A 72,089-nucleotide genomic window follows, 5' to 3' on the forward strand; every position below is an offset into this window, starting at 1 on the left:
ACTAGTAATGGCGGCGATCAGCAACTTATAGACACCTAACTGACACTTTTGACACTTTTGACACTTTTTGGAGACCAGTGACTACTACAGTGATCAGTGCTAAAAATATGCACTGTCACTGTACTAATGACACTGGCTGGGAAGAGGTTAACATCAGGGGCGATCAAAGAATTAAATGTGTTTCCTGGGAGTGATTATTAACTGTGGCGGGGGTGCTTTGTCTGGGGGGAATGTAGAGATCCGTGTTCCTGCTTAGCAGGAACACAGGATCTGTACATTCCCCTCTCACAGAACGGCACTGACACCCCCCCGGGCGGCCGGTGGTTAGGCACCTCCCGATCTAAGGCTGGCAGGCTGTGGTGTCCCCTCCTCCTCTCCCGGGTGCGGGCAGCGGCTCTGGTATCCGCTCCTCCCGTGGCTTCCTCCCCTGTGTGTCTCCTCTCTCTTCCTCCTAAGCTCTAGGCATCCAATAGGATTGCCTGCCGCTTTGGCCAATCAGTAAACAGGTCTCACAACCTGTCTCCTGATTGGCAGGGAGGAACTTGAGTGTGAAAATGGCAAAAATGAATTTGCATAGTCACACAACTGGTTGGGAACTTGTCATCTGCTGCAAGTGCAAATGTAATGTTAACGGCACCCCAAACCTGTGGCGGCTGGTGCTCAATTTTTTGGGTGGGGGGGGCAGCCAAACCACCCTTCATCCCACCAACACCCCCCCCCCCCCCACGGTCTGGAGGTATGTTGGTCAGCGCCCGCAAAATCTACATGCAGGGTGCCGGATGCATGGATGCCAATTGTTTTTGTTTTTTTGACTCATGTGATTAGAACCAGAGACTCTAATTGGCTCCAAAAATGGGCCCGGGGTGCACCGACCTACCTACTGACCGTGGAGGGGGTGCCCAAAAAATTGTGCACCAGCCACCACTGGTTTGGTGTGGTGTGAACATTCCATTTGCCCCTGCAGCAGATGACAAGTGTGGTGCATTTGAGTGCTGTGCTCAGTTATTTGGGTGGTGACCAAACCCTCCCCCCTCCCCCTTTCAGTTTGGAGGTAGGTCGGTCGGCGCCCCAATCCCTCTCTTTTTTTGAAGCCTATTAGAGCCTAATATACATGCAGGGCAGCGGAAGCATGGATACCATTAACATTCCAACATTCCATTTGTACCTGCAGCAGATGGCAAGTGCGGTGCATTTGAGCGCTGTGCACAATTTTTTGGGTGGCAGTCAAACCACCTCCTCCCCTTACAGTTTGGAGGTAGGTCGGTCGGCGCCCCAATCTCTCTCTTTTTTATGAAGCCTATTAGAGCCTAATATACATGCAGGGCACTGGATGCATGGATGCCATTAACATTCCAACATTCCATTTGCACCTGTAGCAGAAGACGAGCGCAGTGCATTTGAACGCATTGCATTTGAGCGCGGTGCATTTGAGTGCGGTTGCGTGCGCACTTCCATGGAATGAGACTTTCCAGCCCCGGGTTCTGGAGTGGACCGGACCTTCATTCTAATCCTTTATTTTTTTTCTTTTGGTTGAACTAGATTGGCTTGTGTCTTTTAACAATGTAACTACCTAACCTCCAATGTTACAATGTTTCCTTTGTGTTCTGCAGAACATGGGGATGAATTTTCAGACCTCCCAGGGAGATGAAGCTCTAATTGATCATCTTGGCTGTGAAAGTTTTTTTTACCTCTAATTTTCAGGGGTCTGGCGGAGGGGAGAAGTTGGGCGCGCACATTCACACGCACCCACACGCGACCACACGCGCGCGCCGCTATTTCATCTCGCCGAGGAAGCACCGCAAACAATTTGTTCAGAGCTCGCCGTAATTACAGGCTGCCCTGTAGGTAATCTTGATGTGATCTAATTTGCCAGCGGGCATAAATTAGGGACGTTATGTAATTAGCAGTGAGGACCAGAGAGAGGAAGCCGGCAGCTGGGTGGCTTGGAGGAGGAACGTTATGAATTGCGTACTAAACGTCCGCGTGCTGTAAAAAAAAAAAAAAAAAAAAAAAAAAGGATTGCCAACAATTTTACTTTATAGAGGAACTATTAAAAACCTGACAGCCGCTCTAAACCCAATCCATCCAAAAAAAAAGTTTCTCCTTTAGTTATACTTTCATCTCCTGTTGAGTTACGGTTATTTTACGCGTCTGAATCATAATTGGAGTCGTTGCCGTTAAGTCACTAAAGTGCCCGGGTAGTTAAAACACCTGAACGGGGTCCAAAATCCTAAATATCTTTTAATGCCACTAAGGCGTTTTTTTTTTTTTTCTTTCTTTTTACGGTTTGCAGACCCACCGCCGTTCCTCTTACTAGATGCGAAGAGCGGAGGGTGAGAATTATCAGTCGCAGTGCATTTAGGACCCACGCTGTCCTGGTGGTGCGTGGACAGCTACTGCATAAGTGCGCTGGGGTCCCATTCTTATCCACTTGACCTCCAGTAGATTTACCCCCACCCTTCTTGATTAGGCCATTTTTTTGCAATACGGCAATGCAATGCAATATCGCAGTCTCACTATAAATCCCTGATCACCGCCATTACTAGTAAAAAACTGAAAAATAGTAAATAAAAATATACCATATCAATATACGCTTATTGGGATTTTTTTATTGGCTATATTTTCTAGCAGAAAGTAAAATATATATATATATATATATATATATATATATATATACAGTGGTGTGAAAAAGTGTTTGCCCCCTTCCTCATTTCCTGTTCCTTTGCACGTTTGTCACACTTAAGTGTTTCGGAACATCAAACCAATTTAAACAATAGTCAAGGACAACACAAGTAAACACAAAATGCAATTTGTAAATTAAGGTGTTTATTATTAAAGGTGAAAAAAAATCCAAACCATCATGGCCCTGTGTGAAAAAGTGATTGCCCCCTAAACCTAATAACTGGTTGGGCCACCCTTAGCAGCAACAACTGCAACCAAGCGTTTGCGATAACGTGCAATGAGGCTTTTACAGCGTCCTGGAGGAATTTTGGCCCACTCATCTTTGCAGAATTGTCCTAATTCAGTTACATTAGAGGGTTTTCGAGCATGAACGGCCTTTTTAAGGTCATACCACAACATCTCAATAGGATTCAGGTCAGGACTTTGGCTAGGCCACTCCAAAGTCTTCATTTTGTTTTTCTTCAGCCATTCGGTGGTGGACTTGCTGGTGTGTTTAGGATCATTGTCCTGCTGCAGAACCCAAGTTCGTTTCAGCTTGAGTACACGAACAGATGGTCGGACATTCTCCTTCAGGATCTCTTGGTAGACAGCAGAATTCATAGTTCCTTTTATCACGGCAAGTCTTCCAGGTCCTGAAGCAGCAAAACAGCCCCAGACCATAACACTACCACCACCATATTTTACTGTTGGTATAATGTTCTTTTTATGAAATGCAGTGTTCCTTCTATGCCAGATATACTTGGACACACACCTTCCAAAGAGTTCCACTTTTGTCTCATCGGTCCACAGAATGTTGTCCCAAAAGTCTTGGGGATCATCAAGATGTGTTGTGGAGAAATTGAGACGAGCTTTGATGTTGTTTTTGCTCAGCAGTGGTTTTCTCCTTGGAACTCTGCCATGCAGGCCATTTTTGTCCAGTCTTTTCCTGATGGTGGAGGCATGAACGCTGACCTTAACTGAGGCAAGTGAGGCCTGCAGTTCCTTGGACGTTGTTGTGGGGTCTTTTGTGACCTCTTGAATGAGTCGTCGCTGCGCTCTTGGGGTCATTTTGGGCGGCCGGCCACTCCTGGGAAGGTTCACCACTGTTCCATGTCTTCGCCATTTGTGGATAATGGCTCTCACTGTGGTTCGCTGGATTCCCAAAGCTTTGGAAATGGCTTTATAACCCTTTCCAGACTGATAGATCTCAATTACTTTCTTTCTCAATTGTTCCTGAATTTCTTTGGGTCTCGGCCTGATGTGTAGCTTTTAAGGATCTTCTGGTGGACCTTACTGTGTCAAGCAGCTCCTATTTAAGTGATGCCTTGATTGTGAACAGGTGTGGCAATAATCAGGCCTGGGTGTGGCTAGAGAAATTGCACTCAGGTGTGGACAACCACAGTTATAGTATGTTTTAACAAGGGGGGCAATCACTTTTTCACACAGGGCCATGATGGTTTGGATTTTTTTTCACCTTTAATAATAAACACCTTCATTTACAAATTGCATTTTGTGTTTACTTGTGTTGTCCTTGACTATTGTTTAAATTGGTTTGATGTTCCGAAACACTTAAGTGTGACAAACATGCAAAGGAACAGGAAATGAGGAAGGGGGCAAACACTTTTTCACACCACTGTATATATATATATATATATATATATATATATATTTTTTTTTTTTTTTTTTTTTTTTAATTGTCAGAATTTGGTATAATGACCTGGTCATGGGGGGGGGGGGGTAAATCTTCCTGGAGGTCATATCCTATATCAATATACGCTTATTGGGATTTTTTTTTATAAAAAATATTTAGCAGAATGTATAAAGAATATTGTTTATTTTTTTCAAAATTGTCAGAATTTGGTATAATGACCTGGTCATGAAGGGGGGGGGGGGGGGGGTTAAATCTTGCTTGTGGAGGTCATATCCCATATCAATATACACTTATTGGGATTTTTTTTTTTACCAAAAATATTTAGCAGAATGTATATTGGCCTAAATGTATAAAGAAATTTGTTGTCTTTTTTTTATTGGGATTTTTTTTATTGGATATATTTTCTAGCAGAAAGTAAAAAATATTGTTTATTTTTAAAAAAAATTCTAAATTGTCAGAATTTGGTATAATGACCTGGTAATGAAAGGGGGGTAAATCTTCCAGAGGTCATATCCCATATCAATATACGCTTATTGGTATTTTTTTTTTACCAAAAATATTTAGCAGAATGTATATTGGCCTAAATTTATAAAGAATTTTTTTTTTATTGGATATATTTTATAGCAGAAAGTAAAAAATATTGTTTTTTTTCCTCAAAATTGGTGGTATTTTTTATTTTGTTTATAGCTCCAAAAAAAATAAAAAATGCAGTGGTGATCAAATACCAACAAAAGAAAGCTGTATTGGTGGGACATCAATTTTGTTTGCGTACAGCGTTGCATGACTGCACAATTATCTGTTAAAGTAACAAGGTGCCGTATGGCAAAAAAAATGGCCTGGTCAGGAAGGGGGGGGGGGGGGGGGTAAATCCTCTGGAGGTCATACCCCGTATCAATATACGCTTATTAGGATTTTTTTTTTTTTACCAAAAATATATAGCAGAATGTATAGTGCCCTAAATTTATAAAGAAAGTCGTTTTTTTTTTTTTTTATTGGATATATTTTATAGCAGAAAGTAAAAAATATTGTTTTTTTATTTTTTTTCAAAATTGCCAGTATTTTTTTGTTTATAGTGCCAAGAAAGAAAAAAAAATGCAGTGGTGATCAAATACCATCAAAAGAAAGCTTTATTGGTGGGACATGAATTTTGTTTGGGTACAGCGTTGCACGACCGCACAATTGTCAGTTAAAGTAATGGGGTGTCATATTACCAGAAAAGAAAATGGCCTGGTCATGAAGGGGAGGTAAATATTCTGGAGGTCATATCCCATATCAATATATGCTTATTGGGATTTTTTTTTTACCAAAAATATTTAGCAGAATGTATATTGGCCTAAATTTATAAAGAGAATTTTTCTTTTATTGGATATATTTTATAGCAGAAAGTGAATTTTTTTAAATTGGTGGTATTTTTTATGTTTATAGCGCCAAAAAAATAAAAATAAAAATGCAGTGGTGATCAAATAGCACCAAAAGAAATCTGTATTGGTGGGACATCAATTTTGTTTGGGTACAGCGTTGCATGACCGCGCAATTGTCCCACCAATACAGCTTTCTTTTGGTGCTATTTCATCACCACTGCATTTTTTATTTTTTTGGCGCTATAAACAAAAAAATACAGACAATTTAAAAAACTGAAAAAAACTATTTTTTTTTAATTTCTGCTATAAAATATATCCAATAAAAAAAATAATTCTTTATAAATTTAGGCCAATATGAATTCTGTTAAATATTTTTGGTAAATAAGTGTATATTGATATGGGATATGACCTCTAGAAGATTTACCCCTCCCCCTTCATGACCAGGCCATTCTACCAAATACCGACAATTAAAAAAAAAAAAAATTCTTTATAAATTTAGGCCAGCTTTCTTTTGGTTTTATTTGATCATAATTTGATAATTTGATCATAATTTGATTATAATATTTTTGTTTTTTTTACTAGCAATGGTGGCAATCAGTGACCTATAATGAGACTGCGATACTGCGGTAGACAATCAGACACTAACTTTTGACACTTTTTTGGGGACCAGTGACCATTGGCGGCTGGTGCTCCATTTTTTTGGGGGGGGGCAGCAAACAAACCCTCCACCCCCCTGCCAGCCCGCCAGCCCCACATTTACCCCAGCCTGCCCACTTGCTCGCCAGCCCTGCACTTACCCCAGCCTGCCCACTCGCTTGTTGGCTTTCTCGCCCGCCAGCCAGACCCACACTTACCCCATCCTGGTCACAGGCGGCTTTCCTTGCTTCTCCTCCTGGCCAAATCCGGTCGCTTCTCTCCCCCAGCCAATTCGGTCTTAGGACCTGTATCCTGTCCTGATTGGCTGGGAGGAGAAGCAGGAAGACAATAACATCAGGCCAATTCTCACACCTCTCCTGCAGCTGCGGTACCTCCATTGTCTCCGACCTTCACCTTGTCTCAGCAGTTGGTAGCAGAGAGGAGGACAGAACTTGTCTGCCAGATCTTATGCTTCTTCGGGAAGAAGAGGCTTGTCTCCTACTTCTCCACCCTTCCCGGCTTAGCAGTTGGCAGCAGAAAGGAGGATAGAACTCCTACTACAGATGCTGCGCCTCTCTGTGCAGTCACAGCATCCCCTCATATCTGCTTCTCTGCTTGAGTCCAGCCTTCCTCTGGTCCTCCTCCAGATTCTGCACTTTCTGCTTCCCAGCTCTACCCCAGCTTCTTCTCGGTAACAGTACAAGGTAAGGGGGGGTGGGGGACTGTGATGTAGGGGAGGGTGGGGGACTCTTGACATCTGATGTAAGAAGGGGTGGAAGGCTCTAGACATCAGCCCAACACATGTTTTTACCATCCACACCCCCCCCAAGTGCAAATGGCAAATAGGGTTCATTTATTTGTAACCCTATCCTGAACCCGCGCCTGCCAGTCTTGCCTTTTAGTGTAACTAAAGGGAGAACTTTTTTTTTTTAATTTAGGATTTTTGACACCCTAGGCGAAACCTAATTTTCCCGCCCACCTTGGCTCCACCCCTGACTCCACACCCTTGCCCTGCCCATGCATACCCCACCTTTTTAATGGACCGCCCATCAAATGCAGCCTCACCATCGCCCATCAAATGCAGCCTCACCGGCGCCCATCAAATGAAGCCTACCAGTGCCAATCAATGAATGTTTGCTTGCTTCCATTCATTCGGGAGTCGGGACACAGACACAGTCCTCCACCGCTGCTGCACCTCTGACCAGGAGTGGATTCAGGGGGGCAACGGGGCTATTGCCCCCCCCAACGAGAAATGAGTTGTGGCCAGGTGAGTGTGCAGGCGGCGCGTTGGTTGAGCCGTCGAGCTACCCATCCACTCGCACAGTCACACTGACTGTGCAAGCGGACGGGCAACTGGACGGCACGGCGGGTGGGTGAGAGAGCGGAAGCAGCTTGGAGGCTCGTTGGGTGAACAGGCCAATCAGCGGGCGGCAAAGCAGAGAGATGATGATAGCATCTCTCACCGCCAGGCGCCCACCCTGCATCCCTGAAGTTCCGCTCTCACTGTGCAGGCAACCGTGGGCAGCAGAGCGATTACAACATCTCTCTGCTGCCTGGGACACAGGAAGTAACAATCCCCACCTTAGCAGGAACGTAATAATCCAAAACTTGTGGCAGGTGATATGGCAAGTTGTCAATCCGCAACTTGTGGCAGATGACATGGCAAGTGACAATCTGTAACTTGTGGCAGGTGACCTGGCAAGTGGACAATCCACAACTTGTGGCAGGTGACGTGGCAAGTGACAATCTGTAACTTGTGGCAGGTGACCTGGCAAGTGGACAATCCACAACTTGTTTCCAGTGACATGGCAAATATCAGTCCACAACCTTTGCCAAGTGACGTGGCAAATATCAGTCCATAACTTGTGGCAAGTGACGTGGCAAGTGACAATCCGTAACGTGTGGCAGGCAACGTGGCAAGTGGCACCCTCAGGGCTCCCACTGATTCTGCATTATGGTGAGTTGAACTATTTCATTTTCTATAACTATGTAATAATAGAAATAATGTGTTTCAATCATCCTGACACCATAACAACCATGGTGCCATGATGATTGAAGCGCCAACATCAGCCATTTCCCCAATATTTTGCCCGCAAAAAAATCGTATTATCTGGCAGTGCCTCTCCGAGACTAGACTCTGGCACTATGTGCAAATGGAGAGGCCGTTGCCTGCTTATGCTGAGACTTAGTTGCTTGCTGCAGAGAGAAGAGAGTAGGAACACCAGTGGCCGGGCACCCTAGGCGGCTGCCTAGTTTGCCTAGTGGTAGTACCGGCCCTGACCACACATGTCTATGCAGAACATAGACATGTGCGGTCCTGGAAACATTGTTACCTTTTTCTTTTGCACCATTTCTTGTTTACTTTTTCAACATGAGCTCAGCTTGGGTGCAAACACTGGAAAGGGGCTCATCGGAGTGCGAAGCGCTGATTGCACTTACAGTTTGGTGCGTGGCGTTAATTATAGAGCTGTAGACCCTCCATACCTGGGGCTGTGTGCACACCTCGTCCTGGGGAGACAAGACACTTTTATTGCTGCAAAAAAACAAAACTCAACTGTTATTGGAACAAGTTGTCTAATCCCGATCCTGTGTGTCCAGCTAATGATTTTATTGTTGGCGGAGCTCACAGGAGGTCTGCGGCTCACATCCTCATCAATCACACTCACAGACAGTTTTCCTGCAAATAAAGAAACATTTTATTACCTAGAATTCACTTTGCTCTCCTCAGACAAGGATTTTTTATTTCCTGCTTCTAGCATTGCAAAAAGTCAATCGTCGTTCAATATTTTCGTAAATATTTAACTTTTATTTACCATGACAGTGTAATATTTTCACTATCTTTATTGCAATAGTGAGATTGTAATATATCTATATATTTTGCTGTTTATTTTTGTTTCATTTTGGTTATTTTTTTATTTAAATACATACATATATATATATAATGTAAATATTTATTTTATTTTTCTTTTCATTTAGGTATTGTTTTTATTATATGTTTACTTGTTTTTAAAGTTGTTTTTTTTTGTTAGTTTTTTTTATTTTATTTTTTATACACCCTGCTATTATAGATTAGACATGGGCACCATCAAAAAATTTGCTTTGTTTCGTCCCATTCCGTTTCGTATTTAAAAACATTCGTATTTCGGAATTCGTGTCCGAAATTAAATTCGGATTCGTATGAAATACGAAAGTTTGATGAATTTATCATTATGAGGGGTTCCAACCATCCCTGTGCTGAGTTCCCAGGTCTGTACACCCGCTGTGCCCATTTTGAGGAGTTCCCACCATCCTTGTGCTGAGTTCCCAGGTCTGTACACCCGGTGTGCCCATTATGAGGGGTTCCCACCATCTCTGTGCTGAGTTCCGAGGTCTGTACACCCACTATACCCATTATAAGGGGTTCCCACCATCCCTGTGCTGAGTTCCCAGGTCTGTACACCCGCTGTGCCCATTATGAGGGGTTCCCACCATCCCTGTGTTGAGTTCCCAGGTCTGTACACCCACTATGCCCATTATAAGGGGTTCCCACCATCACTGTGCTGAGTTCCCAGGTCTGTACACCTGCTGTGTGCCCATTATGAGGGGTTCCCACCATCCCTGTGTTGAGTTCCCAGGTCTGTACACCCACTACGCCCATTAAAAGGGGCTCCCACCATCCCTGTCCTGAGTTCCCAGGTCTGTACACCTGCTGTGTGCCCATTATGAGGGGTTCCCACCATCCCTGTGCTGAGTTGCCGGGTCTGAGTGTACACCCGCTGTGCCCATTATAAGGGGTTCCCACCATCCCTGTGCTGACTTCCTGGGGTTTTAACTTTTAGGTTTGTTAACTATTGGTAACAATCACAAATTTCATATTTCGTACATAATTTGTATGCATTAAAATGTGTATTTCGGATTCGATTAGCTTCGTACGAATTTCCGGAAATCCGTACGAATTTTCGATTCGTACAAAACTAATCGGGCATGTCTATTATAGGTCTTATACACATGTATCCCAACTGTAATCATATCTTCAATGTGTTTCCCGAAGCTGTGAAGCACTGTGAAAATCCTATTCATTCTTCCTTTTCCGTTTTTGTTTTTTCCTAAAAAATATAATTAAATAATAATAAAAAAAATTGTAATAATTATAATATACCGTATATACTCGAGTATAAGCCGAGATTTTCAGCCCCTTTTTTTAGGCTGAAAGTGCCCCCCTCGGCTTATACTCGAGTCACCGTCGTCTGCCTACACGATCAGCGTGTCGTGCAGACAGACGGCGGCCATTCCACTATTCAAAAGCCGCTCCTCCCTGTCTGTGATAGGCGGAACACTCAATTTCCCAGCAGTCAGTGTTCCGCCTATCACGGTCATCCGCTCATTCTCATACTATGGACGAGGATGAGAGGATGTCCGTGATAGGCGGAACACTGACTGCTGGGAAATTGAGTGTTCCGCCTATCACAGACGGAGGCGCAGCTTTTGAACAGTGGAATGGCCGCCGTCTGTCAGACCAGGAGGAGAAGTGCGGCATGGCACGGCTCGGCATGGCATGGCACGGCTCGGCATGGCACGGCTCGGCACGGCACACAGAGGCTGCAGAAGGCAAAGAGACAGGTAGGCTGCGATGGACACAGGGATGGACGTGACACAGGGATGGACGTGACACAGGGATGGACGTGACACAGGGATGGACGGGACACAGGGATGGCCGTGACACAGGGATGGACGGGACACAGGGATGGACGGGACACAGGGATGGACGGGACACAGTGATGGACACAGGGATGGACACAGGGATGAACGCATGTCTCACCCTCGGCTTATACACGGGTCAATACGTTTTCCCAGTTTTTTTGTGGTAAATTAGGGGCCTCGGCTTATATTCGGATCGACCTATACTCGAGTATATACGGTAGATAGATCATCTCAGAAAAGTGAGTACACCCCTCACATTATTGTAAATATTTTATTCTATCTTTTCATGTGACAACACTGAAGAAATGACACTTTTGCTACAATGTAAAGTAGTGAGCGTACAGCTTGTATAACAGTGTAAATTTTCTGCCTCACTCAAAATAACAACACACAGCCATTGATGTCTAAACCGCTGTCAACAAAAGTGAGAAACACCCCTAAGTGAAAATGTCCAAATTGGGCCAAAGTATCAATATTTTGTGTGGCCACCATTATTTTCCAGCGCTGCCTTAACCCTCTTGGGCATGGAGCTCACCAGAGCTTCACAAGATGCCACCAAAGTCCTCTTCCACCCCTCCATGAAGACATCACAGAGCTGGTGGATGTTAGAGACCTTGCGCTCCTCCACCTTCCATTTGAGGATGCCCCACAGATGCTCAATATGGTTTAGGTCTGGAGACATACTTGGCCAGTCCATCACCTTTACCCTCAACTTCTTTAGCAAGGCAGTGGTCATCTTGGAGGTGTGTTTGGGGTTGTTATGTTGGAATAATGCCCTGCGGTCCAGTCTCTGAAGGGAGGGGATCATGCTCTGCTTCAGTATGTCACAGTGCATGTTGGCATTCATGATTCCCTCAATGAACTGTAGCTATCCAGTGCTGGCAGCACTCATGCAGCCCCAGACCATGACACTCCCACCACCATGCTTGACTGGAGGCAAGACACACTTGTCTTTGCACTCCTCACCTGGTTGCCGCCACACACGCTGGACACCATCTGAACCAAATAAGTTTATCTTGGTCTCATCAGACCACAGGACATGGTTCCAGTAATCCATGTCCTTAGTCTGCTTGTCTTCAGCAAACTGTTTGCGGGTTTTCTTGAGCATCATCTTTAGAAGAGGCTTCCTTCTGGAAAAACAGCCATGCAGACCAATTTTATGCAGTGTGAGGTGTATGGTCTGAGCACTGACAGGTTGACCCCCCCACCCCTTCAACCTCTACAGCAATGCTGGCAGCACTCATATGTCTATTTCCCAAAGACACCCTCTGGATATGACACTGAGCATGTGCACTCAACTTCTTTGGTCGACCATGGTCAGGCCTGTTCTGAGTGGAACCTGTCCTGTTAAATGGCTATATGGTCTTGACCACCGTGCTGCAACTCAGTTTCAAGGTCTTGGCAATCTTCTTATACCCTAGGCCATCTTTATGTAGAGCAACTATTCTCTTTTTCAGATCCTCAGAGAGTCCTTTGCCATGAGGTGCCATGTTGAACTTCCAGTGACCAGTATGAGAGAGTGAGAGGGATAACACCAAATATAACACACCTGCTCCCCATTCACACCTGAGACCTTGTAACACTAACGAGTCACATGACACCGGGGAGGGTAAATGGCTAATTGGGCCCAATTTGGACATTTTCACTTAGGGGTGTACTCACTTTTGTTAAAGGCTGTGTGTTGAGTTATTTTAAGGGGACAGCAAATTGACACTGTTATGCCGTGTATACACGAGCGGACTTTACATCAGAATAAACTCTGATAGTCCGCTGAAGCCCACACACGATCGGAATATCCAATGAAATGATTCCGTCTGACCTTTTCTGCTGTAAAGTCCGATCGTGTGTACGCAGCATTATACAAGCTGTACACTCACTACTTTACATTGTAGCAAAGTGTCATTTTTTCATTGTTGTCACATGAAAAGATAGAATAAGATATTTACAAAAATTTGAGGGGTGTACTTTTGTGAGATATTGTATATATATATATATATATATATATATATATATATATATATATATATATATATAGATATATAATTATTATTTTTTTATTATTATTTAATTATAATTTTTTGGGGAAAAAAACAAAAGGAAGAATGAATAGGATTTTCACAGTGCTTACAACTTCACCCACGGGAAACACATTCACAGTTATAAAATCATTAATTTTATTATAAAATCGTGTTAAAATCGATTTTATGCATCCCATAAAATTATACAATGATAATGTATCAATATATCATCCCCTTCACACCTCCCCATGAAATGATATTGAAGATATAAATACCATCATGATACACGTGTATAAAACCTATAATAGCAGGATGTAAATAAAAAATAAAATAAAAAAACTTTAAAAACAACTAAATATAATATACTTTCTATTACCTTCTATATACGATTGTTTTACTAATGCTAACAGCATAAAGATTAAAAATAGTTAATGTTGCTTGAGGCCGGGTTCACACTTGTGCAATCGCAGACATCACATGTGATTCGCATCGCATTGCTATGCAGATCACATGCGATGTCTGAGCGATGCAAATTCAGCCATGAAAACTGTATGGCTGAAATCACATCACATTCGCAACAAAATTTTTTTGTTTTTGTTTTTTTGGACCACCCTGGAATCGGATCACATGGGTGTTCACCACACTATGGTCTGCGAACCGATCTGGGGGTGTCGTTAACTTACCATTGACACCCCCAGCAGTTGGCAGATGTCGGTGTGAACCAGTGTGTGCGGTTCAGGTGCGATGCGGGAACCGGCACTGAATTGCACCAGTGTGAACCGGGACTGAGGTAGTGAAGTGTCACTAAAAGATTTGATTACATATTATTATTATTATTATTATCAATAATCATATTTTTTATAATTTATTATGTATTTATTTATTTTAACATGTATTTATGCATATGTGTTTGTGAGTAAGAGAGTAGATTACATTTATTTTATTTTATTTTTTTTGCATTATTCATTATCATATTTCAATACCATCATCCTGCAGTCCATTTACTGTAATTGATATTAATCTGAATTATTTTTTTATTGTTGTCAATTAATAATTTATTAATTTTTTGGATTATGTTTAGCAGTCTTTTCACTTTAATTATATTTTGGTATAACAGATTTATATTTATACTTTGGAGTTTTTTTCTATTTTTTTTTGCATATATTGTATATGTATAAATATGTACATTGTTGTATATATGATTATAAAACTACAATTTTATTTAAATTGTACCCATCCTTACATTGTACTATTTTTATGCATTTGTTAAATCTTTGCAGCCCTGATGAAGGGGGTGTTCTCTGCCCTCAAAACGAGTTGTGATAAAGTTTTTTTTATCTTATTTTGGAATAAATCTGCTTCTAAATTATTTGATTCCAACAGGATGCTGGAAGAATGATCAAACATTCCTATAGACACACTCCTAAATCTTGTGGACGGCCTTCCCAGAAGAGTTGAAGCTGTTATAGCTGCAAAGGGTGGGCCAACTCAATATTGTACCCTGCGGACTAAGACTGGGATGCCATTAAAGTTCATGTGCGTGTAAAGGCAGGTGTCCCAATACTTTTGGTAATATAATGTAGAACCAGTGGCATAATGGAAGGTTCCAGTACTACTTATTCATTCTCCTGATGGTTGGGTCTGTTGTTGGTTTAAACTGTTTTGGTGAAGGACAATGAGAGTGTAAAAGGGCCACATCTGGCCCCAAAACGCTATAAATCTCCAGTAAATGAGCCTTTTCCAGTCAATGCGGGTGATGGGAAGATCTCGCAGAGATTTTATCTGTTACATTGTTTCTTCCACGGTCAGAACATTGAATGAAGTTCAGAAGTATGTACAGTGTGATCACCCGTCTTTATTGTTTGCTCACCTTTCCACCCGCAGGAATGTCCCTCCGAGCTTCCTGTCTATTAACACACGGATGATATGGACTCATAGCACAGAGCGCCACAATGGGCGGCTTCGCTGGGAATGTTGTTGGAGAGGTTGGGGCAATGATGACAGTTCTGAGAACCTTCTGTCTCTGGCTGGGCTCATCCTTCGGAATTCTGACACTCACTTGTGAAAAGGGGCAGCAGAGAGGTGTGAAATAGTGAGATATGATCCCTTCCACGGCGTGCGGGGGCAACGGGCCACAGCCGTCCTATCAGGTCCTCTACACCGGCTGTCCACCAGGACAGACATCACATGGAGGCCACTGATATCTGTCACATCATCATACCGGTATATAGAGATTAAAGGAATTGGGAATCTTTGCTTTGCTGAAATTTCAGAACATTTCAGTGAAATGATCCATTTTGGAGAAAAGGCATTGCAGTCCAGGGGAAGGCTACGGGCTGCATTCCCACCTGAGCGTAGCGTCTTTGTGCGTTTTTAATGTGTGATTTTGGCACATTTTTTAATGCACATTTTTATACAGCATTTTTTTGTTTTAGCATTTTTTTTCTATTACCTGTTAGAGAAAACTATCATCAGTTGCATCATTTGGTGCTAGGTTTTTCAACTTTTCCAGCACCTTTTTTTTTTTTTTTGCTATTATTATTCATTTTTTATTTTTTGTTTTTTTTTGTTTTGAGTAAGGGGTTAGAGTTAAGGTTAGGTTATGGTTAGGGTTTGGGTTAGAAGGTTAATATTTTATTTATTGCCTTACTTTTTTTTTTTTTTTGATAAGATTCGGGTGTTAATACTACTAATAATATTAATAATACATTAATAAATGTAAAATAAATAAACAAATAACAAAAAATACATAAATAATAAATAAATACAATTAATTAATACTATGTCATAAGTAAATAATGAAACCCTAACCTTAACCCCTAACCTTTAAAAAAATAGAAAAAAAATATTCAATTATAATAATAATTATAATAATAACAATAATAGTAAACACCCCAAACCTAAGACAAAATAAATTAATATTAATAATAATAAATACTTTTGTTATTATAGTGTATATATTAGATAGATAGATAGATAGATAGATAGATAGATAGATAGATAGATAGATAGATAGATAGATAGATAGATAGTTATAGAAAACATTATAGTGACTAGAAGCCCTGATCATTGGTAACATTGTCCTTTTGTTTTTTCCACAGATTAGACCAGTTAACTCTCCTGGGATTTGTAGTTCTTTATACTGTAATTGTCCTCATCCCCAATAGCGAGAGCCGTGGGTGGTCCAGTTTATCTGATTTTTGGTTCCCTGACCCCATGTGTCCTGCATGCCTTTTTGATCACCATCAGCCTAAAATGACTTCCATTTGATTAATTCGCTCTCTATATTGGCACTGACATGGGCATCACAGGGAAGAATGTCTAAATAAAATTCTGCTCAGCGTTGAGCGGCTGGATCCAGTAAAATGATACGGACCCCCCGAGTGTCCTCTTAATGGAAAAACGCCCCATGGTGAGAAGGTTTGATCAGACTGACAGGAGACACCCTGCGTTTTCCTGCCGCTGAGTGAAAGAACTGAGAATTAGCGATAAGGAGATCACTACACCATTCACCACTGTATGTTATCACTTAAGCTGAAATTTAGCAACTGCCAAAGAATAGAAAAACCTATAAAATAAAAAAAAGGACCTAAATGATATCTGTGCAACACAGGCTGAGGAGTTAGTAAAACTGTTTCATCGTATGCAGCACGATTCACACATTTCTAGCCATCCCAGGTACTGGGGACAGGAGGGGAGGAAGGGAGGGGAAAGGAGAGAAGAAGAGAGGAAATAAGTCAGGGGATGGAGACAAGGGTTGGAGAAAGAGTGAAGAAGAAAGTAGAGGGCAGAGAAAGAGAGCAGAGAGGAGAGGAAAGAAGTTGGGAAGTAGGGGTGAGAGTTGGGGAACAGTGCAGAGGAAAGGAGAGGGGAGAGGAAGGAGCAGAGAGGAGAGAAAAGTAAAGAAGTTGGGAGGTGGGGGTGAGATTTAGGGGAACAGTGGTGAGGAAAGGAGAGGGGAGAGGAAGGAGCAGAGAGGAGAGAAAAGTAAAGAAGTTGGGAGGTGGGGGTGAGATTTAGGGGAACAGTGGTGAGGAAAGGAGAGGGGAGAGGAAGGAGAAGAGAGGAGAGAAAAGTAAAGAAGTTGGGAGGTGGGGTGAGAGTTAAAGGAACAGTGGAGAGGAAAGGTGAGGAAGGGAGCAGTGGGGAGAGGAAAGAACATGGAAGGTGGGGATGAGAGTTAGGGAAACACTGGAGAGGAAAGGAGAGAGGAGAGGAAAGAAGTTGGGAGGCGGGGGTGAGAGTTAGGGGAACAGTGGAGAGGAAAGGAGCACAGAGGACAGAAAAAGAGAAGGAATGAGTTGAGGTAGATGAAGAGAGAAGAGGGGAGCAGAGAGTAGAGAAGAGAGGATGAGAAGAAAGTAGAGGAGTGACGAGATGAAGACGAGTGGGGACAGAGGAATTGAAGAGGAGAGAGGGGCGGAGAAGACGTGAGGGGAGAGAAGGTGAGAAGGTAAGGAGAGCAAAAGGAAGCAGAGGTGAAGAGAGGAGAGATTAAAAGCAAAGGGGAGAGGTGAAGAGGGGAAAGAAGAGGTGAAAAGAGAAAGGAAATGTAAGGAGAGCAGAGGGGAGGTGAAGAAGGTAGAGTAGGGGAGAGGGAAGACTAAGGGAGAGTGAAGAAGAAAAGAGTGAAAAGGAGGATGTGATGAAAGGAGGGAAAAGGAGAGGCGGTAAATAGAGAAAAGGAGAGGAGTAGTGAAGAGAGAAAAGAGGAGAGGAGAGGAGGGGAGGAAAGGAGAGGGTTATGGAGGAGGGGAGAGCATACTGAAAAAGTTGGGGAGAGAAGAGAGAATGGGAGTAATGGGAGTAAAGGAAGGGAAGACAGAAGAGAGGAGGAGAGTAGAGTGGGGAAGAGAAGAAATTAGAGGTGAGGAGAAGAAGTGAGAAGAGAGAGGAGGGGGGTTTGAAAGGCATGTAAAAAGTGTCAGTCGCCCCGCGCCTATGGAGGAATGGACAAGAAGGAGAACGGCTGCCTCTACCAGTACAACCACCTCCTAAGTGGAATGTAAAAGTAAATGTGTGAATAGGAAAAGGTAGAGATGGCGCTGTCCTAGGGGCAATGTTACATCCCCCTGCGTGACTTTCAAGAGATCCCGATGTAATACAAAAATGTAATTAAAATAATATAAAAACAGAAACAAAAACAAAGTGTCTTGTCTTGTGCTTAGTGTGAACCAAATATGTGCAAATGCTACCAATACACTTGTGCAGCGATATTGTATACTCCTATTTAAAGTGACAATTGCTCTGCTAAGACCCTTTTCACACTGGGGCGCTTTGCAGGCGCTACAACGATAAAAATAGCGCCTGCAAAGCACCTTGAAACAGCCGCTGCTGTGTCTCCAGTGTGAAAGCCCCGAAAGTCCTGCTAGCAGCATCTGTGGAGCGGTGAAGGAGCGTATACCGCTCCTTCACCGCTCCCGCCCATTGAAATCAAAGGGGCAGCGCGGCTATACTGCCGCAGCGCTTTTTGGTGTTTTTTAACCCTTTCTCGGCCGCTAGTGGCCGAATACCGCCACTAAAACGTCAGTAAAGCCGCGCTAAAAATAGCACAGTTTTACCGCCGACGCAGCTCCCGCCCCAGTGTGAAAGGGGCCTAAATGTAGCCTCAGTGTAGCTCATAAAGGTCAATTTCATATGCAAATAAATAAAAACATGTATAGTTGGACCGCAGTGCACTTAATTAAAATATATAAAAAACCTTTTTCATAAAGTGACTATTGCCCTTCAAATGCATGCCTGAGTGATACTCCTATGTATCAATCTCAACAAACATAGGTAATATGTCCATAGGTCATTTTAAAGAAAAAAAATTAATAAAATCATGAAAAATAAAAATAAATGAAAAATAAAAAATAATATGGGTTAAAAGTGACAGGTGCTCTTCAAATCTGTGCTCAGCGTTTCTTATAGGTGCCCTGTAGGCAGGGCTTTTTTTCTCAGAGAACAGGTGAAGGAACTCCCACACTTTGAGTCAGCCTTCATTTCTGTCCCCTATTCATCTCTGAGCACTGTCCCTTGGTTCCACTTCCTACCTACCTCCCAGTACCACCCCTTTTACATGATACAGAACCAAGTATCATTTTGTGCTGCTAAGTGATTTGCATGGAATTTGTTAATGATAGCAAGAAAGACAGTAATATAGATCCCCTTAGGGCTGTCTTTAAGGCAGGGCAAAAGGGACAGCTGCCCTGGGCCCTGTCATTGTGGTGTGGGGCCCAAAGCAGCTGCCTCATACTTGCCAACTATCCCAGTTTAAATTCCCTTATCTCTTGAAGTTTTAATCCTGTGCTGTGTCCCTATATCTCAGTGTGAAGTGCTGCTACTAACGCTGCCCAGCTCTGCCCTATTGTTGTGTACAGATGACTCACCTGCAGACCCGTGTTTACATGTAAATAACCATCATTCATATGTAAATAGCTGAGGTCGGCAACATTAATATGTAAATAAAGGAAGCATTCATATGTATATCATGCCCCCCTGCAGTGAGAAGATGTGCTGTAACCTAGAGCAACCAATCAGTGAGCAGTATTACTGTACAGTAATCTCTAGCAACCAATCAACAAGCAGAAATCATATGCTGTAACCTTTAGCAACTAATTAGTGAGCCTTAATGTGTGCTGTAACCTCTAGCAACCAGTTAGGAAGCGGAAATGATATGCTGTAATCTCTGGCAACCAATCGCATTCGCTGCCTGATCTGATACAGTAAACTGATTCTAGCTACTATTTGTTATATGTCTCAGAGCAGGTGGAGAGCGAAATTGCATGGGAGGGCCCCCCAAGAAATTTTTTGCCCTGGGTCCAATCAATATTAAAGACGGCCCTGGATCCCCTATGGTAAACAATAGACCCCACCCCTGCAACAACAGACCCCCCCCCCCCCCCAGAAAGACTAGACCTCCCTCAGAAACAATAGATACCCCTATGCAACAATAGACTCCTCCCCCAGCAACAAAATACCCCCCCCCCAGCAGTAACAACAAATTTCCCAGCAGCCAACATCAATAGACCCTCAAGCAGCCAGCAACAATAGACCACTCCCTCAACAGTAGATCCCTCCCAGCAACAATAGCCCTACCCAGCAACAACAGACCCCCACACAAAAAATAGATCCCCACCAACGACAATAGATTCCTCTAGCAGCCAGCATCAATAGACTCTCCAGCACACACCAGCACTCCTTTCCATTACATATATTAATTGCTGGAGGTGCCGGAACTGCGTTCCCCCCCGTTCCAGCTAAAGAAAAAGCCCTGCCTATAGGTAAAGGGGTATTTCACTTTCACAGTATCTGCCACTGTATAGCAGACAAAAGACTTTTCCCCGTGTCAGCTGTTTGTTTCCGTGCTCGCGGTGTAAGATGAATGATTCTCCTTTTAACGTTCCCTCCGCAATTCCTTCAATACCTGCTTCAATAAACCCAAATTGTTCCAATAATTTCACAAACAGAACAATCCCGATCAGAACGGCTATCATTTCAAGAGTGTGCCCCTGGAAGACGTTACCTATAACGAAACGGCGTAGGGAGGAGCGACGTACTGACGTCACCGCGATCTACGCTGGACCCGGAAGCAACGGGCAGCGTTACTAAGCCGGCCGGCGAATTTGTTTGTTTTACAAAGCAAAGTTTTTTCTACTTGATGTAAGTGCAATCTTTTTTATTATATTAAATTTCGTGACTATATCACACTATGGCGATTCCTTTCGTTATTATATGTGCTGGGCAATGAGCGGTGTGGCCGTAGGATTTTTCTAACCATTGGAATAAGCGGTGTGGCCGTAGGATTCTTCTAACCATTTGAACCAAGCGCTTAAAGAGGATACACCCTCCATGCAGTCCTGACTCAGAGGAAGCGTTTTTGATTTGGCGATATCTGGTCTCTGAGATGGGATCAGTGTAGCTGGTAAGCGGCAGTAGTGTTGGTGGTGGAAGTCCTCTTTTTTCCTGCAAACTCTGATGACACTTTTCCTATATCGGTGTGGTGTGTTTAAAACACGTTGGAGATTACAAGCAAAACGTTTTTTGTTGATGGGATGATGGACTAATATTTGAACATTAGTATATGCATTTCCCTGTCTGCACTTTGTTAATATTTTTTGATTTCATGCTTTATTTATTCACTCATTTGCTTCACATAGCATTTATCGGATCAGTATAGCGCAGCTTATTTGGGAATAATCATTTCAAGACCTTCCAAGTTCATGGTGAGTCAGGTCGTGGTCTTTGGTCAGATCTGACCTGACTCGCCATGAACTTGGAAGATCTTGAAATGATAGCCGTTCTGATCGGGATTGTTCTGTTTGTGAAATTATTGGAACAATTTGGGTTTATTGAAGCAGGTATTGAAGGAATTGTGGAGGGAATGTAAAAAAAGAGAATCATTCATCTTACATCGCGAGCACGGAAACAAACAGCTGACATGGGAAAGGGGCTTTTGTCTGCTATACAGTGGCAGATACTCTGAAAGCGAAAAGCGAGTTGGGCGAATGGTTCCGGGAAGTACATTACCTATAGGGCACCTATAAGAAGCACTGAGCTCAGATTTGAAGGGCACCTGTCACTTTTCATCCATATTATTTTTCATTTATTTTTATTTTTCATGATTTTTTATTTTTTTTTCTTTAAAATGACCTATGGACTATTTTTGAACACAGTATATATTACCTATATATTACCAATGTTTGTTGAGATTGATACATAGGAGTGTCACTCAGGCACGCATTTGAAGGGCAATAGTCACTTTATGAAAAAGGTTTTTTATATATTTTTAGTAAATGCACTGTGGTCCGCATATATATGTCTTTATTTTTATGCATATGAAATTGACCTTTGTGAGCTACACTGAGGCTACATTTAGCAGAGCAATTGTCACTTTAACCACTTGCTTACTGGGCACCAATTATCAAGTTTTCAGCGCTGTCACATTTGAATGACAATTGCGCGGTCATACAACACTGTTCCCAAATTACATTTTTATAATTTTTTTCCCACAAATAGAGCTTTCTTTTGGTGGTATTTTATCGCCTCTGGATTTTTAATTTTTTGTTAAAAAAATTAAAAACCCAAATTGAAAAAAAAAAACAACACAAAACCGTTTTATATTTTGTTAATAAATTTTACAAACAGATAATTTTTCTCCTTAATTGATATACGCCGATGAGGCTACACTGATGGGCACTGATAGTCTGCACTGACGGGCACCGATAGGCTGCATTGATGGGCACTGATAAGGCGGAACTGATGGACACTAATAGGCGGCACTGATGGGCACTGGTAGGCACTGATGAGGTGGCACTGGTGGGCACTGATAGGTGGCATTGGTGGACACTGAGAGGTGGCACTGATGGGTGGCACTGATGGGCAGCACTGAAGGGCAATGATAGGTGGCACTGAAGGGCACTAATAGGTGGTACTGATAGCTGCCACTGATAGCTGGCAGTGATGGGCACTGATGGGTGGCAGTGATGGGCACTGATCAGCACTGGTATGTGACACTGATAGGCAGCACTGCTAGGTGGCACTGATGAGGCACTGATTGGCACCACTGGTGGGCATTGATAGATGTCACTGATTGCTGGCACTTACGTATGTGAATTTGTGGCACTGTGGGCACTGATTCATGGCACTGGCAGGTAGCACTGGCAGGCGGTACTGGTGGGCACATATGAGGCTTTTCCTCTTTGGGACCAACGTCCCTTCAAACAGAAACTGGTGATCGGCTTTTTATCTCCTCACACTGTCAGCGGGAGAAGAAAAAAAACAATTACCGATCTTCTGTTTATATCACGTGATCAGCTGTCATTGGCTGACAGCTGATCATGTGGTAAGGGGCCGGATCTGTGATCCCTGGAGTCTCACTGACTCGGGGGATCTTAGTGCGCTCCACTGGCACCCTTCAGGGGGGCGTGGCAAGCGTGCAAAGTGGAGAACGTCAAAAGACGTACCCCCGGCAAAGCAGATCCGCCATTCGGCTATAGTGCGGATCTGAAGCAGTTAAATAGAAGTATACAATATCGTTACACAAGTGCATTGGTAGCATTTGCACATATTTGGTTCACACTAAGCACAAGACACTTTGTTTTTGTTTCTGTTTTTATTTTATTTAAATTTTATTTACATTTTTGTATTATAACATCGGGATCTCTTGAAAGTCACACAGGGGCATGTAACATTGCACCCTAGAACAGCGCCATTTCTACCTTTTCCTATTCACACATGTAAAGAGATATGTGGAGCGGAAGGGAGGAAAAGAGAGGAGGGGAGGAAAGTAGATGAAAGAGAAAACGGAAAGAATGGAGAATAGGAGGGAAAAGGGAGGAATGGGGAAGAAACGGGATTGGGAGGAGAGGGGAGTAGAGGGAAGGAGGAGAGAAGTGGTGAACAGAGAAAAGGTGAGAATAGGGGAAGTAAGGAGAAAAGTAAGGAGGAGAGGAGAGCATACAGAAAAATACAGTTGGGGAGAGAAGAGAGAATGGGAGTAAAGGAAGGGAAGAGAGAAGAGGAGAGGACAAGAGAAGAAATTAAAGTTGAGGAGAAGAAGGGGAAGGAGGGTTTGAAAGGAGAGTAAAGAGATGTGTGGAGAGGAGGAAAGTAGACGGGAGGAAGGGAAAGTACAGAAAAGAAGAGGAGAGGAAGGGGAAAAGGAGCAATGGGGAAGGAGAAGGAATGGGAGGAGAGGGAAGGAGAGAGAAGTGAAGAGGAAGGGGAAGCACAGAAAATAAGAGGAGAGGAAGGGAAAAAGGAGGAATGGGGAAGGAGAAGGAATGGGAGGAGTGGAAAGGAGAGCGAAGGGAAGAAGAAGAGGAAGGGGAAGGGCAAGGGGATAGGTGGAGAAGGGAAGAAGACAGAGGAGGGGAAGACAGCAGAAGGGAGAGGAGCAGAGGGACTGGGAGGATCCATAAAAATTATATTTCTAATTGTAGCAGTACCCTATTGCAATTACATTTGGTCTCCATATAAACAAGAAGAGTTTTGCATTAGTAAGTAGTATTGGCATCTCAGGTTCCCCATGGTTGAAGGAATTGCCAATAATAAGGTCAGTATAAGAAAAGCCAAAAAAAAAGAAAAAAGTCCACTAATTAATGACAACAATCCAACCAATTTTTTTCGAAGTTTTAAAACACCCCCTTAATCGGGGCTAGAATACAACAAAAGCTACAATAATATATGAAATGATATGTGGAAGCTACAATCTTGTTAAGGAATCTGGTGTTACCTTGCTGTCTATGCAGTATGGTAAGAGTATTAAAATGAATTCCAACTATTTGTCGGGGTAAATAGTTCATAGTAGATGGATTTTGCCTGTCTATTGAGCTGTCTGGCCTGAGTTTTGTTTCGAGTTCCCGTTTTAAAAAAAATGTTTTATCAAAGGCATTACAACAAGTCAACAACCAGTGGGATGGTGAGCCAGGCTTTGTGTCTATTCTGATATGAGAAGGAAGATTGACATCTCTTCCATATTAGAGTTGGAACAATGTTGCAATTCCAATTTTCTACGGTAAGAAAAGAGCAGCTGGTCCTAACCAGATCCGCTCTGGATATCAGCGGTCGGCGGTTGAGCCGGGTTCTGATTATATCAAAGAGCCTTCTGATGGGCTCAGCTGTTTGAAGCCACAACGAGAGTGAAACCTGAGTCGCCCGAGCCAGCTGAAGCAACACAAGCTCATGACAAGAGAGCATAGCACATGGAGCGAGCCCGGGCAGATGTCCCCTGTGACTGGGGCTCATAACATTCGACACAAATATGATTCGGTTATAAAGCTGGCTGCTTAGGATGGCCATTGATCTGGGCCCAGGAAAAACATAACCTAAGAGTTCTCCAGAAGCTCTTTTCGGGCACACTCGTCACTTTTTGATGGAATTTGGGTGACCTCACTCCTTTCATCTAAATACCAGCTGCCGATGGCACCGGTTTAATGAACCACACAGAGGAAGGGGGCACTCATTCTAAAATTTACATTTTCATTCTGCAGAAACTTTTGTGTTATCATGAAAAAAAGTTGCTTGTTTATTTTTACCTTTTTAAATGTAAAATGCCTATTATAGCCAAACAAAAATTGTATTCTGGTAACTATATGAGATTAATACATACGTTATTATAGCATTCAGTATAAAAATTCCTTTTTTCCTCTATTGGACTTTATTCACATTTAATTTGATCGGATTTTTTGATATGATTAGATATAGTTTAGATATTTTTTTTCATTTAGATTTTTTTTATATCATATATTTTAGGAATTTAATATGATATTCAGTGGGGAAAATAATTATTTGATCCCCTGCAGATTTCTATTTTTGCCCTCTTACAAGAAATGAAGGCTCTTTCATTTTTATCATAGGTGTATTTTGAATGATAGAGACAAAATATCAACCAAAAATCCAGAAAAAAACGCATGATACAAATGTAATAAATTGAGTTGCAGTTCAGTGAGTAAAATAAGTATTTATTTGATCCCCAAGCAAAACATGACTAGTAGTTGGTGGAGAAACCCTTGTTGGCAAGCGCAGACATAAGACGTTTTTTGTAGTTGGTGACCAGGTGCACACATCTCAGGAGGGATTTTGGTCCACTCTTCTTTACAGATCTTCTCTAAATCATTAAGGTTTCTTGGCTGTCACTTGGCAACTCGAAGTTTCAGCTCCCGCCATATATTTTCTATAAGATTAAGGTCTGAAGACTGGCTAGGCCATTGCATGACCTTAATGTGCTTCTTCTTGAGCCACTCCTTTGTTGTCTTGGTGGTATGTTTTGGGTCATTGTCATGCTGGAAGACCAATCCATGACCCATCTTAAGTGTTCTGGCTGAGGGAAGAAGGTTCTCATCCAAGATTTTACAATACATGGCCCAGTGGATTGACCCCTCAATGTGACAACGTCTGCCTGTACTTTTATCAGAGAAAAGCCCCAAAGCATCACATTTCCACCTTTGTGCTTGAATGTTGGGATGGTGTTCTTAGGGTCATAGTCAGCATTTTTTTCCTTTTGTCCAAATACGGCGGGTCGAGTTAATGTCAAAGAGCTCAATTTTGGTCTCATCTGACCACAGCACATTCTCCTAATCCTTCTCTGAATCATTTAGATCTTCACTGAAAAACTTCTGGGCCTGTACATGTGCCTTATTGAGGAGGGGGACCTTGTGTGGGCTGCAGGATTTCAATCCATGGTGGTGTATTGTGTTACCAATGATTTGTTTGGGGACTGTGGTTCCAACTGCCTTGAGATCATTCAAAAGCTTCTCCTGTGTAGTTCTGGGCTGATCCCTCACTTCTCCCATGATCATCCTTACCCCATGAGGCAAAATCATGCATGGAGCTCCAGACCAAGGGGAAATGATGGTTATTTTGTGTTTCTTCCATTTGCAAATAATTGCTCCAAAAGTTGTCTCCTTCTCACCAAGCTTTTTGCTGATGGTCTTGTAGCCCACTCTAGCCTTGTGCAGGTCTACAGTCTTGTCTCTGATGTCCTTTGACAGCTCTTTGGTCTTGCCCATGATGGTGAGGTTTGAATGGAAGAAAGAGATTCTGTAGACAGGTGTCTTTTATACACACAACGAGTTGTGGTTAGGAGCACCTTCTTAAATTGGCAGGACTAATCTGTTCATCACATGTGCACATACATATTTATACAGTGGGAAAAATAATAATTTGAACACCTGCAGATTTTGTAAGTTTGCCCAATTACAAAGAAATGAAGGGTCTATAATTTTTTTTATCATAGGTGTATTTTAAATGATAGAGACAGAATATTAACCAAAAATCCAGAAAAAAAAACCACATAAAACAAATGCTAGAAATTCCCCAAGCAAAACATGATTTAGTACTTGGTGGAGAAACCCTTGTTGGCAAACACAGAGGTAAGACGTTTCTTATAGTTGGTGACCAGGTTTGCACACATCTCAGGAGGGATTTTGGTCCACTCTTCTTTACAGATCTTCTTTAAATCCTTAAGGTTTCTTGGCTGTCGCTTGACAACTTGAAGTTTCAGCTTCTTCCATAAATTTTCTATAGGACTAAAGTCTTGAGACTGACTAGGCCACTCCAAGACCTTAATGTGCTACTTCTTGAGCCACTATTTTGTTGTCTTGGCGGTATGTTTTGGGTTATTGTCATACTGAAAGACCCATCAACAACCCATATTCAGTGTTCTGTTTGAGGGAAGAAGGTTTCTTATCCAAGATTTTAGAATACATGGCACCATCTATTGGTCCCTCAAGGCCTGTACCTTTAGCAGAGAAAAAGCCCCAAAGCATCAGGTTTCCACCTCTGTGCTTGACTGTGGGGATGGTGTTCTTAGGGTCATGGTCAGCATTTTTCTTTCTCCAAACACGGCAAGTTAATGCCAAAGAGCTCAATTTTGATCTCATCTGACCACAGCACTTTCTCCCAGTCCTTCTCTGAATCATTTAGATGTTCATTGACATAACTGTGCATGTCTCTTCTTGAGGAGGGGAACTTGGAGGAAGAAAAAAGCTGACTATGACCGTAAGAACACCAAGCCTACAGTCAAGTCCCTACAGTCAAGCATGGAGGTGGAAACATGATGCTTTGGGGCTCTTTCTCTGATAAAGGTACAGGCCAACTTTGTCACATTGAGGGGCCAATGGATGGGGCCATATATTGTAAAATCTTGAATGAGAACACTGAAGATGGGTCGTGGATGGGTCTTTCAGCATGACAATAACCCAAAACATACCACCAAGGCAACAAAGGATTGGCTCAAGAAGAAGCACATTAAGGCCATGGAGTGGCCTAGCCAGTCTCCAGATCTTAATCCTATAGGAAATTTATGGAGGGAGCTGACATTTCGAGTTGCCAAGAGACAGCCAAGAAACCTTAAGGATTTAGAGATGATCTGTGGACCAAAATCCCTCCTGAGATGTGTGCAATCCTGGCCACCAACTACAAGAAACGTCTTACCTCTGTGCTTGCCAACAAGAGTTTCTCCACTATGTACTAAGTCATGTTTTGCTTTGGGATCAAATACTTATTTTAGCCAATGAACTGCAACTCAATTTATAACATTTGTATCATGTGTTTTTTTATGGATTTTTGGTTGATAGTCTGTTTTTATCATTTAAAATACACCTATTATATAGACCCTTCATTTCTTTGTATGAGGGCAAACTTACAAAATCTACAGGGGATCAAATAATTATATTCCCCACTGTATATCATTACTTATATTTTAGATATTTTACATAATTTATGTTAGATATTTGATAATATATAAAACGATACAATATATATATATATATATATATATATATATATATATATATATATATATATATATATTTTTATGTGATACAGATTCCTTTTTTTTATATCATATATTTTAGGAATTTAATATGATATACAGTGGGGATTTTTTATTTTTTTTTAACCTGACTTTTTCAGAACTTTTTTGCAGACCAAGCTGTCCAGTAAAAGTGACAGTTACTGAGGTTGAGACAAATACTCCCAGGGGTGCTTACCCAAGTCAGATTTTGTTCATATGGTATGAATCTTTTTTTTCTTTTTTTTTTTTTTAAGAAATTAAAAAAATATTGCTGACACTACATAATAATAGCTTACTTTTTTGTCTTAATTAAAACCTCATGTTCACAGTGTGACAACACTGCTTTGCAAGTTCATTATAGAACAAACAGAGTTGTCACCCTGTTAAAGGAAGTGACAACATGATAGATTTGCAGGCAGGATTAACAGGTAATAAAACGTTACAGAAATCATTTTATTATTGCTGACAAACAGATATATGTCTTTTATCTGTTTGTCAGCAATAATAATTCAGTCATCAGTTTATTATTATTATTCTTTATTTAATAATTAAACAGTCATCAGTTTATTATTGCTGATAAACAAATATATGTCTTTTTTTTTCACATATTTCCACTTTAAATCCTGCAAATTAAAGTATATAAAATATCCCCGGAAAAGCTGAAATAAGTAACTTTCAACAAGAGCTGGTTCTGTGATCTTTGTATGTCTGTACAATGGGGGTTACTATATGGGGGATGGGGGATATTGAGGTGAATATTTGAGGTTCATATTATCACAATCAGACATCTCTGTACAGTTGAGAATGAACGTTTCGAGTTAATTTGTGACCTGTATTCCTCATTCCGCAGACGTGCGCCAGCTGTTGTGTTGAATTATTCAATATTAAGAAAAGCACTTTAGGCTCTGACACCGCTCCTACTTTCTAAACTCCGGCATAGAAAAATCATAATTTTTAATATCTTATTCATCCCTACAAGGTCACAGTAAAAATCATTTTACTGCAATTAAGGTAGACGGGTCAACACACTATAATAAGCACAAAAATCTTCTTCAAATGTCAATCTATATTGTGTGTGCAGCACTTCACAGCATCCAACACACAGTACAGTGTATAGGGTGCACCACTCCACAGCATGCAGCGCACCGTACTGTGCAAAAGTTTTAGGCAGGTGGGAAGAAATGCTGTAACTTAAGAATGCTTTCAAAAATATATATTTTAATTGTTTATATTTTATCAATTTACACAATGCAAAGTGAGCGAACAGAAAAAAATAAATTAAAAATCTATATCCAATCAATATTTGGTGTGACTACCCTTTGGTTTCAAGCCACCATCAGTTCTTACACTTGCACAAAGTCAGGGATTTTGTAGGATTAAAGTCAGGTGTATGATTACCCAATTATGTCAAGCAGGTGCTAATGATCAATTTCATATGTAGTTGGAAAAACAGGCATTATGTGAAACAGAAACATAAACATATATACATCTTGTATATACATATATATTTTTTAGAGGTGTCTCTCCTAGGATCCCGCATAAATGAATTTTTGATAAGCTCTTTAATATGATTTTTTAATTCATTTTAAATTATATTTGGATATATACCTTTTCACAGGTCTGTTTTATTGCAGTTTTTTTCATCATGTCAGTGCATTTGATCTCGTCACTATGTTTGTCCATATGTATACATCTGCCTTCTTTATATCTATATATATATAGATATATATATATATATATATATATATATATATATATATCTATATATATATATATATATATATATATATATATATATATATATATATATATATATATATAAAATTGTATATATATAAAAAACGAGATTAAAACTTCAAACACAAAAAGTCCACTAATTAAATATATATATAGCAGCGCTCAACATGCAGAATCTTGTTCAGATGTTATTCATTTGTGCTCTTGAAAAAGTGGTGATAGAGTCCAACTTGTGAAAAGAAGAAAGATCGGAACCACCTTCCACCTGACGTTTCCACCTTTCATGCTCTCAAAATACAAACCCCCCTTTGGGGATGCACTCACCAGAACATCAAGGATATAAGAGCCTTCAATATGTCAAACCATTTTATTCTTTGGTCGTGGAAAATCAAGGATATAGGAGCCTTCAATATGTCAAACCATTAAATTCTTTGGTCGCTAGATGTCACCATAATGGGGTGGTCCGGTGTTCATAAAGGAAACAAGATCATACCAACATAGCGTAATATTGTTTAAATACCTTTATTAAAGACCCCCTATATAAAATATGCGTACCAAATATAATAAAAAAACAATCGCATTAGATATGTGTACTGTGCCTTATTCCTCGTGGTGAACCCCCTTAGGTAACCGCGAACGTCCGCTCTGTCCGTTCGGTTCACTTCCTGGTACCTTGGTTTGTTCACGATCGAGTGAATGGAACGCACACGTCACTTCCGGTGTGTGTTACGCGCTGACGCGTTTCGTCATTTCCGACTTCGTCCGATATTTTATATAGGGGGTCTTTAATAAAGGTATTTAAACAATATTACGCTATGTTGGTATGATCTTGTTTCCTTTATGAACACCGGACCACCCCATTATGGTGACATCTAGCGACCAAAGAATTTAATGGTTTGACATATTGAAGGCTCCTATATCCTTGATTTTCCACGACCAAAGAATAAAATGGTTTGACATATTGAAGGCTCTTATATCCTTGATTTTCTGGTGAGTGCATCCCTAAAGGGGGGTTTGTATTTTGAGAGCACGAAAGGTGGAAACGTCAGGTGGAAGGTGGTTCCGATCTTTCTTCTTTTCACAAGTTGGACTCTATCACCACTTTTTCAAGAGCACAAATGAATAACATCTGAACAAGATTCTGCATGTTGAGCGCTGCTATATATATATTTAATTAGTGGACTTTTTGTGTTTGAAGTTTTAATCTCGTTTTTTATGTATATACAATTTTATATGGTGTATGTTTTAATAAGCAGCAGCTATTATTATTATTATTCTTATTATTCTTCTGATTTAATCAAACTTCTTGGGGATCATAAGCATTGGTCCAAAGGTGTTTTCTTTTAAATCATAATCCTGAAGCGCTGAGTTGTGTGCTATTGTAGTTAGGGACGGTAAATTTTCAGCACGCAGGCTTGGAATATATATATATATATATATATATATATATATATATATATATATATATATATTTATATTTATTTTTTTATTCTTATTTTCATTCTACCACTTTAACAATTGCAGCTTGATATCCCTCTTTTCCGATCAGCGTGGATTGTGCCGGTCTTTTTTTTTTATACAGATTTTCCTGTGTTTAGGGCACACATCCATGCTGACGGTGTTTTATCCATTATCATTTACCAAACATTTTTATTTCCAGTAGAAGAAGTAGTTTAATTAATGTTAGTATTATTACTAATAATTTCCTTGTTTTGTCTAAGTTTTATACACTTGTTATGTATCCAGCTGTATTTCCCATTAAGATTTAGTATTTAAGTGCCATCTTTTCGTCCTCCCCTATTCCTACACTTGAGAAAGGAGCGCGCATGTGCCCCACGGACTTTGCGCATGCGCTGAAACACGTTGTGTTTCTCCTCCAGTAGCTGATGTCACACGCTGTCTCCATGAGCCGCTCTGCATTTTCCTATGTGTGAGACATAGCCGGGCTCCCCCCCGGCGTCTTGTGGACATTACAACAGGGAAATATGAATTTTTGGACACACGCCTATGACAACAGCTTTTAGTTTGTGTACAGCTCCTTGCATTTTACATGTAAGTCATACTATTATGTTTTATTACTGATTAAAGCACTTTTAACTGAGTGGCGCTCTCCTATTTCCCTTTTATTATGTGAAACAGAAACAGCTGTGTAGGAGGCTTAAAGCTGGTTGAGGAACAGCCAAACTCTGCTACTAAGGTGAGGCTGTGGAAGACAGTTTCATGTCACAGGTCATGTACCATGGCAAGACCCCTCTCTCCTGCCACCCCATCTAGCACCAATAGATAGATTCATAAAAGGCATGAATCTATCTATGGCCGCTGCTGCCACCCCCTAGTTACACCCCCGTTCTGTAATTCAGGCGCCCAGACCCCAAAAAAGGGACTGGGTGCTTGAATTACAGAACGGGGGTGTTTTTGAAGCACCTGATTAGAGTCATAGGCTCTAATAGGCATCAAAAAAAGGTGACCTGTGAGCACCATGCTGGGTGCTCGCAGGTCACTCAGCTGTGTTAGAAAAGCGAATGGATATTCGCTTTCCTAACACTAAACTGCCTCTCCGCCAATCAGGTGTTCAGATCTGTTATCCGTAACCTGATTGGCTGAAACGACAGGAGCTGTGATTGGACGCCTATCAGTTGTCCAATCATAGCAGAGGATGGGAAGAGAGGATGGGAGAAGACATAAAGGAGCATCACAGAGCTGTCCCACCGAGACAAGGTAAGTGTAGACGGCAGGCGAGGGGCACACTGGCAGCATTTGATATGGCACAGTGGGAGCATTTGATATGGCGCAGTGGCTGCGTTTGATAGGCACAGTGGCTGCAGTTGATGGTACAGTGGCGGCAATTGATGGGCACAGTGGCTGCGTTTGATGGCACAGTGGCAGCAATTGATGGGCACAGTGGCTGTGTTTGATGGCACAGTGGCTGCGTTTGGCACAGTGGCGGCAATTGATGGGCACAGTGGCTGCGTTTGATGGGAACAGTGGCTGCATTTGATGGGCACAAAGGCTGCGTTTGATGGTACAGTGACGGAAATTGATGGGCACAGTGGCTGCGTTTGATGGCACAGTGGCAGCAATTGATGGGCACAGTAGCTGCGTTTGATGGCACAGTGGCTGCGTTTGATGGTACAGTGGCTGTGTTTGATGGCACAGTGGCTGCAATTGATGGGCAAAGTGGCTGCGTTTGATGGCACAGTGGCTGCTATTGATGGTACAGTGAAGCTGCAATTGTTTGCACCCCCCAAAAATTTTGAGCACCAGCCACCACTCGTCCTTATACCGCATCAGCAAGGTCTCCTTCAGGCAAAGGTTTCAAAGCAGACTGGGGTTTCAAGATGTGTTGATCAAGCTTCTTTTGAAGAAGCGTAAAAAAACGGGCAACATTGAGGAAAATGAGACTTGGTTTTCTGATATGAATGATTTACAAAGTGTGCCACATCCCAAGAAAATTGGAATAGAGAGGAATCCCTGGGGGTGGGATTTTTAAGGCACCACCAAAACACACGCTAGAAAAAGTAGAAATTTTATTGGGTAACTATCTAAAAAAAATATATATATAAATAGACAAAATATTGGACATGGAGACATCAAAGTTGTGCAAATTGATGATACAGATATCCTATACCTATAGACACAGTTGTCTGCCAAGCAAACTTAATGCAGCAGATGGAAGACACCTCATGCTTACTTCCCTTCCCCAGGAGAGAAGTTGATTAGAAGCCAAGGTCAGGTGCCAGGTGGGTTTCAGAGTGAACGTGGTCAGGTGAATAGCTGAGGTCAAACACAGGAGAGCAGCAAAAAAAGATCAGTTAACCAAGCCAAGGTCAGGGGATGGGCAGGAGACTGGTCAGGACAAGCCAAGTTAGTAAAAGGGACATCACAGGAACAAGAAAATCTCAAGAACAACGCACTGGAAAAGATGAAGATCCACCAGCAACTGCAGATACTGACTGGCTCCCTTATAAAGGCCGTTTGGCGCCAAACTAAGCAGTGGGCATGCATAACTGTGCACCAGTGCACATGAGCATTCTGGTATACATCCATGCATGCACTTGTTCGCCAGTGTGCATGCATACGCCAGTGCGTGCTCCTGCACATTTGCTATGCGCCAGTGCAATTTTTCTTGTGGCCTTGCAAGGTGCTGGCAGGGATGCCAGGTCTTTGAGCACCTCTGTTGCGGATGATGTGTGGAAAACAAAGCTAAGCCGCTTAACTATGTATGAAAACAAAGGAACTGGGGTGCAGAAACATGGGCAGCCTGTGCTCTGGACTGATGAGTCAAAATGTGAAACATTTGGCTGTAGCCAGAGGCAGTTTGCTGGCAAAGGGCTGGAGAGCAGTACAATAATGACTGTCTGCAGGCAACTGTGAAGCATGGTAGAGGTTCCTTGCAAGTATGGGGCTGCATTTCTGCAAATGTAGTTGGAGATTTGGTCAGGATCAATGGTGTCCTCAAAGCTGAGAAATACAGACAGATACTTCTCCATCATGTCACACCATCAGGGAGGCGTGTGCTTGGCTCCAAATTTATTCTGCAGCAGGACAACCACCCCAAACTTGCAGCCAATGTCATTAATAACTATCTTCAGGTGTTCACCTCAAGTTTGGCTTGAAGGAGAAGTCAACTTAACAAGTATAAACAAGGGTTTGTGATTCTGGAGTAAGGATGATAGAATCCTGAAATGTGAAGCTGATTGTTAGCTTTTCTGACAAACATTACAAGAAAACTTGGAGTACACTGGTGGATCTAAACTATAGGAAGGATGGCATTCTGATGCTCACCTCCAGTTTGGCTTGAAGTAGATGTCAACATCGCCAATAAAAAAGGATCTGTGATCCTGGACTTAGGATCATAGGAGCCTGAAATCTGATGCTGATTATTAGCTTTTCTGCCAAACTTTACAACAAAACACGGTGTCCAACGAGTGTCACAAATTCTCAGGGGGCCCAACATCTCCACTGGTGGAGCTAAACTCTGGGAAGGATGGTCTTCTCATGTACACCTCACGTTTGGCTTGAGGGAGATGTAATTTTCACCTTAAATCAAGGGTCTGTGATCCTGGACTTAGGATCATAGGAGAGTGAAATCTAAAGCTAATTGTTTCCTTTCCTGCCAAACATTACAACAAAACAAGGAGTCCAACGAGTGACACATCTCCCCAGGGGGGTCATCATCTCCACTGGTGGAGCTAAACTCTGGGAAGGATGGTCTTCTGGTGTTCACCTCAAGTTTGGTTTGAAGGAGATGCCAACCTTATGCCTATAAACAAGGGTCTGTGATCCTGGAGTAAGGATGATAGGAGCCTGAAATCCGAAGCTGATTGTTAGCCTTTCTGCCAAACATTACAATGAAACATGGGGTCCATGAGTGCCACAATTCCCCTGGGGGGGGTTGGTGTAGGACATAATCTCTGGGGGTGGAGCTAAACTCTAGGAAGGATGGTCTTCTACTGTTCACCTCAATTTGGCTTAATGGAGATGTCAAATTCCCCTTAAATCAAGGGTCTGTGATCCTGGAGTTAGTTTCATAGGAGTCTGAAATCTGAAGCTGATTGTTAACTTTTCTACCAAACTTAACAACAAAACATGGGGTCAAATAAGTGACACAACTCCCCAGGAGGGCCATCATATTCTCCACTGGTGGAGCTCAACTCTGGGAAGGATGGTCTTCTGGTGTTAACCTCAAGTTTGGCTTGAAGGAGATGTAAGCTTTGTCTATAATCAAGGGACTGTGATCCTGGACTTAGGATCATGGGAGCCTGAAATCTGAAGTTGATTGTTAGCTTTACTGCCAAATTGTACAACTAACTCCAAATGCAAAGAAGGAGGCAGGAATTCTGATGGTTTATTACTAAACCTTCTCCTCAGCTTTGAGTTTTTCCTTCCCTTTGGGAGAAACTAAACAGCCTAATTTATTGCAACTCTGCACTTGTCAGGGGGATTCAGCTATATGATGGCAATGACAAGCATATAATAACCAACTGTCCCAAATCCACCTTATTACCTGCATTCACCGGACTCTTTATTGTTCTCAGCACAAATCAGCGATTTCATTAGGAACTCCAAACGATTGTAACAAATATCTTCCGCATAAGCGATGGTGCTGGCCACCCAAACCGTACGAAAGCAGGACAATCAATATTTTTTAAATTGAACAGATCAATCTCTCCTCCTATGCTGGGAGGAAATATTGAGTTTCATTTGATACGGCGCCAAGCGGAGCTCTGTTCTGTAAGCAGCGCCAAGCACAGATCTGTCCGCGCCTCCTCAGTTCGGAACTTTTCCAGAACCTCTTATAATGTGTGAGGAATCTGTTCATTTTGTTTATATGACGCTAAAAATATTTTCACAGGCTAGTGAAAGTTTATGGAAGTTCCATGTTGAGGAGACGTGTAAAACAAATGGGTACACTTCAACTTTTATAGTGTGGAGGCTGGAAAGATTCATAAAAAAATAAAATAAATCAAGCTGTGGTTTAAAATGCTGCATTGACTTCAGAGATGAAGGAGAAGTCTTAAATTTGGTACATGGCTTTCTTATGATTTGTTCTTTGGTTGGAGTTAATTGAGTTCTCTGGCTAGAATCATCATAGAAAAAAACTATGGAGTGCATTTTCATTCAAAATTAATTTTTTTCTTTTAGCACTGATGCATATTTTTTAGCCTTGGATATGTAGTTAAAAACCAACATCAGATACAGTTGACGCATTTCGAGCATAAGCCTTCCCCATCTACAGGGCTTATATACATCATTTTATACAACGTATACAATATTTGTTAACCTTGAAAATGTGGTTGAGCAAGAGTGCCAGATACAGTCCATGTATTTTGGGGTTAACTTTCAACATTCTTCAGGGCTTATATGCATATTGTTATTGACAATATTTATTACATGGATGAACAAGAATGTGAGATACAGTCAACACATTTTGGGGGTAATCTCTCAACTTTCTTCAAGGCTTATATACATTGTTATATGCAATATTTTCAGCATTGGATATGTAGTTGAACAAGAACATCAGATACAGTCAACGTGTTTCAGGGATAAGCCTCCCCTTCTTTAGGGCTTATATACATTGTTATATACAATGTACACAATATATGTACATGTATATAAAATGTATATAATATTATTATATGTAATGTGTAAAATGTAGATAAGATGATAATTTTTAGTCTTGGATATGTGGTTGAACAAGAAAGTCAGATACAGTCAACACATCTCGAGCATAAGCCTTCCCCTTTTTCAGGGCTTATATACATTGTTATATAGAATGTATACATTATTTTTTAGTCTGCATCGTATACAATACATGTATATACAATGTATACAATATTATTATATACAATGTATAAAATGTAGACAATATTATTTAGCCTTGGATATGTGGTTGAACAAAAACCATCAGATAAATTTACCATGTTTCAGAGATGATCCTCACCTTTCCTCCGGGTTTATATACATTGCTATATACAATATTTTTTAGCCTTGGATATTTGGTTGAAGAAGAGCGTTAAGTATAGTCAATGTGTTTTGGGGATAAGCCTCCCCACTCTTCAGGGCTTATGTACATTGATATATACAATTTATACAATATTTTTTAGTCTATGTTGTGTATAGTACATGTATATACAATGAATAAAATGTAGACAATATGTGGTTGAACAAGAAGGAACATTAGGTGCAGTCAACATGTTTTAGGGATAAGCCTCCCCACTCTTCAGAGCTTATATATATTGTTTTCTATAATTTATTATTATTATTATTATTTTTTAGTCCTGGATATGTGGTTGAACAAGAACTTTGGATTCTGTCAATGTGTTTTGGGGATACGTCTCACCCTTCTTTAGGGTTTATATACATTATTTTTTTGGTCCCAAATCTTTGGCTGAACCAGAACATTAGATATAGTCAACGAGTTTCGGGGATAAGCCTCCCCCTTCTTCGGGACTTATATACAACTTATACAATATTTTTTAAATACCATGTACATGTATGTACAATTTATACAGTATTATTGTATACAATTTATAAAATGTAGAATATTTTTTACTCTTGGATACTTGGGCTGAGCAAGAACATTAGATACAGTCAACACGTTTCAGGAATGAGCCTCACCTTTCTTCAGGGTTTTTATACATTGTAATCTACAATATATTTTAGCCTTGTATATACTGTATTGTGAACAGGAACTTTAGGTACAGTCAACATGTACTCAGCATTCCCCTGCTTCAGGGCTTTGCGACATATACTGTATACATTGTTTTATACATTGAATACAATATTTTTTAGTCTTGTATCATGTTTGAAAAAAATATTTAACTTTTCTGAGATGCTGAATTTTGGGGTTTCACTAGCTGTAAGCCATAATCATCAAAATTAAAAGAAAAAAATGTTTGAAATACATCACTCTGTGTATAATGCATCTATATGAAATATTCAAGTTTCACTTTTTGAATTGAATTACTGAAATAAATTAACTTTTTGATGATATTTTAATTTTATGACATGGACCTGTACATTGTCCTATATAATGTATACAATATTTTTTAGTCTTGGATAAGTGGTTGAGCAAGAACTTGGCGATGAGCCTCACCTTTCTTCATGTCTTATATACGTTTGGGTAAAATATTTTTTAGCTTAGGATATTTGGCTGAAGAAGAACATCAGATACTGTTATGCCGCATACACCCGGTCAGACTTTCCGACATAAAAAATGTGTGATCGGAGCTTGTTGTCGGAAATTCTGACTGTGTGTGGGCTCCATTGGAATTTCCATTGCACAAAATTTGAGGTCTGGTTCTTAAATTTTCCGACAACAAAATCCGTTGGAAATTCCGATCGTGTGTAAACAATTCTGACGCACAAAGTTCTACGCATGCTCGGAACCAAGCAGAAGAGGCACACTGGCTATTGAAGTTCAATTTTCTCGGCTCGTCGTACGTCACCGCATTCTTGACGTATGGAATTTCTGACAACATTGTGTGACCGTGTGTATGCAAGACATCCGTCAGAAAAAATCCCATGGATTTTGTTGTCGGAATGTCCGATCAATGTCCGATCGTGTGTACAGGGCATTACAGTAACATGTTTTGGGGATACTCTTATAATGATGAGCCCAAATACTGAATCACATATCAATCCTCTATATATTTTTTGCATGTTGAGTTTATTTAGAATGCTTCACTATAGTTAACATTGTATTGTAGCAAAAAAAAAAAGAAAAGGGAAACAGGAGATCGGATCACTGTTGCAGCAATAAAAGTTGATGTTTTCTTGAAGATTTCACATAGTAAATGCTATTGTTTTACCTTGTGTGATCCTTATTAAATTGCAGCTGTCTATAAACTCCACACTGTCATGGTTATGCAATAGAGTTCGTCTGCTTACCTGTCTCCATGTGTTCATTGCTAGAAACCAGCCGACCCTCACCTGACTGCTTTTTAATCCATCCTCTGGCATGGCTCCACCCTAGCTCCTATCAGACAACTCTATATTAACCTGTGCACTGCAAGCCAATCCTGCTGATCAACCTTTGTGTGTTAGCTTCCTGTTACCTGCCGTGTGCTCTTCTACTGTTTTCCGTTACCGACTTTGGCGTGTCCTTGACTATCCCTGTTTTCCTATGATCCTGACCTTCTGGCGTGTCCCCAACTATTCTTGTCTGCTTGTGGCCCCGACCTTGGCTTTGTCCCTCACCATCCCTATCCTCCAGTTGCCTACTGTGGGTGTGAGCTGGGGGTCACGACCTGGAGCCAGTTGCAGCCAAGTCCATCCTCACCACTCGAGGCTCTGGTGAACACCTGCTGGCTCTTAGACTCCGCGCCCCAGGGAATCTCACGCTCTAACCCCGGTGGGATCCATCTTGGTGTTCTGGCGGCCCTGCCTTCCTATCACCTTGACCCCCATCCGCAGCAGTCAGCCATAGGGTCCACAACCTTGCGGTGCACTCCTAATCCCTACGGTGTGCATCTGTCACCAAGGCTCTAGGTGACCTGACACACACTCTTATGTATCTGCAAACTTACAAAATGGTCCAATAGTGACGCTCAACCTATATCCAAGGGAAGAAGGGGGGACAGGGATGATGATCTCCCCCCGGGGCCGAGGTGAGGAATCCCATCCAAACCGGGGACAGCAGCCAGGTGAGGACCAGACGACCATATCACAACCATGTGAATCTTGTGTGTGCTCGACAACCCACACTGCTCTCCAAGGATAGGTAAATGAGACCATGTGAGATGAATGAACTGTGGATAAGGTGGACCTATACCAGTGACTAAATGGGGGTGGTATATGGTGTGTGATTGCTGCAGTAAACTGAAGTGTCCTTACTAAAAGGACTGCTAGCAAAAGAGATGTGTGTGCAAGTCCAAACCCACACCTCCCAACTTTTTGAGATGAGAACAAGGGACACCTATAAGCAAAAGTTTGTAGGCATAGGCCACACCCCCTTAAAGGAGAAATATACAAAAAATATATATAATTTAAACCCACAAGTGCTTTTTTTTAAATTTTACCACTACTATTTGTCTATGCATAGTTAGCCTGGTTAAAAAAAGACACACGTCTATCTAGTTCAGCCAATAAAAAGGGAAAAAAATATCCTTAAAATGTTTTTTTTTTTTCAAATCATACAATCCTATATACACCTAATCCAGAGGAAGGCAAAAAAAAAAAAAACCCAGCAAAGCATGATTGGCTTTATACTAGATTTTAAAATTCACAAATGCAGCAATTTAGAAATCGGATGAAAGGTTTAGCACTGGGAAACATTTTTTGTAAGATAAAAAAGTGCATTTTATATACAACTATATAGATCAGACCAAAATGAGGGACAAATGAGGAGGAAAGTGGGACATTGTTCCTTCGGAATCTGGGACAGTTGGGAGCTATGCAAACCCACCATTTAATAACTATGTGCACTCCATAATGATGGTGAAATATAATAAGTGATACTAAAATAGACCTGAAAAAGGGGCAGGAGCGGTGAAGGACCCTTTACCGCTCCTTCACCGCTCCAAAGACGCTGCTTGCAGGATTTTTTTTAACATCCTGTAAGCGTACCGCTCCAATGTGAAAGCCCTCGGGGCTTTCACACTGGAGACACAGCAGTGGCTTTTTCAGGGTGCTTTGCATGCACTATTTTTAGGGCTGTGAAAGGGGCCTAAGAGAAATTGCTTATGTTTATTATTACCCACTTCCCGCCTGGTCTATAACAAATTGACGTCCGGGAAGTGGTTCTGTTATCCTGACGGGGCGTCATATGACATCCGGCAGGATAATAGACTGGCGTGCGCCCACAGGGGCGCGTATCGCGGAAAACGTGAGTGCTGCGTATCCGTCTGACACACCGCATCTCTGATCGTGATAAGGCATGTGATTAGCTGTGACCAATCACAGCTGATCATCACGTGAACCAGGAAGTGCCAGCTCTCCCTGTCAGGGGGGGGGTCTGTGCTGATAATCAGCACAGCCCCCATCAAATGTACCCATAAGCTGCCAATCGGTGCCCAGACAGTGCCCCATCATAACCCCTGCCAGTGCCCAATAAAGTGCCAATCAGTGCCCACCACAGTACAAATCAATGCCCACCATAGTGCCATTCAGTGTCCATCACAGTGGCAATCAGTGGCCAGCATTAACACTTGTCAGTACCCGCCCAATCAGTGCTGTCCATCAATGCCATCTGTCAGTGCCAATCAGTGCCGCCGGTCAGTGCCCATCAATGCCACCTGTCAGTGCCCATCAGTGCTGCCTGTCAGTGCCCATCAGTGCTGCCTGTCAGTGCCCATCAGTGCTGCATATCAGTGGCAGCTATTGGTGCCCATCAGTGCTGCCCATCAGTGCTGCCTATCAGTGCCCATAAATTTTACATATCTGTGCCTCCTCATCAGTGCCCCCTTATCAGTGCAAACTCATCAGTGCCCATCGGTGCTGCCTCCTCAGTGCTGACTCATCAGTGCCCGTCAGTGAAGGAGAAAACAAAATTTTATAACAGAAACAAAGAAAAACATATTTTTTTTCAAAAATGGCGGTCTTTTTTAGTTTGTTTAGCAAAAAAATAAAAACTGCAGAGGTAATCAAATACCACCAAAAGAAAGCTCTATTTGAAGGTTGTATTTTATTTTGTATAATAATTATATGTGTATACAAGTGAACTGTTATTTACAGTATATCATGTCTTTTACCAAAGATTATTGATACTTTTTAACTTGATTTGGAATTAATAAACAATTTAACCACTTGCTTACTGGGCACTTAAACCCCCCTCAGTCCCAGACCAATTTTCAGCTTTCAGCGCTGATGCACTTTGAGTGACAATTGCGCGGGCATACAACACTGTACCCAAATGAAATTTTTATCATTTTTTTCCCACAAATAGAGCTTTCTTTTGGTGGTATTTAGTTACAGCTCGGAGTTTTATTTTTTGCTAAACAAACAAAAAAAGATGCAAAAAAAAAAAAAAAAAAAAATCATGTTTTAATAGTTTGTTATAAAATTTTGCAAACGGGTCATTTTTCTCCTTCATTGAAGTGCGCTGATTAGGCGGCACTGATAGGCTGCATTGGTGGGCACTGATGGGCTGCATTGGTGGGCACTGATGGGCTGCATTGGTGGGCACTGATGGGCTGCACTGGTGGGCACTGATAGGCATAGTTAAGGCGGCACTAATAGGCACAGATAAGGCGGCACCGATGGGCACAGATAAGGCGGCACTGATGGGCAAAGATGGGCACAGAAAAGATGGCACGGATGGGTGGCACGGATAAGTGGCACGGATGGGTGGCACGGATGGGCACTGATAGGTACCACAGATAGATGGGACTGATGGGCACTGATAGGTGGCACTGATAGGTGGCTCTGATAGGTGGCACTGCTGGGCACTGATGGGCGGCACTGCTGGGCACTGATGGGCGGCACTGATGGGCGGCACTGGGGTGCAGCACCTTTGAGGCAGATTGGGTGGCACTGTGGGTGGCACTGTGGGGTGGCACTGTGGGTGGCACTGTGGGCACTGACGGGGGGCACTTACTTTTTCTTTTATTTTACTTCAGGATGGCACTGCGGGAGGCAGGTGGGATCAGGCAGGTGGCAGGTGGTCCCTTGTATTGATGGCCGTGATCGGGACTGATGTCCCGATCACGGCCGCCGGTGATCGGCTTTTTTTTTCTCTCCTCGCGCTGTCAGCGCGAGGAGGAATAATAGCCGATTACCGGCTCCGTTCTATCACATGATCAGCTGTCATTGGCCCTTACACGGATCGGTGATCAGGCGAGTCTCACGGACTCGCCGATCACAGAGCGCGCCGCGCGCGCCCCTCAGGGGGCGCGCAGGCCGCTCGTAACCAGGACGACGTCAATAGACGTAGTCCTGAAAATGTAGGTCCGCGCTAATGCCGTCATTTGGCAATAGCGCGGATCTGAAGTGGTTAATGATCAATATAAGCTAGATATGTATTCAGTGACATGCCTCATATAAAAGGGTATACAAAGGTCATTATTTGACCCAAATTATGAAATTGCAATCAATTTAATAAACCGATATTTTAATAATCCAATTATATATAAAAAATTCAGGTAAGATATTGGATGTATTATTATTATTATATCATATATATATATATATATAATGCTAAATTAAAATAAATGTAATTAAATTACAAAAGAGTTCACTTTGCAAAGAGAATTTGAATGAGATGAAATTGTACTGCTTTTAATCATCCATTCATGTGTGAGCAAAAATCCTGTTTTTTAATGTTTATACATTGCACATAATTTAATAAAAAGGCGTTTTAAACTTTTTTTTTTTAATGTTTTAAAAAAAAATGAAAAAGCAGAATAAATAGCACAGTGGCTCCAACAAACTGCCTGTAAGTGGCAACACATGTTAAACTGCTCCTCACCCCCACCCCCCCCCCCCCCAACCCACCTGTGTGCCCCCGTCTCTGTAGGAAAGATCTGTTTATTGCCCCTTTTTAATGTGCAGGACGTGTGTTCTGATGGAACAATAAGCCAGGAACAGCTGCATATAAAGCCGACATCAGAGGAGGCAGAAAAATGTGACGGATTTGTGGCTGATATAATGTTGGGTTGGTAGGGGGCTCTACCTATCACAGGTGTCCGGAGGGGTGATAGAAGTCCGGGCCCCGAACACCGAGCCCTGAGCCCAGCTGCCACCTGAGAATTCTCATTTGTGACTACAGAGAGAACATCTATGGCAGTAAATGTTCTATAACACCTTTCCTGTTATAGATCTCAGAATATTCTACTGACTGCACTAACCAAAAAAATAATCCATTTACATTTACAGTGCTGCTTTCTATCTATCTATCTATCTATCTATCTATCTATCTATCTATCTATCTATCTATCTATCTTCTATTCTACTATCTATGGAATTAGCTATATAATATTATTTTTATTATTATTATATATTATTTATTAAAGTGGTTGTAAACCCTTACAACCAACTTTGACCTACAGGTAAGCCTAGATTAAGGCTTACCTGTAGGTCCAAGAAATATCACCTAAACCTACACGGTTTAGGACATATTTGCCGAAAGACAGGCATCGCTGTCTATGGCGCATGCACTCAGGCGCACTGAGCGCGCCGCAGTTAACAGCGATATGCCACGAGTGGCAGCTCCCGTGCGCATGCGCGTGAGTGACGTCATCACGGCTCTGACGAATGACAGCGCCGGAGCAGCGAGACCCACCAAGAAGATGGAGGCTCCGGACTACAGGGGACAGCGGTGCCTTCGCTAGCTCCTGTGTCAGGTAAGTGACACATAATGGACTACTATGCGATGCATAGTAGTCCATTATGCTTTACCTTTGCAGGGAATCAAAGAGGAAGTAAACCCATCAGGGTTTACTTCCTCTTTAATATAGCTTACAATGTAAAAGAATATCTATCTATCTATCTATCTATCTATCTATCTATCTATCTATCTATCTATCTATCTCATATCTATCTATCTATCTATCTATCTATCTATCTCATATCTATCTATCTATCTATCTATCTATCTATCTATCTATCTATCTCATATCTATCTATCTATCTATCTATCTATCTATCTATCTATCTATCTCATATCTATCTATCTATCTATCTATCTATCTATCTATCTATCTATCTATCTATCTATCTCATATCTATCTATCTATCTATCTATCTATCTATCTATCTATCTATCTATCTATCTATCTATCTAGCTCATATCTATCTATCTATCGATCTATCTATCTATCTATCTATCTATCTATCTATCTATCTCTCTCATATCTATCATATTTTAACAGCGAGGGACAGAATAACAACAAAAAAATCCCAAAAAAGCGCATTTCAAAAAAGTTATAAACTGATTTGCATTTTAATGAGTGCAATAAGGTGTCTTCTATACAGGTAACGAGCTGATATTAGGAGCACTTTCTTAAAGGGTGGGGTCTATCAAATTACATACAATTTAGTAGCACAAAATGATACTTGGCTCTGTACTCTCTAAAAGGAGCAGTACTGGGAGGTAAGTAGGGGGTGGAGCCAAGAGACAGTACTCAGAGGTTGGTAGGGGGGCAGAGACAAAGGGTGACTCATAACGGGGGAGTTTCTGCACCTATTCTCTGAGAAAAAAAACCCTGTAAAAGACACCTGTCCACAGAAGAAACCAATCAGATTCCAATCTCTCCACCATGGCCAAGACCAAAGAGCTGTCCAAGGATGTCAGGGACAAGATTGTAGACCTACACAAGGCTGGAATGGGCTACAAGACCAAAGCTAAGTAGCATGGTGAGAGGGTGACAACAGTTGGTGTGATTATTTGCAAATGGAAGTGTAGCACTAACCCCCTGAAGGAGCTGCTGTTTTTTTGTTGGGCTTAACGTTACCTCACCTGTTCACTGTGTCCGTCTTAGGGGTCCCGTTGTAGAGTGGATTAAAGAATATTAGCTCCGACACTTACCCTGTTTCCCCTAAAATAAGACCTAGTGTGATTGTCGGTGATAGCTGCAATAAAAGCCCTACCCCCCAAATAAGCCCTAGTTAAAGTCCTTGTAGGTCTTCTTTTCAGGGTAGGGCTTATTTTTGAGGAAACAGAGTAGGGCTTATTTGGGTGGTAGGGCTTATATTGCATTCAACACCGACAATCACGCTAGGTCTTATTTTAGGGGAAACAGGGTAGTACTTTTTTCCAAAGATTTATTTGAAAGAACATGACGTTTTTCAATAGAGGGTTAGAGGGTTAAGGGGGATTCAGGTACCTTGTAATTGCGGGTTAGAGGTATTTCCTTGATCCAGAGGACAATCAGCTTCCACAGGCTGGATCTGGCAACCACGGATAGGCCTCTCTCACTGACCTAGCAGCCGGTGAGATGCTCGAACAAAGTCTCTGCCACAGACTTGTAAATTCAACAGAATCGTTGTGCAATCCTCTGCCACAGGAAAGCACAACCGGCAACTTGTTGTAAAGTTAAAGAGTTGTCACACAGTACCAGTTTATTTCAGCCGATCCGGTGATACTGTGTAATAGGTGACCCGGGATGCGTCCCCCAACTGAGTCTCCAGGCTCTTCCAGAGATATCAGCCTTGTTGCTCGGTCCTCTCCTGAAAAAGTCCTCCCCTGGATCCTCCAGTCGCTTGGCTTCTGCCCGTAGGCAAGACAGCACAGGACCACCCCTGGATCGGTAGGCTCCAAGACTTTTGGGCCCACCCTTTCAGTTGCAAAGCCTCGGGCCAGCCGGCCCCGAGACATAGAGAAAGGCAGCACACACCTCAGGTCAGGAGGGGCATGAGGTCGGGATAACGAACCCCAAAAATATGGCACCTGTACCTTAAGTGCCCTTACCCAGAATGCAGGTGAACCACTCCCACCGGGCTATTTATGAGTAAAAGGGGTACCCAATGCATTCAGCCTGTTGCATTTCCAACACTTACCAGTGGTGACAGCCACACCCATGGCCAAGTGGAAACTAGCACAACCCAGCTGAACTGGTACAGAAACCAGAACTTTGACATAATTAGTCTGAGCCAAACTGCAGCTTCAGACAAACTTAAATTTACAAAAACAATAGCGTCTGCTCATTAGGAGCTGGGCGCTACAGAAGAAACACAGTTTCCTCACTGTTTTTATCTATCTCTCTACCTCTCTATCCTCACAACATAAGTGCCAGAGAGCCCCATGCATCCTCTAGGCTACATGTTGTACACCAGATCAGTAGCATTTTTACATATAAAGAGCAAATATGCCTGAAGAGATGTTCTGTATCTATGCAATTACAGTCCATAGAAAAAAAAAAGAATTATAAAACCCTAACACACATTGAAAAGATTATACACACCTAGTTGATGTCATTCTCATGTGTATATAACTATAAAAAAAATAACTATAGATTTTCTATGAATATGAACACAAATATTTGAGATTCACAAGGTTTGCCAGAGCCGCAGCTCCGCTCTCAGCGCCTTCTGATAAATGATCCGTTGATGGGATATGATCCTAACCTTTGTAAGGCAGCCAATGGCGATGATATCTGGTGTTATTTTGGACACATGTAAGATCCATGTCGCCCCAACTGACAGATAAATGGGGGCAATGTCAGAATAATGGCCGCACAAAGGCCACCTAGACCACCACTCAATTAGAAGAGATAGGTCTCCACGTTTTACCTGTCTCCTTACGATGAATTCCAGCTGCTAGTTTGTCATTGAGGGCATTGAGAACGTTAAAGTATATGGAAACCCATAATAGATTAAACTTATTGTTTAAATGAAACCGTGCTCAGTGTCTCATGGAATGAAAAAACTTTGGATTGAGCTCCCAACCGATTAAACAAAGTGAAGGTCCCTACTCACCAAATGAAGTTGACCCTCCTTACCTTACAGCAAGGCAGGTTAAAAGCGCTGTATGGACCCGAGGTGCTGGAAACGGCTCCCGTCAGTGTCTTACGGTCCATGGTCCCAGCAAACAGCCCCGAGAGAAACTCCGCTCTCCCACACTATACGAGGTCCAGACCGCGGTCAGATCTCAAGGATCACAGGCTCCACACCTGAGTTCCAATCAGCAGCTCTCTGCCACCATCCGTGCTCCAAATGCACAACCATAGAATGTTCAAAAATAGAAGAAAAACGGGCTCCACATAGCGTAAACCAGTATGGCTCTTTGATAAAACTTTAAAACAAATGCAGTTCTCAAGCAGGTTAAATGGAAATCAAGAGCTTGCAACAATCAACAGGTAATCATTCAAAGTCCTCACAAACTTTCCAAAAGATCGATATCAACACTCAACACTAAAGAGATTTCATCTCCAAATACGGAAAGGTTTTTTCACAGCAATGCCACGTACACAAGATCGGAATTCCGGACAGAAAAGACAGAAGAACTTTTCATCGGAAAATGTGACCGTGTGTATGCTCCATGGGAATTTAGCTGTCCAAATTACCGCCAGCCAAAAATTGATAGCATGTTCTCAATTTTCCCGATGGAAAAACTTTCTATCGGAAATGCCGATCGTGTGTATGCAATTCCGACACGCCAAAAATCACGTATACTCAGATTCAACTACGAGACAGAAGCTATTGGCTACTGGCTATTGAACTTCCCTTTTCTAGTCGCGTCCTACGTGTTGTACGTCACTGCGTTCTAAACGATCAGAATTTGGTGTGACCGCGTGTAGGCAAGACAGCTTGAGTGGAATTCCGTTGGGAAAACTATTAGAGCTTTTTCCCACGAGAATTCCGATCGTGTGTACGTGGCATCAGAGCTGTGAAAATGTGGAATAGACTCCCTTCAGAGGTGGTTCTGGCCAGCTCAGTAGATTACTTTATGAAAGGCCTGTATTCTATCCTGAATGTACATAATATAACTGGGTACTGACATTTATAGGTAAAGTTGATCCAGGGAAAATCCGATTACCTCTCTTGGATCAGGAAGGAATTTTTTCCCCTGCTGTACCAAATCATGCTTTTCTGGGGGGGGTTTCGCCTTCCTCTGGATTAACTGAAGGTATAGGATTTGGTATATGGGGTTGTCTGATATTTTTTATTTTATTTCGTTTTTTCTTTTTTTTTAATGGTTGAACTAGATGGACTTTTTCAACACGACTAACTATGTAACTATGTAGCTATATAAGCTTGCTGTATACCATCTAAAGCTTGATCCAACACACTTTGAGTCCTAGATCATATACAGCAAGCTTATATCGGTCTTTTGGAGCGTTTGTGAGGAGTTTGAATGATTTCCTTTTATATTTGCAGCTTTTGTAAAACGAATCACTTGTGATCCTGCCATAGAGGTACTTTTCAGGCACTTCCTGTTAGGGGGTGACAACACTCTTTCCCTGAATCCCACTAGAGATTCTGAGCTGTCACCAGGTCACAAGGGGTTTCCAATGTGGAGACTACAGATGGTCATTCTAACACCCATTATACAGGCATGGTCCACTGATGTCTCCATCCTTATAGCGGTTCTCCACCCTAAAGGGGAAGTTCCGCTAATCTGATCCCTCCCCCCCTCCGGTGCCACAATCGAAACCTTTCAGGGGGGAGGGGGTGCAGTTACCTGGATAATCTGGTATCTGCACCCACTTCCGAGACAGACCGCTGCAGACCACGGCAGATGTTCCGCCTCCCCCCCCCCGTTGTGTTCTGGGAAACACATAGTTCCCAGGACACAGCGGGACCAGAAGAGACGCGCAGCGCGACTCGCGCATGCGCAGTAGGGAACCGGGCAGTGAAGCCGCAACGGTTCACTTCCCGATTCCCTGACAGAGGATGGCGGCGGGGGCAGCAGAGAGATGAGCGATCGCTTGTCATCTGCCGCCGACATCACTGGACCCTGGGACAGGTAAGTGTCAATTTATTAAAAGTCAGCAGCTGCAATATTAGTAGCTGCTGGCTTTTAATATTTTTTTTTTAGGTGCAGAACCGCTTTAAGAACTACCATGAAGCCATCGTTCGAGTGCCTATAAGTTAGACAGAAGTAGCTGCAAAAAGATTCAAGGAGAAGAGCAGCAAAAAAAGGTAATTGTTAATGATTTGCAGTGCCTTGAAAAAATATTCACCCCATTTGACTTTTTACCTATTTTGTTACAGTACAAGTCTTTAGTTCAATGTTTTTTAATCTGAATTATATGTGATGGATCAGAACACAATAGTCTAAGTTGGTGATGTAAAATTAGAAAAACATATACATAAAACTATTTTTCAGAAATGAAAAACTGATAATTGGCATGTGCGTATGTATTCACCCCCTTTGTTATGAAGCCCATAAAAAGCTCTGTGCAACCAATTACCTTCATAAGTCACATAATTAGTGAAATGATGTCCACCTGTGTGCAATCTAAGTGTCACATGATCTGTCATTATATATACACACCTTTTTGAAAGGCCCCAGAGGCTGCAACACCTAAGCAAGAGGCACCACTAACCAAACGCTGCCATGAAGACCAAGGAACTCTCCAAACATGTAAGGGACAATGTTGTGGAGACGTACAAGTCAGGGTTAGGTTATAAAAAAATATCCAAATCTTTGATGATTCCTAGGGGCACCATCAAATCTATCATAACCAACTCGAAAACAACATGGCACAACAGCAAACCTGCCAAGAGACGGCCGCACACCAAAACTCACGGACCGGGCAAGGAGGGCATTAATCAGAGAGGCAGCACATAGACCTAAGGTAACCCTGGAGGAGCTGCAGAGTTCCACAGCAGAGACTGGAGTATCTGTACATAGGACGACAATAAGCCGGACGCTCCATAGAGTTGGGCTTTATGGCAGAGTGGCCAGAAGAAAGACATTACTTTCAGCAAAAAACAAAATGGCACGTTTTGAGTTTGCGAAAAGGCATGTGGGAGACTCCCAAAATGTATGGAGGAAGGTGTTTTTGTCTAATGAGACTAAAATTTAACTTTTTGGCCATCAAAGAAAACACTATGTCTGGAGAAAACCCAACACATCACATCACCCAAAGAACACCATCCCCACAGTGAAACATGGTGGTGGCAGCATCATGCTGTGGGGATGTTTTTCAGCAGTCGGGACTAGGAAACTGGTCAGAGTTTAGGGAAAGGTGGATGGTGTTAAATACAGGGATATTCTGGAGCAAAACCTGTACCACTCTGTGTGTGATTTGAGGCTAGGATGGAGGTTCACCTTCCAGCAGGACAATGACCCCAAATACACTGCTAAAGTAACACTTGGGTGATTTAAAGGGAAACATGTAAATGTGTTGGAATGGCTAGTCAAAGCCCAGACCTCAATCCAATAGAAAATCTGTGGTCAGATTTAAAGCACAAACCATCCAACTTGAAGGAGCTGGAGCAGTTTTACAAGGAGGAATGGGCAAAAATCCCAGTGGTAAGATGTGGCAAGCTCATAGAGACTTATCCAAAGTGACTTGGAGCTGTGATAGTCGCAAAAGGTGGCTCTACAAAGTATTGACTTTAGGGGGGTGAATAGTTATGCACATTGACTTTTTCTGTTATTTTGTACTATTTGTTGTTCGCTTCACAAAAAAAAATCTTCAACTTTGTGGGCATATTCTGTAAATTAAATGATGCAAATCATCAAACAATCCATGTTAATTCCAGGTTGTGAGGCAATCATAAAACCACGAAAAATGCCAAGGGGGTGAATACTTTTGCAAGGCACCATAGAGTGTACAGAACAAACCAAATGCCATCCAGTTAGGGCTTATACTTTAAAATGATCCCTGCTCACCAAACCTAATACTGGTCGCATGTACAATTTATACCTTAAAAAAAAGAGGCACTACTATTTGTAGGCTACTTTGGCCAATGATAAGTTGTTTCAAAATAATGTATTATGTCAAAGCTGCTTCCCCTTATACCAGGGCTATTTTTCTCAGAGAAAAGGTGGTGAAACTCACCCCCTCCCTAGCCACACCCCTACCCACCCCTAGAACCGCCCCCTAGAACCACCCCTTTAGAGAACAGGGATGCAAGTAAAATTTGGGGGGGGGGGGGGCGCTATAAAAGTAATTGTATGGAATTAAATAAAAAGCAATCGATTAAAATGTGCAAAAAAATTGGAAAACTTACAAAAAGTAAGCTCAGAGACATTCCCAAATGTGCAGAACAGAGACATTCCCAAATTTGTAGCAAAGAGACATTCCCAAATGTGCAGCAGAGAGATATTTCCAAATGTGCAGCAAAGAGACATTGCCAAATGTGCAAGAGAGAGGCATTCCCAAATGTGCAGCAGAGAGACATTCCCAAATGTGCAGCAGAGAGACATTCCCAAATGTGCAGTAGAGAGACATTCCCAAATGTGCAGCAGAGAGACATTCCCAAATGTGCAGCAGAGAGACATTCCCAAATGTGCAGCAAAGAGACATTCCCAAATGTGCAGCAAAGAGACATTCCCAAATGTGCAGCAAAGAAACATTCCCAAATGTGCAAGAGAGACGTTCCCAAATGTGCAAGAGAGAGACATTCCGAAATGTGCAAGAGAGAGACATTCCGAAATGTGCAGCAGAGAGACATTCCAAAATGTGCAAGAGAAACACATTCCCAAATGTGCAGCAGAGAGACATTCCGAAATGTGCAAGAGAGAAACATTCCGAAATGTGCAAGAGAGACATTCCCAAAGGTGCAGCAGAGAAAATAATTGTATGGAATCAAATAAAAAGCAATGCAGTAAAATGTGCAAATAAAATGTAATACTTACCAAAAGTAGGCTCAGAGACATTTCCAGATGTGCAGCACAGAGACATTCCCAAATGTGCAGCAGAGAGACATTCCCAAATGTGCAGCAAAGAAACATTCCCATATGTGCAGCAAAGAAACATTCCCAAATGTGCAGCAAAGAGACATTCCCAAATATGCAGCAGAGAGACATTCCCAAATGTGCAAGAGAGACATTCCCAAATGTGCAGCAAAGAGACATTCCCAAATGTACAGCAAAGAGACATTCCCAAATGTACAGCAGAGAGACATTCCCAAATGTGCAGCAAAGACATTCCCAAATGTGCAACAGAGACATTCCCAGTGCATTAGAGACAGCCACATTCCAGCAAAGAGACCGCCCAGGCCACCAAAGAGACCATCCAGCCCAGCAAAGAGACCATCCAGCAAAGAGCCAGCTTAGACCTGCGACTCACATGGACCAAAGCATACACCCCCATATATTGAACAAAGAGACATTCCCAAATGTGCAGCAGAGAGACATTCCCAGCAAAGAGACTGCCCAGTCCAGCAAAGAGAATACCCAGCAAAGAGACCGTCCAGCAAAGACCCTGCTCAGTTTAGGCCTGTGACTCACATGGACCAAAGCATGCATCCCCATATATTTAGCAAAGGGACATTCCCAAATGCGCAGCAGAGAGACATTCCCAGCAAAGAGACCACCCAGCTCAGTCCAGCAAAAAGGCCACCCAGCACAGTCCAGCAAAAAGACCGTCCAGCCCAGCAAAGAGACTGTCAGCAAAAAGACCGCCCAACATAATCCAGCAAAGAAACCACCCAGATTAGTCCAGCAAAAAGAATGCCCAGCAAAGAAACTGCCCAGCCCAGTAAAGAGACTGCCAAGCTTACACCTGCGACTCACATGGACCAAAGCATGCACCCCCATATATTGAGCAAAGAAACATTCCCAAATGTGCAGCAGTGTTCTTGACAGTGATCACTCCCTATGTACAACGCAATAATTTTATAGAGTGTTCGGGGACCTAATGGTTGGACATGTGTGGCCCCTTTTGATATAGTGTTCTGGTTGAATATACACTCACTGAACACTTTATTAGGTACATCTTGCTAGTACCGGGTTTGACCCCCCCCCCCCCCCCCTTTGCCTTCAGAGCTGCCTTCATTCTTCGTGGAATAGATTCAACAAGGTGTTGGAAACATTCCTCAGAGATTTTGGTCCATAGTGACATGATGGCATCACTCTGCAGATTTGTATTCCACCACATCCCAAAGGTGCTCTATTGGATGAGATGTGGTGAGTGTGGAGGCCATTGGAGGACAGGGACCTCATTGTCCAGTGGTGAGATGATTGGAGATTTGTGACATGGGGCATTATCCTGCTGAAAGGAGCCATCAGAAGATGTGGACACTGTAGTCATAAAGGGATGGACATGGTCAGCAACAATACTCAGGTAGACTGTGGTGTAGCCTCCACAGTTATTCTTTGAGAGTTGACTTTAGCTATACTGTTGACTCCAACTTTATTTTCATTTCTTGGGGTTTGATTTATTTGGTATAGCATGTGAGTTCTATGTAATGAATGAAACCAAGAAGAACAAGCTGCAAAAGCGGGGGAACCTGGGAAACACATTTAAGGAATGCTAAATAGCAACTTAGAATACCATTAACTGTAGTGGTTATAAAGTGTGATTTGGTTTTGCATAACAAAACACGATAACCTCAATAGTTGCTTTATTTCTTTAGCTTAAAAGAGAAGTATGGGATAGGCTAACTAATTAGCAACTATTGCCATAATCATGCACCGGCTGTTATTTTTTTCCTCCATCCTTTTGTTATTCCAGCAGAGGCACTCCATCTATCATGGACATGTAGGTCTCTGTAATGGTCCATTTGCTGTTTAAAAGTTTAGAAGGGGTGGTTGGTACATCAGCAATCTACCCTCTCTTTCTGTCCATCCATTACTTGGAGATATGGTTGTACCTACTAACCAGGCACACATCTGAACAGTAAACGGGTTCAGGCACTGTGTTATTCTCCTGCATAGTGGAAAAAACATGGCTGGATCTAGGGAGAGGTGTTGATAAGGGCTGTTCCCACCCCCAGATTTCAGTTGTGCCCCCCATTGTTCATGAATGCTGTGCCCGTTGGGCTCCTTCACACATCCCCATACTGCACACAGTCTGAGCACAGGCAGTATGGATCCTCTCCCCATCCATTCTCCTCGCACACAGCTCAGATCGATTCTCTTATGTCCCATACACACGGTTGGAAATTCCGATCGGATTATGTTGTTGGAAAATCCGATGATGTGTGGGCTCTATCAGACTTTTTATGACGGAATTTCCGACAGAAAAAGTTTGAGAGCTGGATTTAAAATTTTCCGACAACAAAATCCGATCTGACTTTTTCCGATCTTGTGTAGAGAATTCCAACGCACAAAGTGCCACGCATGCTCAGAAAAAATGGAGACGAAAGCTATTGGCTACTGGCCTCTATGTAGTCCGTCGTACATTACGAATGTCACCTCGTTCCGAAAAATCGGATTTTCTGACAACTTTGTGCGACCGCGTGTATGCAAGACTAGTTTCGGCCAAAATCTGTCTGAAAAAATCTGACAGATTTTGTGTTCGGAATGTCCGACCGTGTGTATGGGGCATAACAGACAGCCTCTATCTGCACACTGCTATGCTGCACAGTCTGCTTTATCTGGGAAATTCACAGCTCAGAACTGCAGCACAACAGGCAGCTACACAGTGTGCAGGTGGAGGTTGTCTGTAAGAGAATCAATCTGAGCTGTGTACTGGGTAAGAGGAGGAGGATGGGGAGAGCAGGCAGCCCAGGGCTGACATCAAACAGAAGAGAAGGAAAGGGCTTTATCCTGCCCAGATTGTCAGCATAAGAATCCATTTGTCATGGTTATGCAATAGAGTTCGTCTGCTTACCTGTCTCCATGTGTTCATTTCTAGAGACCAGTTGAGCCTCACCTGACTGCTTTTATAATCCATCCTCTGGCATGGCTCCACCCTAGCTCCTATCAGACTACTCTATATTAAACTGTGCACTGCTAGCCAATCCTGCTGATCAATCTTTGTGTGTTAGCTTCCTGTTACCTGCCGTGTGCTCTTCTACTGTTTTCCGTTACCGACTTTGGCGTGTCCTGACTATCCCTGTTTGCCTGTGATCCTGACCTTTTGGCGTGTCCCCGGCTATTCTTGTCTGCTTGTGGCCCCGACCTTGGCTTTGTCCCTCACCATCCCTATCCTCCTGTTGCCTACTGTGGGAGTGAGCTGGGGGACCCTGGGGGTCGCGACCTGGAGCCAGTTGGAGCCAAGTCCATCCTCACCACTCGAGGCTCTGGTGAACACCTGCTGGCTCTTAGACTCCGCACCCCAGGGAATCTTACGCTCTAACCCCGGTGGGATCCATCTTGGTGTTCTGGCGGCCCTGCCTTCCTATCACCTTGACCCCTGTCTGCAGCAGTCAGCCGTAGGGTCCACAACCTTGCAGTGCACTCCTAAGCCCTACGGTGTGCATCTGTCACCTGGGCTCTAGGTGACCTGACACCATTGAAGACTGTAGCCTCTCCAACAGGTATTTACCTTGATTTTTTACAAAAAGTGTGCATTTCTCAGAGGGCTTGGAAGATTTTTATGTAAGGATGAAGGTAAAAAAAAAAGGAAACTAATACCTCTCTTAATTTTTCTTTTTAAACAGACTTGAAACTGAAGTAATGGCTATAGTGCTGACTCCAGTTTTATTTTTACGTGTTTGGGGTTTGTAGGCCAGTGGTTTGTTATAGTAAGTGAGTTTTTGTTGATGAATAAAGCCAAGAGGAACATGCAGCAAGGAAGGGAAATCTGACAAAACACATCTGAGAAATGCTAAATGGCAGCTTAGAATACCAAACACGATAACATCAATAGTTGCTTTATTTTATTTTATTTTATTTTTTTTACTCTCCATTAAATAGAGCTGTATATCTTGAAACTGAAGAACTGGCTTGGATAAGCTATGAAACATCTTCAATGTTCCAGTACAAGTCCAGTTAAGCGTGACCAACTAATACGCACTAGACCATGACCTGAATAATCATTGACTTTGGCAATACTGTTATGACTAAGCACAAGATGTGTGAAACATGCTAACCTTCCATTCATTCCTGTGACTGCATCTGTCTACATTGCAATAGAAGACATTTTTATTTGTATTCCATTGTGTGGTGTGGCAGCCTATCCCAAGTTTCCTTGTTTGTCACCCTGGCGAGTCGGGCCAGCACCTGTGAGGTTACCTGCTGTGGGATCTCCTCAGCTCACCTGGAGCAGTGATTTCTCCTCTGCTTTCCTGCCTTGGCAATATCATTGACTCCAGCTTTCTTTTGATTTTTTGGGTGTTTGTAGGCCATTGATTTGGTACAGCACATGAGATGTATCCAATGAATGAACCAAAAAAAAAAAAAATGTACTGCAGGCAGGGCAGGACTTAGGGTGGTGGGGGCCCCTGGGCTTGAGTCACTTTCGGGCCCTACCTTCTATACATTACTGTATTTATCGACGTATAACACGTGCTGGCATATAACACGCACCCCAAGTTTAGGAGGGGATTTTAAGGAAAAAACTTTTAGGAGGGAAGTTTAAGGAAAAAAACTTACATTTAAATGCCCATCAATGCAGCCTTATCAGTGTCCATCTGCAGACTTGCCCATCCATCTGCAGCCTTGTCCAGTGTCTTTGCAGCCTCGTCAGTGTCATTTGCAGGCTTGTCATTGCAGTCTTGAAGTTTAAAAATGGCGCTGCCGAGATACAGAGTCCTGTGTATCTCTGCGGCTCTCGGGCCCCCTCACAGTCCCGAGTGGAGCTGAGAGTAGTCGAGTGTGCTTGGCTCGGCTCACAGTCACGTCCAGTCCCTGTGTTATGTCCATCATAGGGCGGGACTGGGCATAACTGTGAGCAGAGCCAAGCCGGGTACACTCGGCTATGTATCTTGGCGGGGCCCCCTATTGGGTGGGGCCCATGGGCTTGAGCCCAGTCAAGCCCAATGGTAAGTCCTGCCCTGACTGCAGGGAATGTAACTCTTCAACATTACAGTACAAGTCCAGTTAAATTTGACCAACTAATACTAGCTTGACCATGACCTGGCTGATAGTTGACTTTGGCTATACTGTTGACTGGCTATCTTTTGATATTGTGGGTGTTTGTAGACCTTTGATTTGTTACAGCACATGAGATGTATCCAATGAATGAAACCAAGAAGAACATGCTGCAAGGGTGGGAAATCCTGGATTTGTGAGGAATGCTAAATGGCAGATTAGAATACCATTAGCTGTAGTGGTAAGAAAGAGTGATTTTTTTTGCATAACAAAACACGACAATCGCAATAGTTGTTTCAATTCTTCAGCTTAATTTTTTTTTTGTCTCAATTAAATAGAAACTGTATATCTTGAAACTGAAGAAGTGGCTTGGATAAGCCGAGAAATGTCTTTAACATTATACTATGAGTCCTGTTGAATGTGACTGACTACTGCAAGCTATATCATGAATGATCTGAATAAATTAGAACCTTCACAGCTCTTTTTTATGGTTGACTTTGGCTATAGTGCTGACGCTAGCTTTATTTTAAGTTTTTGGGGTTAGTAGAACAATAGTTTGGTATAGCAAGTGAGTTGTGTCCAATGAACGAAACCAAGAGGAACACGCAGCAATGAAGGGGAAATCTGGCAAACCACATCTAAATGGCAGCTTAGAATACCAAACAAGATAACTTCAATAATTGCTCTATTCCTTCAGCTTTATTTTTTTTACTCTATCCTAAGTAGAGTTGTATATTTTGAAATTTAAAAGTGGCTTGGATAAGCTATGAAACGCATTCAATTTTACAGTACAAATCCAGCTGAGTGTGACCAACTAATACATACTAGAGCATGACCTGGATGATAGTTCTGCTTGCTTCTCCAACATTACAGTACAAGTCCAGTTGAATATGACCAACTAGGTAGACCATGACCTGGATAATAGCTGACTTTAGCTATACTGTTGAATTTGGCTTTCTTTTGGGTGTTTGTAGGCCACTGATTTGGTACAGCACATGAGATGTATCCAAAGACATAAAGAAGAACATGCTGCGAGGGAGGGAAATTCTGTACATTTGAAGAATGCCAAATGGCAGATTACAATACCATTACCTGTAGTGGTATGAAAGTGTAATTATATTTTGTATAACAAAACATGACAATCTGAATAGTCGCTTTAACTCTTAATTGTAATTTTTTAGTCTCTGTTAGAGCTGTATATCTTGAAACTGAAGAAGTGGCTTGGGTAAGCTGCAAAACATCTTTAATGTTATATTACAAGTCCTGTTGAATATGACCGACTACTGCTAGTTATATCATGGCCTGAATACATTAGAACCTTTACAGTTCTTTTTTTCTGATTGACTTTGGCTATAGTGCTGACTCCAGCTTTATTTTAAGATTTTGGGGTTTGTAGAGCAATGGTTTGGTATAACAAGTGAGTTGTGTCCAATGAATGAAACCAGGAAGAACATGCAGCAAGGAAGGAAAATCTGGCAAAACACATCCGAGGAATGCTAAATGGCAGCTTAGAATACCCAACACGATAACATCAATAGTTGCATTATTTCTTTAGCTTTATTTTATTACTCTCTCTTAAATAGAGCTGTATATCCTAAAATTGAAGAAGTGGCTTGGATAAGTTATGAAACATCTTCAACGTTACAGTACAAGTCCAGTTGCGCGTGACCAACTAATACTCACTAGACCATGACCTGGGTGACAGTTGACTTTGGTTATACTGTTGACTCCAGCTTTCTTTTGATATTGTAGGTGTTTGTAGGCCATTGATTTGGTACAGCACATGAGATCTATCCAATGAATGACACCAAAAAGAATGTGCTACATGGGATGCAACTCTTCAACATTACAGTACAAGTCCAGTTGAATGTGACCAACTAATACTAGATAGACCATGACCTGGCTGATAGTTGACTTTGGCTATACTGTTGACTCTGACTTTCCAATGATATTGTGGGTGTTTGTAGACCTTTGATTTGTACACAGAGCCAATCTACCCTATACGCTCACTACGCAAGCTGTGTAGGACCCCGCCGATGTGGGGGGGGCCCCCAAGACCCAGCACCCCTCCCTGCATCTCTGGATGGCCTTTTAGAGTGCAGTGTGAAGAGGTGGGAAGGAGGTGGAAGGAGGCGATCGGCAGCTCTATGGTGCCTGTGTGGGCGGCGAGATCTCCCTGGGGCTTGTAGTACTCTCTCGAGTGTCAGTGTATACAGTGGAGAGAAGGGCGGGGCCTCTGACCCAGGCAGGTATCAGTTTCACTTTCACTCTGCTTGAACACTATTGCTGATGCCTGGGTCAGAGGTCTCTCCCCTCTCCACTGTATATATTTGGAGATAGAACTACTAGCCCCAGGGGGATCCCCCTGCCTGTGGACACCATAGAGTTGCCTCCCACCTCCATCAGCCAGGTACAGGGGAACCTCTGCAAGGGGGGAGTCAGCTGTTTGGGGACCCTGATGTAAGAGAGGGGGTCTTTCTGGGGACACTAATGTAAGGAAGGGGCCCTCTGAGGACACTGATGTAAGAGGGGGGCCTCTGGTTACACTAATGTAAGTGTTGGGGCTCTCTTGGGACACTAATGTAAGGACGGGGCCCTCTAAGGACACTGATGTAAGAGGGAGCCCTCTGGGGACACTAATGTAAGAGGGGTGCTCTCTGGGGACCCTGTGTAAGGAGGGGCTCTCTGGGGACCATGTGTAAGGAGGGGCTCTCTGGGGACACTAATATAAGAGGGAAGGTTCTCTGGGGACACTAATGTAGGGGGAGGCTCTCTTGGGACCCTGGTGTAAGGGAGGGCTTTCTGAGGACCTTGATGCAAGGAAGGACTCTCTGGGGACCATGGTGTAAAGGGAGGCTTTCTGGGGAGCCTGGTGTAAGTAGGGAGGCTCTCTGGGGACCCTGATGTAAGGGGAGACTCTCTGGGGACCCTGATGTAATTAGGGAGGCTCTCTGGGGACCCTGATGTAAGGAGGGGCTCTCTGAGGTCACTGATGTAAGGGGAGGCTCTCTGGGGACCCTAATATAGGGGGAGGCTCTCTGGGGACCTTGATGTAGGAGGAGACTCTCTGAGGGCACTGATTTAAGGTGGGGCTGTCTGGGGACCCTGATGTAAAGGGGGGCTCTCTGGGGATCCTGATGTAAGGGGAGGCTCTCTGGGGACCTTAATGTAGGGGGAGGCTCTCTAGGGATTCTGCTGTAAGGGGGGCTCTCTGGGGACCCTGATGAAAGGGGAGGCTCTCTGGGGACCCTAGTGTAGGGGTAGGCTCTCTATGGACCCTGATGTAAAGGGGGCTCTCTGGGAACCCTGGTGTAATATATATATATATATATATATATATATATATATATATATATATATACAGTGCCTTGCGAAAGTATTCGGCCCCCTTGAACTTTTCAGCCTTTTGCCACATTTCAGGCATCAAACATAAAGATATGAAATTTAAATTTTTTGTGAAGAATCACCAACAAGTGGGACACAATTGTGAAGTGGAACGAAATCTATTGGATATTTTAAACTTTTTTAGCAAATAAAAAACTGAAAAGTGGTGCGTGCAAAATTATTCGGCCCCTTTACTTTCAGTGCAGCAAACTCACTCCAGAAGTTCAGCGAGGATCTCTGAATGATCCAATGTTGTCCTAAATGACTGATGGTGATAAATAGAATCCACCTGTGTGTAATCAAGTCTCTGTATAAATGCACCTGCTCTGTGATAGTCTCAGGGTTCTGTTGTAGAGAGCATCATGAAGACCAAGGAACACACCAGGCAGGTCCGTAATACTGTTGTGGAGAAGTTTAAAGCCGGATTTGGATACAAAAAGATTTCCCAAGCTTTAAACATCCCAAGGAGCACTGTGCAAGCGATCATTCTGAAATGGAAGGAGTATCAGACCACTGCAAATCTACCAAGACCTGGCCGTCCCTCTAAACTTTCAGCTCAGACAAGGAGAAGACTGATCAGAGATGCAGCCAAGAGGCCTATGATCACTCTGGATGAACTGCAGAGAACTACAGCTGAGGTGGGAGAGTCTGTCCATAGGACAACAATCAGTCGTACACTGCACAAATCTGGCCTTTATGGAAGAGTGGCAAGAAGAAAGCCATTTCTCAAAGATATCCATAAAAAGTCTTGTCTAAAGTTTGCCACAAGCCACCTGGGAGACACACCAAACATGTGGAAGAAGGTGCTCTGGTCAGATGAAACCAAAATCGAACTTTTTGCCCACAATGCAAAACGATATGTTTGGCGTAAAAGCAACACAGCTCATCACCCTCAACACACCATCCCCACTGTCAAACATGGTGGTGGCAGCATCATGGTTTGGGCCTGATTTTATTCCGCAGGGACAGGGAAGATGGTTAAAATTGAGGGGAAGTTGGATGCAGCCAAATACAGGACCATTCTGGATGAAAACCTGTTGGAGTCTGCAAAAGACCTGAAACTGGGATGGAGATTTCTCTTCCAACAAGACAATGATCCCAAACATACAGCAAAATCTACAAAGGAATGGTTCACAAATAAACGTATCCAGGTGTTAGAATGGCCAAGTCAAAGTCCAGACCTGAATCCAATCGAGAATCTGTGGAAAGAGCTGAAAACTGCTGTTCACAAACGCTCTCCATCCAACCTCACTGAGCTCGAGCTGTTTTGCAAGGAAGAATGGGCAAGAATTTCAGTCTCTCGATGTGCAAAACTGATAGAGACATACCCCAAGCCACTTGCAGCTGTAATCGCAGCAAAGGTGGCTCTACAAAGTATTAACGCAAGGGGCCCGAATAATTTTGCACGCCCCACTTTTTATTTTTTTATTAGTTAAACAAGTTTCAAAAATCCAATAGATGTCGTTCCACTTCATAATTGTGTCCCACTTGTTGGTGATTCTTCACAAAAAATAAAATTTTTATATTTTTATGTTTGAAGCCTGAAATGTGGCAAAAGGTTGAAAAGTTCAAGGGGGCCGAATACTTTCGCAAGGCACTGTATATATATATATATTGTTGTACTTATTCTTTGACTGTTTTGTTTAAAGGAAGGAGGATTGTATTGGGAGCATTGAAGTGTCAGGTGTGACTATGTGGCAATGGCAAATGGTTTACATAGCTCACGGCATCACAGGTCAGGTAGAGGGCCCCTTAGCAAAATTTTGTTTAGGGCCCCAGGGAGGACAGGATCAGCACTGTTGGTACAGCACATGAGTTGTATCCAATGAATGAAATAAAGAAGCACACGCTGCAAGGGTGGAAAATCCTGGATATGTGAGGAATGCTAAATGGCAGATTAGAATACAATTAGATGCAGTGGTAAGAAAGAGTGGTTTTATTTTGCATAACGAAACACAATAATCTAAATAGTTGCTTTAATTCTTCAGCTTAATTTTTTATTTTTTTTTATCTTCTTAAACAGAAATGGTATATCTTGAAACAGAAGTGGCTTGGAATAGGTGAGAAATGTCTTCAACATTAGAGACGGCCTTGCGGTTCGCCCGGCGGTCGGTTCGCGGCAAATTTTGCTCATTCGGGATTCGCCATACTGGCGGACTTCTGGCGCTGTTCGCAGCGGCCATATTTGTTTACATTGTGAAGAACTTTGACCCATGACACATCCATCATGGGGTACAGGACAGCCAATTGAGACATTTCAGCACATGGACAATTGGACATTCCCCCTACCTTATAAATAGATCTGATCTGGCGGCCATTTTACATTCTGTCTTTTGTCAGTGTAGGGACAGGACGCTGTGTGGAGCAGGGACAGTTCGTTTAATCACTAGCTATTACTCTTAGGTCCACAAAGGTCCTTTTAAGGACTGGTATAGGTGTACAGTATATAGGGTTGTAATACACTTAGAATATACTTTCTTTCAAAGATACAAAGTATATTCTGGTGAACTGCTGCTGACTGCTGTGCTGCTGATTGCTGAGTGCACTGCTGACCGATTCTGCAGCTGTCTTTTGTCAGTGTAGGGACAGGACGCTGTGTGGAGCAGGGACAGTCAGTTTAATCACTAGCTATTACTATTAGGTCCACAAAGGTCCTTTTAAGGACTGGTATAGGTGTACAGTATATAGGGTTGTACACGTATAATATACTTTCTTCCAAATATAGAAAGCATATTATATATCACGGTGCTGGTGTCAGTGCTCTCTACCTCGGTGCTGGTGTGGTGTCAGTGCTCTCTATCAGGGTGCTGGTGTCAGTGCTCTCTATCACGGTGCTGGTGTAGTGTCAGTGCTCTCTATCTCGGTGCTGGTGTCAGTGCTCAGTCTCTATCGCGGTGCTGGTTTCAGTGAGGGAGATAGCAGCGGAGAAGCCAATCAGCAGGCAGTGCCAGCACCATGGCTGAGGATCAGCACTGGACTGGCACCTCCGGACCACCGTAGTGGAGCCCTGCATAGGTGAGGGTAAGGGCCGGGAAGAGGGAGGGGCTCAAGCACAGGTTGGCACACTGGGACACTGGCAGAGGACTGCGCTGCCCTGACTGTGGCACTGATCATCTCCTGCACCCCCTTCATAGCCTGCCCTGACCTTGCTTCTCCTCCATGGCCTTCATGCGCTCCTGAATTGTCAAAATTTCACAGATAAAAAAAGAATGCTTGTCGTTGTCGATCCCAGATTCACTTAATACTTTTGTTATGTCAGTGTCCATATTGTGGGACTATGTGTTCACAGCTAGTAAATATTTTGTGGCTGAAGATATGACCTGGAGGTTTTTAAGGTTCGCCTGCCATTAAAGTCAATGGGGTCCGCCGTGAACTTTGCGGTTTGCAAACTTTTGCCCGCGTTCGCGGTTCACGTTCGTGAAATGTCCCGTCGGAAGTTCGTCCATCACTATTCAACGTTATTCTACAAGTCCTGTTGAATGTGACTGACTACTGCTAGCTATATCATGGCCTGAATATATTAGAACCTTTACAGTTCTTTTTTATGATTGTCTTTGGCTATAGCGCTGACTCCAGCTTTATTTTAAGATTTTGGGGTTTGTAGACCAATGGTTTGGTATAGCAAGTGAGTTGTATCCGATAAATGAAACCAAGAGGAACATGTGGCAAGGAAGGGAAATCTGGCAAAACACATCTGAAGAATGCTAAATGGCAGCTTAGAATACCAAACACGATAACATCCAAAGTTTCTTTATTGTTAGCTTTATTTTTGTACTCTCTCTTAAATAGAGCTGTATATCTTGAAATTGAAGAAGTGGCTTTGATAAGCTATGAAACATCTTCAATGTTACGGTACAAGTTGAGCGTGATCAACTAATACTCAAGCTTCCTTTTGATATTTTGGGTGTTTGTAGGCCTTTGACTTGGTACAACACATGAGATGTACCCAATGAATGAAACCAAGAGGGAAGTAAATCTTCAACATTACAGTACAAGTCTAGTTGAATGTGATCAACTAATACTAGCTAGACCAGTGTTTCTCAAATCCAGTCCTCAAGGTGCCCCAACAGGTCATGTTTTCAGGATTTCCCTCATATGAACGGCTGTGGTAATTACTAAGGCAGTGAAACTGATCAAATCACCTGTGCAAAATAATGGAAAACCTGAAAACATGACCTGTTGGGGAGCCTTGAGGACTGGAATTGAGAAACCCTGAGCTAGACAATGACCTGGATGATAATTGACTTTGGCTATACTGTTGACTCAGGCTTTCTTTTGATATTGTGGGTGGTTGTAAGCCCTTTGATTTGGTACAGCACATGAGATGTATCCAATGAATGAAACCAAGAAGAATATGCTTTGAGGGAGGGGAATCCTGGACATTTGAAGAATTTTAAATGGCAGATTAGAATGCTATTAGTTGTAGTGGTTGGAAAATACTCAAATTAATATGAGGTAGATCATGACCTGGATGATAGTTGACTTTGGCTATATTGTTTACTCTGGCTTTCTTTTGATGTTTTGGGTGTTTGTAGGCCAATGATTTGGTACAACACATGAGATGTACCCAATGAATGAAACTAAGAAGAATGTGCTGCATGGAAACGAAATCTTCTTCAACGTTACAGTACAAGTCCAGTTGAATGTGACCAACTAATACTAGCTAGGTCATGACATGGCTGATAGTTGAATTTGGCTATACTGTTGACTCTGACATTCTTTTGATATTTTGGGTGTTTGTAGGCTTTGATTTGGTACAGCACATGAGATGTATCCAATGAATGAAACCAAGAAGAACATGCAGCGAGGGAGGTAAATCCTGGACATTTGTTGAATGCTAAATGTCAGATTAGAATACCATTAGCTGCAGTGGTAAGAAAACATGGTTTGATTTTGCATAACAAAACATGATAAAGTCAATAACTGCTTTAATTCTTTACTTTTATTTAATTGTTTTACGCTCTCAAATAGAGCTGTATATCTTGGACACTGAAAGACGGTTTTCTGGAAACGACTGAATGCCCTCCATTGGCCATTATTTGGAAATGCAAAAGAACTCATTAGGCATTTTGTCTTACAGTTTCCAAGGTAGCAAAAAAAAATAAAAAATAAGTTTGTTTTCCTGGAGAAAAGTTTGTATGCTTTACAGAAAGCAGAATTCTGCGAAGACCAGTTCAGTTGTTAGCTGGGGGCCTGAAATCTATTCTGACATTCTTAGTAACCCAAAAACAGACTTTATTTGCTAAAACGTGACCTTATTCCTTTTTATTTTATTTTTTTATTTATTTATTCATTAAAAGTTTTGTAAGAATTACATCTGTGCAGCAAGACAAATGATTACGGTACAATGATATAAGACAGCGGATGCTGATTGGTGTTTAAATTCGCATTGCATAATATATCAGCTTTGGGCGCTGTTAACATTCTGTAAATGAACAATAGGAAAACATTGTGTATGAAGAATGCATAAGTATACAGATAAAGAGAGAAAGCAAAAGAGTTAACAGAGAAATATGAAGGAACCCATGACCCAGCCCGAATGTGATATTCTAATGACACATGAACAATAACAGGTGCAGTATGAGAGCCAATAATTAGTCAAGCGCCATAATATCCAGATGGGGGAAGGGGTGTGATAGATGATCCAACAGGATCATACCTTAGGCTACGTTCACATTTGAGCGTAGCATATTCAGGTGATTTTAATGGTATTTTTTGGAGCTGTTTTTTTAAATTTTCTGAGACACACTTTAGGAGTGATGCACCATTAATGCCGCATACACACGTAGCCGACTATCCGGCAGACTTAGTCCGGCGGACTTCCCGCCGGACTTTCCGAACGGGCTACTTGCCCACACACGGCACTTTTTCAGCGGACTAATACGGCGTACTAAGTCTGCCAGACTATCCGCCGTACTTTTGAAATGAACGGACTCGCCCACACACACACGGAGGAAAGTCCGCTCATTTTGAGCTCGTCTCCAGGTAGGCGGGGCCCGCGAAGGAGACGCCGCTGGCCCCGCCACCTGGTATGGACTTAAAGGGGAACCCCAATGGCGAAAAAATCAGCGTGGGGGTCCCCCCCAGGTCCACATCAGACCCTTGTCCGAGCACGCTACCCAGCCGGCCAGGAAAGGGGGGGACGAGCGAGCGCCCCCCCCCCCCCTCCTGAGCCATACCAGGCTGCGTGCCCTCAACATGGGGGGTGCCTTGGGGAAGGCCGGGCTCCTCCGCTAGCAAAAGAGCTAGAAGAAGATAGCGGAGGAGTCCGGCGAGAAGACCCCCGAAGACGGAAGACCAACGGAGCTGTGCAATAAACTATTCTAACCCTTGTGTGCTGTGTTTTTTTTAACTTTTTTTTACAGGTGAATGGGTTGGGGTACATTGTACCCCATACTCATTCACATAGGGTGAGGGGCGGGATCCGGGGGCCCCCTTATTAAAGGGGGCTCCCGGATTCCGATAAGCCCCCCGCCTGCAGACCCCGACAACCAACGGCCAGGGTTGTCGAGAAGAGGCCCTTGTCCTCATCAACATGGGGACAAGGTGCTTTGGGGTGAGGGGGCCGCGCGGCCCCCCCTTCCCCAAGGCACCCCCCCATGTTGAGGGCACGCGGCCTGGTACGGCTCAGGAGGGGGGGCGCTCGCTCGTCCCCCCCCTTTCCTGGCCGGCCGGGTAGCGTGCTCGGACAAGGGTCTGATGTGGACCTGGGGGGGACCCCCACGCCATTTTCTTCGGCGTTAGGGTTCCACCATTAAGTCCATACCAGATGGCGGGGCCAGCGACGTCTCCTTCGCGGGCCCCGCCTACCTGGAGACGCGCTCAACATGAGCAGACTTTTCTCCGGGCGGGAAAAGTCCGTTCATTTCAAAAGTACGGCGGACTGGCACTCACACGGCCGGATTGTCCGCCGAAATGCGAGTCCGGCGGGAAGATTGGAGTGCAAAAATACTTTCTAAGTCCGCCGTACTTTCAGGTAAAAAAAGTCCACCGGAGGCTACACACGGGGGGATTGTCCGACGGACTTGAGTTTGCCGGACTTTTCCACCCGATTGTTTGATTGTGTGTACGCGGCATAAGAGTCTTCTTTGGAGTCAAGCATTTTTGGGCATATAGATTTTATTATTTATTTAATACAGGTACTTATATAGTGCCATCCACTTACGCAGCCACTATACAGTATTTTGTACATTCCCATACTAGCTAAGGTCTTGAACGTACATTTATACATGCACATACTAGGGCCAGTTTTAGACTGAAGCCTACCAGCATGACTTTTGAAGGAAACAAGAGCACCTGGAGGAAATCCGCACTGGCAGAACATGCAAACTCCAAGCAGGTGGTGCTGTGGTTGGGATTCAAACCAACAACCCTAGGGCTGCTAGGCAGAAGATCTAACTATTAAGCCACTGTGCTGTCTTTTATATAAGCAGCTGAAAAATGAGTGAAATATGCCTTTTGGAACATTTTGTTAGGTGCTGGCATTCAGGGCCTGGACAAGGGGTGGACAGAAGGGGAAGCAGTCCAGGGCACAGTGGTAGGGAGGGCACCTCTTTACCATGCGCAATCCCCAGATCAATGGCTAGCAACCAGCAGGGTTAAGATTGGTGTATACTCTGACAGGTACTGATGCCACACATGCTTTAGCCACCCACTCTCAAACCCCATCTGACATAGACAACACACTGAGCGTATGCAACTACCTTCTATTTGCTAGAAAGTAATAAATTAGCAAAATGTGTAGTGAACACTACAGGGCAACCATAGACAGCCTCTGCAAAAGTTGTTGAGAATGTGGGGAAAAAAAAACATTCCACTGCAAGTATTAGGAGCACGGGAGGTTCTGCATCCTTGCCCTGGACACTAAACAAACCTTTCCCGGTACTGCTGCCATTGAAGTACTTGGGGCAAAAAATGCCTAAATTTGCCTGAAAGAAGCCCCATTACTTTTTTGAGCAGCAGGCATCTAGAGACAGATGCCTAACAATGGAATCTGTAATGTTGAACATTTTTTACCATTAAGCTACAAAGTGCTTTGGTTGAATGGGGTGAATGGAGTCTTATGGATACAGTCTTGAGTATGTCCGGCAAGATGAGTTAATTCTTCCATGAGACAATGATGATCCAGTTTCTGCAATCATAATTTTAGGAAGTGGGCAGTATTTTTTTCCAAAACACTGAAAATAAAGATTTATCTACATGTAAAAAATGATTGGGAGGGGGATTGACTGTTTTTATCAGCCTACTGGATCATCTGTACAAATAGGGGAGTCCATGGATCTGATTGTGACCTGTATTTGGTTTATAAGTAAAAACTATAAGCACATGGGATTTTACAGAAAATCACATTTAAATGAAATAAAGGAACCATATGTTGTACAGAAAATATTACAACTTGATCAGTGGCATATCATCAGGGTGAAGACTCAAAAACAACACTAGGTCACTTTACGGATAATCCCTTGAATGTAAGCAACTAACTTAACTAGCCTGCCCGGGCTGTATCCTCCATGGAAGAAGAGCTAGGAAAACAAGAGAGGGCGCCACCATCTAAGTGTAAACTGTTTAATAATATAGGAATCAAAAGCAATGAACTCACTGGATAATGAATATAATTCAAAATACCTGAAGAGGTAGGTCTGTTGGCCTGGAAATAAGAATGAAAAGGATATCTCTGACTAATGTGTCTCAGGGCGCAGTCATAAGAGTTGAGAAGAGTGAGGTACCATGCAGCCATTACAGTATAGCCTAAAATTCATAAAAAAAAAAAACACCAGTGCTCCTAGGCGCCAATGGAAATTAAGTTCTGCAACCACGCACAAGAACAAGGCCTGACATATGACCAGCAGCAACTGTCAGTGAACTTTCAGGAAACTGCACACCCCCTGATACCCGACATCAACGCCCCCTCACACACTCCAACTAAGGACTGCAGAGCTGCTGGGGACTTAACATAATGCTGCAGGTAAAACAAAGACCTGACCTCAGACTATGGACATTAAATTAAGTACATATTCTTAACAATCCATCACTGACCTATCTAGCTGCATTTAATGTGAAGTGATTAATTCTCAAAGATCCCAAAAGATCACAACAAAGACTCTAGAGCAGCTGTTCTCCACCAGGGTTCCATTAAACCATTGGGTTCACCAGAGGTTTTTAGGGGTTCCTTGAGCTGTGACTGAATGACCCCACATTTGATGGAGTCTGAAAAATTCAAGAGCCATTGCTAAATGGCCAAACCAGCTTGCTGATACCATTGATCTTTTTAGCTATCTGTAAAGGTAGCATTCTGACTACAACTATAAGGGGGACATCCTTCCCACTGACCAGTAACGTAAGGGCCATTTTTCCCACTGAATTGGTTTTAGCAGAGGTTCCCTGAGACCTGAAAGTAATTTCAAGGGTTCCTTTGGGGTAAAAAGGTTGAGAAAAGCTGCTCTAGAGTTGTCTTTCAGACTATTTCTAACAGCTTAGAAACGTTTGCTGGCAGCCTGTAAACATTGTGGTGCAATAGAAAGAAGGGTCCAGAGCAAAATAAGACATAAGCATAGGGGCCACATCATACAGCCTAACTTTTTGAGATGGGAATGAGGGACACCTATTAGCAAAAGTATGTAAGCATAGGACACACCCCCTGCCATGCCCCGTTAACGTATAATTATACAAAAAAAAAGATTAGTTAAACTCATAAGTGCTTTTTTTTTTACCACTACTATTCCTTTACAATGGTTCTTGAAATATAAGAATGCAGCAATTTAGAAATTGGATGAAAGGTTTAGCACTTTTTGAAAGATAAATAGTGTGAGGGACAAATGAGGTGGAAAGAGGGACAGAGGGACTTTGTTCCAAATCAGTGACAGTCCCTAGAAATCGGGGACAGTTGGGAGCTATGGCCACATTGAAAGGGTTGAAGGAGATGTCAGGCAACTGTAAAGACTCTGCCTCAGTTTTTTTTTTCCTTTTATGCTACTGGGACAGTATTAAAGGAGAAGATGTATAATGCCATTGGTGGATGGAATAGTGGCATAATACCAGTAGACAGTTTGGAGTGCCACGTCCTGATAGCCCATGGTGATGTCAGTCCTGGTGCAAAGCCTGAGACTACTATGTGAACAGGGGCCTTTAGAGTAATGTGTGTCCCTGTGTGTATCATCAACACATGCCACTCTCGTCTCTTCTCAAGACCTCCTACTCTCAAGCTCTCTCATCTCCTCCCCCCATGCTTGTCTCCAGGATTTCTCCAGAGGCACTCCCATCCTCAGGAACTCGCTACCTCAACCTGTCTGGCTATCGCCTACTCTTGCTACCTTTAGGCGATCCCTGAAAACTCATGAAAACTCATCTCTTCAAGAAAGCCTATCACGTCTCCAGCTAATCTTTTACCACTTCCATCAGCTCATTCTCCACAGTTACAACCTTTTGTAGCACCTGCCCCACCATATTAGATTGCAAGCTCTTCTGAGCAGGGCCCTCTTAATCCTCTTGTATTTTTTTTTGTATTATAACTGTATTGTCTTCCTTTTTATATTGTAAAGCACTGCTTAAACTGTTAGCGCTATACAAATCCTGTATTATAATAATAATAATGCCAGATGAAGGGGTCCTGTGAGGCTCCACAAGGTTGCTTCTACTGTAACAAGGCAATTTCTGAATAAATCTTTGGACTTATTATGAATATCCACAGTGTGCTGGTGACTTTCTTTCATTCTGACTATCTTTGGTTCCAGTTGGTGGTTGGTTCAGCACCCACTTACACTAACAGGCATTTCTTCAGGAACATGTGTGTTGGGAATAGTGCATTGGAACCTGTTGTATGTATAGTGTAACGTGAACCTGACTCATCAAACTTGGTTTTTCACCATTACCATGTGGAAAGTGTTGGACGATTCAAAACAACTTGCAAGTTTCCAAAGCATAGAGG

The sequence above is a fragment of the Lithobates pipiens genome, unplaced genomic scaffold (assembly GCF_037356315.1).
Source record: "Lithobates pipiens isolate NorthernLeopardFrog02 unplaced genomic scaffold, aLitPip1_a1.2 Scaffold_30, whole genome shotgun sequence".
Classification (NCBI taxonomy): Eukaryota; Metazoa; Chordata; class Amphibia; order Anura; family Ranidae; genus Lithobates; species Lithobates pipiens.